Below are 60,948 nucleotides of genomic sequence, written 5' to 3'. Positions count from 1 at the left end.
GAGCAGCAGGCTGTCTAGTGGGGAGACTTCAACAGTCAGGGACAGTATAGCGCTTAAGCCTACAGGCACCAGAGCTCTCGGCTGATTGCAAACTCCAAAGTCAGCAAACTCTTTGGGCTGACCATTGTCTGCCCGCTTCCCTGGACACAGCGAGGGCGGGTTCGTGATAGGGCTGTCATAACCTGGAGACATGCGGGCCAGGTACCCGCATCAGTCAAAAGCCCCGAGATACAGGCCCTGCCAAAGCAGGGCCTTTCCTTCCCAAATAAGCTCAGCTTTCCGCTGGCCATCTGTGGACCGTGAGTCCATATTAGTTCACAAGACCAAGCGCCCTGGACATGGCAGAGCGGGTGTGTGGGGTCACATCATTTCAGGTCAGCTGGAAGCTATAGGAGAGTGTAGCAGCTATTAGTCCACCTGTCAATCAGGCCTCAGCCTCCTGGTGGGCGTGGCCTTCTCATAAGGAGGGTCCTGGGAACCTCTCTCTCTCTCTTTCTCTCTCTGCCTTCACCTTCCTGCTGGTCGACCCTGATGGCAGCCAGAAAGCCACCATTGGATCCAGGTGACGTTGCTCCACCGGCCTGTGATCTTCCTGCATTCTGCATCATCGCATGTGGCTGCATGCGTCTGAGAAGGGGCTTGGGACTGGTAACAGACTTGTGGGCTTGATCTGGACTGGGCTGGGATGTTTGCTTGATGTACAATTACTACTTGATATAAAGCTCTCTCTGGTCAACTTGGCCTCACACAAGGTGCAGAGCCGGTATGTCACAAGTAACCTGTCGGAAGTGACTGACAGCACCGACCACTACCATGTGCTCCTTTCATGGCCGCCTGGGATAGCTGCATAATTTCACGTCAACATGATACATAGTGAAGGGCTGGGATGGGGGGGGGTTGTGATGGGGAGCCCCACCAGCAGGAAGACGTGAATGCCTGTGAACGTTAGTGTTCCCCAGCGCAGCCGGCAAGGAGAGGGGCAGGAGGCGGGCAGTAAGACCCAGGTAGAGAACGTGAACTTTCCCCCAGCACAGAGCCTGTCTCCCCCTGCCTCCAAGCCCAGGCTTGGCCTGCCCCCTCGGCAGAGCCCCGAGACCCTGCAGCAGGCTGCCCTGGCTCTGACAGACTCAGGGAGCCTTCTGAGCCCAGCTCTGCTGTGAGCCTTCTCTGGTCTTGTGTGGCACCCCTGTGGCACGTGGGGACCACTGGCGAGTTCTCACGTCCTGCTACCACCCTGACAGCTCGCGGTCATGGGTGGATTCTGATCCTCGTGACCCCACTGGACAGTGTAGAAGCAAGCGCCTGGTGGGTTCGGAGACCAGACACTTTACAGGAGTATAAAGCCTCATCTGTCTCTCTCAGAGCGGCGGGGGTTTGCCCAGTTGATTCTGCGGTGAGTTGTCCACTACACCACCTTTATATGACCCAGTGTGCTGCATCCCTGCCTGGGGGGGAGGGTTCCTGAGTGTGGGCATGGGGGTGTGCCGGCTGCCCTGGTAGGCCTCTCATGCGACAAGCTGGGTCAGAGCGGGGCTCGCTGGGCTCCCGACTGGCTCTGCCAGCTGCCAGTCTTCACAGAGGAGCTTTCTGCCCCAGCCAGGCACAGTCCCTGCTGCCACCTCCCCCAGGAAAGCAGCCACGTGCCTGGGGAGCAGCATTCTCTGTCCCGGCACATGTGTGCACCAGCCGTAACATTTGCACTCCGCCATGGGCAAGCCTTGAGCACGCTCAGAGTGAGAAGTGCCCGCAGGAGACCACGGGTCTGTTTCCATTGCCCAGAGCCGCCAGGACAGGCCAACCAGAGGCGGAGAGCAGTTGCGTGGTGGCCAGGGACTAGGGAGGGACTGAAGGTCAGTGGGGATGGAATGTTCTGGAATTAAGCGGTGGTAGTGCGTGGCCACCCGTCAAGCACCTGATGCAGTGATTCCCATCAAATGCGTGACGTGCTTGGTAGGTGATTCATAGCCCCACAAAGCCGGGACTCACAACTCCGTAGGGTCCCGAGGTTGTCCGTCTTTCTGGGGGCAGAAATGCTCATGTTCCTCCCATCGAGGGCTTGAACCACTGACCTTGCAATTAGGAGTCCAACACTTAACCCACCGCGTCACCGGGAAGCCTACATCTCAACAAAGCTGCTCTGTAAGGAAACGGGGAGAAGAGGCGGGCTGGGCTTCTAGTCCAGATTTCAGGGGAGCCCCTCTGGAGACAGGAAGCACAGGGCAGCCTGTGAGGGTGGGCTGGCCACATGGACTGGCGAGGTGTGTAGACTGAATTCTGTTTTGACCCCAAGCATGCGGTGGACCCCTGCCCCCGTCCTGTGGGCGAGCCAGAGGGTTCCAGGTGGCTCCCTGTGGGAGGCACAGCTACCGTGCTTCCCGGGGGAGCAGGGATCACTCAGAGTGGGTGGGTGTGGGCAGAGCTCCCGGGCTGGGATCACGGCAGGGGCCTGGGGATGGGCTTCAGAGACATTCGCCCAAGGAAAGACGACAGGGAAGGTCTTCAACACGTAACTGGAAAAGAGCCCCCCACCCACCCACCCACGCAGTCACCATCTGAATGAAGAAACACAGCGCAACCTTTGGGGCATTCAGACATCACTGTGTGCCTGTGACCTCTGTATACTGAGAGGACATTAGTGTTGTTAATTTTGTTATGTTGTTTTTAAAAAATAACATAACTGGGAGGGTGGAGAGGAGCTGACACCAAAGGCTCAATAGAAAATACATGTCTAGAAAACCAGGATGGCAGCCTGTGTATACGTACGCTTGATCCAATTGGTGTATGGATCGTGACAAGGGCTGTAAGAGCCCCAGTAAAATGCTCTTAAAAATAAATAACATGACAATATACAGCTGACAGCTACCCACGTGGGCCCCGCCAGAGGGGACGCACAGGAATCAAACGGACTGTGCCTGCGGAAAGAGACGACAGAGAAGGCGGGTATCATCAGCCAGGCCAAGGCCAGGGTCGACTATGTTCACGATACAGCTGAAAAACATGAAAACAAAACCAGGAGAGCCAAAATATGACCAGAGTATGTCCCGCCTGGATGTAGAAGCCATCTTGAGAGTGGGTTTGATGCACTGAGCACAAAAGACCAGAGAGGAGGTGGGCTGTGAGCCGGACATCCCGCATGATGGAGGCAGAGGTCATTCACACGACGGGAAAGAAGGAGAGATCAAATTGGATAGCAGACTTGACGTGGTTGCCTTGTGGAATGATAGGGTGCACATATTAAATCCCAACTCATTAAAAAAACATGTCCAACTTTTTAAAAAATGGATTATCAGAAGAGACCCTGAAACTTGCTCTTGAACACAGAGTAGCTAACACGGATGGAAGAAATGACAAAGTAAAAGAGGTGAACAGAAAACTCCAAAGGGGAGATTCAGAACAAAAAAACCCTATTAAATGTAAGGTGCAAAGACCTGGAGTTAGAACGCCAACAAGGATGAACACGCCCATCACGTCTTAAGTTGAAAGAATTGATGGAAAAAGCCCAAACCTCAAGCCTAACGCTGTCGTACTGAAGGATTCTAAGCCTGCCTCCAATCCTCATGCCAAGTTCTTCTTATGAGCCCACTTCTCCAATGATTCGCTCAGGATACAGGTTAAACATGATGAGAAGAGACAACCCTGCCACACACCTTTCCTGATTATCAACCATGCGGTGTTCTCTTGTTCTGTTGCCACAACAGCCTCTCGATCCACGTACAGGTTCCAACGCAATGAAGCGTTCTGGAATGACCTTCTTCCCAAGGTGATCCACAGTCTGTTATGATCCACAGTCAAATGCCTTGTGTAGCCAATACAACACAAATCAACATCTTTCTGGTGTTCTCTGCTTTGAGCCCAGGTCCATCTGACATCAGCAATGGGATCCCTTGTTCCACGTCCTCTTCTGAATCCCTCTGAACCCCTGTCCATGCGCTGCTGCAACCGCTGTCGGATGAGCTTCAGCAACATGTTACTGGCGTGGGACATCGATGAGGTTGTTCTGGCATGTGAGCATTCTGCTGGCCACCTTTCTTCAGAGTGGGTACAAATAAGAATCTCTTCCAGTCAGTTGTCCAAGTAGCTGTCTTTCCAATTTCTTGGTAGGCAAGTAAGTGCTTCAAGTGCTTCGTCAGCTTACTGAAACATGTCAGTTGGTATTCCTTCGATTCCTGGAGCCTTGTTTTTGACTGATGCCTTCAGTGTAGCTTGGACGTCCTCCTTCCACACCACTGGCTCTTGCTCAGATGCTAGCTCTTGCAAAGGCGGAATGTAGACTAGTTATTTAATGTAGAGTAAATATAATGAATACACATTTTACCATAAAAAACACTAAAAGCTGCTCCCACCCCGTCAGGGGGCGGGGTAGGCGTTTACGCCGTACTACTTACTGCTTGCCCAAGTCCATCTAGGGAAGGGAAAGACAGCTGAAGGGAAAGTTTCCGGTTGCTTCAGATTTCAGTCAATCTGAGTGACTTTTTAAACAAGCACGCAGAGCGTATGCAGAATACTGGCTCGCTTCCACTCGGTAGACGACAGCATTCCGCTAATGTCTCTTTGGTCCCAAGAGAGGCCCGGCCGTGCTCTTCCATTCAGCAGTGAATCATCAAGTCTTCGAGTGCAGTTTGTAACTGGCTCCTTCCCAGGTTCCCTCTAAGAATTTGGAATCAGTGAGACAGGGTTTGATCCAGGGGATCAAACGTGTGGAGTACCACAGAGATGGGTAAAACGTACCCGTGCAGGGACTTCCAGGTTGAGCGTTAAGTACCTGACGAGGACGGGATAATGAAGACTTGAGAGAAGGTGGGCTCGGGGGCACTTGAGAGAAGAACTTCTGCAGTGCTCCTAAGAACTAGGATCCTACCTGGCCTGAGTTCTGCCAAAAGCAAAAGCTCCATGGGTGAGGCGGTGGGCGAAGAGATAGTAATGTGAGGTAGGTGCTAGCTACGAAGAAGTGAGAAGGATGCAAATGAGTGTCCCAGTGCTTTTCATGGAAGGTGGAAGCCATAGACAATCCACTTCACATAGGCCTAAAGGTAATTCATTCAAGTACCTGAACAGTCTAGGAATGGTATTCTCAATAATCTCACTGAGAGGCCATCTGGTTCCAGTAAAACAGTCTGCTATTACAATTGCTTTCTATTTGGTTTGAAATATTGCCTATTGTGCAGAGTGGAAGCCCAAGGCCAATCTGTAGGCAATTGGACATGCCCTTACAGAAGGGTCGTGGGGAGATGAGCCAGTCAGGGCGCAGTATAGCACCAATGAAACATACAACTTTCCTCTGTTTCTTTAATGCTTCTTCTCCCACCGCCCCTCCACTGCCCCTCACTATTATGGCCATAAATTCTACCTTACAAATCTGGCTAGACCAGAGCATGTACATGGGTACAGATAAGAGCTGGAAGCACAGAGAATCCAGGACAGATAAACCTCTCAGGACCAATATTGAGAGTAGTGATACCAGGAGGGTAACCGGAAGGTGGGGGAGAAATGGGAGAACCAATCACAATGACCTACCTATAACCTCCTCACAGGTAGATGGACAACAGACAAGGGGGGTAAAGGGAGACATCGGACAGCGCAAGACATGAAAAAATAATAATGATTTATAATTACCAAGGGTTCATGAGGGAGGGAGGAAGAGGGTGGGAAGGGGGAAAATGAGCTGATACCAAGGGCTCAAGTAGAAAGAAAATGCTTTGAAAATGATGATGGCAACATATGTACAAATGTGCTTACACAATGGATGGATGGATAGATTGTGATAAGAGTTATACGAGTCCTCAATAAAATGAGCTATTTAAAAAAACACTAAAAAACAAAAAAATTAAGCTAAGCATTTAAAATACAACAAAAAGATAAATAAAATAAAAACACAATAGAATAAAGTAATATAGATGTAGTAAAATAATTTTAATGAAAAATTCAGTAAATAAGTTGTTATGGGGTATTTGTAAAATGTGATAAAGAAATAATTACTTAATAACACTAATAAATCAATGTGACATATACCCATAGGAGAAAATACAAAAAAATCAGTGTACACACACACACACACACACACACACACACGTTTCTTTAGAACAGTGCCGTCAGGTGGCCTCTCCTGCCCCCATGTGGGTGTGATGGGAACTGCAGGCCACCAGGTTTTCAGAAGTGGACTTTTGCGGGGTTTTTTCCAAGGTGACTTGGGTCTTGGAAGCTGAGCGTGTCCATGTTTCTCTGCCTCCGGACACTGGATGAGGAGCCCTGGTGGCATTGTGATGACGAGTTGGGCTGTGAACTGCGGTTCAAAACCACCAGCCACTCCTCGGGAGAAAAAAAGCTTTCTGTGCTCACGAAGAGTGACAGCGTGGGACACCCACTGGGAAAGTTTGACCCTGTCCTATCAGGTCACTGAGTCAGAATTGACTCTGGCAGTGGGCTTGGTTGGGAAGGCTGGCAAAGTCTCGGTACAGGAACATAAAGCAGTAGAGGGCAGGCCCCACGGATGGACACAGCGTGGAGGATGACTCAATGTCAAGACCAGAAGCCTTACCCCTGTGCCGACAGGCAACATCATGCTCAGTGGAGAAAAAGTGGAGGTTGTCCAGGTTTGGTCTTGCTGGGTCCACAACCAGGGGTCATGGAGGCAGATCAAGAGAGGCCCTGCCTGCGGTGAACCTGCAGCAAAAGACCGCATTCGTGTTGAAGAGGACTGAGGTGCATCTGACCCAAGGCATGGCATTCTTCTCCACTGCCTCATTTGAACGTGGAAGTGGGACTTGCTTCAAGAAGGACGGCTAAAGTGACGCATCTGAATGACGGTGCCGGAGAATACTGAAAGGACCTGAAAGGACACATTGCGCTTACAGTATGGCTGGCGTGCTCCTTAGAGCAGGGGTCCTCAAACTACGGCCCGCAGGCCACAGGTGGCCTGCCGAGGACATTTATCCCGCCCGCCAGGTGTTTTTGCCCCGTTTGTTTTTTTACTTCAAAATAAGGTATGTGCAGTATGCATAGGAATTTTTTCATGTTTTTTTTAAAACTATAGTCCGGCCCTCCAACGGGTCTGAGGGACAGTGAACTGGCCCCCTGTTTAAAAAGTTTGAGGATCCCTGCCTTAGAGGCAAGGATGGTGAGACTTTGTCTTAGATACATTGAACTTGTCAAGAAAGATCAACCCCATTTATAGAGGTCTAAACAAAGGCATGTACATATGTCAATCTATTTATATATGAGGCTGTGGAAATAGATCTATGTGCATATATGTACAGATTCAGTATTAAAGTAGTAGATGGACATTGGGCCTCCATTCAAGTACTCCCTAAATGCAAGAACACTTTGTTCTATTAAACTGGCACTCACCTTCCTGACACAATCGCTGAAGACAAATGTATGTATAAGCAAATGTGGTGAAGAAAGCTGATGGTGCCTGGCTATCAAAAGATACAGCATCTGGGGTCTTAAAGGCTTGAAGGTAAACAAGCGGCCATCTAGCTCAGAAGCAACAAAGCCCACATGGAAGAAGCACACCAACCTGTGCAATCACAAGGTGTTGAAGGGATCAGGTATCAGGCATCTTCAGAACAAAAACTCGTATCATTGTGAAAGAGGGGGAGTGCGGAGTAGAAACCCAAAGTCCATCTGTAGGTAATTGGACATCCCCTTACAGAAGGGTCACGGGGAGGAGATGAGCCAGTCAGGGTGTAGTGTAGCAATGATAAAACATACAACTTTCCTCTAGTTCCTAAATCCTCCCCCACCCCACCCCGCCCCACTATCATGATCCCAATTCTATGTTACAAATATGGCTAGACCAGAGGATGTACACTGGTACAGATAGGAACTGGAAACACAGGGAATCCAGGGCGGACGATCCCTTCAGGACCAGTGGTGAGAACTGGCGATACCAGGAAGCTGGAGGGAGGACGGGTTGGAAAGGGGGAACCGATTACAAGGATCTACATGTGACCTCCTCCCTGGGGGACGGACAACAGAAAAGTGGGTGAAGAGAGACGTTGGACAGTGCAAGATATGACAAAACAATAATTTACAAATTATCAAGGGTTCATGGGGGAGGGGGAGGGAGGGGAAAAATGAGGAGCTGATGCCAGGGGCTTAAGTAGAGAGTAAATGTTTTGAGAATTATGAGGGCAATGAATGTACAAACAAATGTGCTTTACACAATTGATGTATTATGTATGGATTGTGATAAGAGTTATATGAGTCCCTAATAAAGTGATTTTAAAAATAGAAAGATTAGCCCCTGGAGGAAGACGCCGTGCTTGGTAAAGTGGAGAGGGCGCTGGAAAGCTAAAGGCCCTCGTGAGACGATGGGTTCGCACAACGGTGAGCATGGTGCAGGACCAGGCAGGATTTCCTTCTGCTGGGCACAGATGGGGTCACTGTGGGTCAGAGCAGCCTCGATGGCACCTAACCACATGTGTCAGTCTGGAAAACAGGTCACAGGTGGAAACATTACAAAAATATAAAATCAATCAAATAGAATGAACACAACTAGAATGAAATAAGGCAGGCAAGGATGAAACCCGGCGACACAGAGTGACACTGACAAGGGTAATGCAGACTGGGAAACAGTGTTTGGTGAAGAAGTGAAGTGGGGTCTTCTTGTTGTCGTTGTCAGTGGAGCTGAGCAGCTGACTCGCAGAGACACTGAGGGACCACGGTTGGGCTGAGCCCGTTGCCGCGGCCCTCCACCCCCTGGCTGACGGTCTTTCTCGCTTGCCCTGCTTGCCCACTCAACCCAGCAGTGTCCTTTTCCAGTGACTAGCCTGCCGGCAGCCTGCCCGTCTGTCACACTGGGGTGGCCTGCACGTCGCTCTGCCGCTGGTATCTCCAAAGCCAGCAGGTCACCCACAGTGAACAGGTTTCAGCGGAGTTTCCAGACCAAGGACACTTCAAAGAAAGGAGCCGCTGAAAGCCGTATGCCTAGCTTTGAAACACTATCAGCAACTTCACGGGCCTAAAGAACAGCAGCCGAGCACTGCCGGCAGTGCTGGAGGAAGGCCCTCAGGTCCGCGGGCACTCCATGTGACTGATGTCTGGGGGGGCGCTGACCATGGTGAGATGGGTAAAGCCTGGGGGAGGGGTCCTTCGGGATCTTCATTTGCTGACGGGACAGGACTGGATGGAAAGGGGAAACAGCTGCAACCATCTTCAGATGATCAGAAACGGGAATGTGTGAGGTCGAAACGTAGGGACTGGAAGTCATCAAAGAGGAACTAGAACTCGGTGTCCTAGGCAAGAGGGAGCTGGCATGGAATGGCATTGCCATTCTGAATCAGATCATACGGTTTACTATGCCAGGAATGGCACAACCATGAGGAATGGCGTGCGTGGCATTTGCTGTCCGAAAGGACACTGCAAAATTCACCATGAAGAACATGCAATGCTTCCTGTGACCGAATGATCTTTATCTGCCCTCAAGGAAACCCAATCTATGCAAATATTATTCAAACGTAGGCATTAACCACAAAAGCTAGTGATGAAGAAAATGAATCCTACCAACTACTTGTCTGAAATTGACCAAGCATGCAATCAATAGGCATTGATAATTATTAGTGATTGGCATGCAAACGCTGGAAATAGAAGGGTCAGTCATTGGAAAGCAGGGTTTTGGTGATAGAAACAATGCTGCAGATGGCAATGTTACAATTTTGCGAAACCAACTACTTGTCCATAGCAAATACTTTTCAACAACACGAAAGGTTGTTGAAATCTACATGGATTTTCCCCAGATGGAATACACAAAAATTGAATGGACTACATCTGTGGAAGACACTATGGGAAAGCTCAGTATCAGCAGCTAAAACCAGACCAGGGGCTGATTGTGGAACAGACCATCAATTGCTCATATGTGACGTCAGGTAAAGCTGAAGAAAACTCAAATTAAACCCACAAGAGCCCAATTATGGCTTAATGTCTAAGCCCCCTGCATTTGAGAACATCTCCGGAACAGAGCTGACACGTGGGACACTCGTGACGGAAGCCCTGACAAGCTGCGAGGGAACAGCACAACCCTCATTCCTGAAGACGGTAGGAGAGGAAAGGTCAAAGTGGGCGTCAGGAGACTCTGAAACTTGCTCTCCGTCATAGAGTAGCTGAAGCAACGGAAGAAAGGATGAAGTCAAAGAGCTGGATAGATTTCAAGAAAACAAAGCTAAATATTACAAAATGTGCAAAGACCTGGAACCAGAAAACCAAAGGGAAGAACATGCTCAGCGTCTCTAAACCCGAAGGAACTCCAGGTAAAAACTGAGCCACGAGTGACAATCCTGAAAGTTTCTATGGGGAAAATATTGAATGATGCAGGTAGCATCAAGAGAAGACAGAATACAGTCACTGTACCAAAAAGAACCAGTCAACAATCCATTACAGAAGGGAACATATGAGCAAGAACCAATGGGACTGGAGAGACGTTCAAGAGGCACTGAATGCGTTAGCCAAAAACAATGCTGTCAGAATTGATGGATGGAACACCAAATGAAATGTTTCAGCAAGCTCAAGAACTGGAATCACTCACTCATTTATGCCAAGAGATTTGGAAGACAGATACTTGACCAACTGACCGGAAGTGATCCATATTTGTGCCCATTCTAAAGAAAGATGACCCAACACAATGCTCAAACTAAAAAACAATTATCACTGATAGAACATGCAGCAAGTAAAATTTTGCTGAAGTTCAATCCAGTGATTGCAGCATTGCACTGACAGGGAACAGACAGAACTTCAGGACATGGAACATTGCTGGTATCAGATGGATCTTGGCTGAAAGCAGGGAACACCAGAAAGATGTTTACTTGTGTTTTATTGACTATGCCAAGGCATTAGACTGTGTGGACCACAACGAACTACAAATGGCCTTGAGAAGAATGGGAATTCCAGAACACTTCAAGCCAGATTCCAAAATGGGTGTAGAATGAGGGGCTAATCATTGTGATGTCAGATGGGTCTTGAAACAAGAGCACACCAGAAAGATGTCTACTTGTGTTTCATTGACTGCAAAGACATTGTTCTGTGTGGGAGAGCCTTGAGAAGAATGGGAATTCCAGAACACTTGATTGTGCTCATGAAGAACTTGTCCATGGATCTAGAGGCAGCTGTACAGAGCAGAGGCATGCTGCATGGTTTAACATCAGGAAAGGGGTGCTCCAGGGTCATCCTTGTTCAATCTGTACGCTGAGCCTGTCATCAGAGAACATGGGTTTTATGAAGAACGTGGTATCAAGATTGGAGGAAGGCTCAGTAACCTGCAATATGCAGATGACACCTTACTCAAAGTGAGCAGGACTTGAGACACTTGCTGAGGAAGGTCAAAAATTGCAACTCTCAGTGTGGATTACAACTGCTTGTAAGCAAGACCTAAACCCTCACCACCAGACCAATCCTGATCCCATTCTTGTTCATACAATTTGCCTTCTCTGATCATTTGTTCAGCATGCAGATTAAGTATAACAGAATATAACCTTGAAACATCTTTCCTGATTGTAATCCATACAAGTGTTCCCTTGTTCTATTTGAATTACTGCCGCATGGTTCGTGTACAGCACATTGAAGTGTCCTCAATTTCCCACTTTTTTCAGCGTTATCCATAGTTTAATATCCAGACAAACGCCAACAAGTTATGTAAATGTCTTTCTGGTATTCTCTGCTTCAGCAAAAATCCACCTGGCACCTGACATCGGAATTCAGCTTGAACTTTCATCAGCTCTTGCTTGGCGTAGGGCGGCCGCCTGTTGAACCATTTTCAGCAAAACTTGCGTGCGGTGATAGTGATGCTGTCTTGACTTGTGAACTCTGTTGTCACCTTCGGAATGAGAATACAGATCTCCTCTAGTCGCTAGCTAGGGAGCAGTCTTCCAAGTGTCTCGGCACATATGTGTTCTTCCAGAGCTCTGGTATTGTCAATGATGGGTGCCTTGCTGGTCCCCAGAGGAACCCTGTTAGCACAGCAGGCCACGCACTGGCGTACCTCAAGGTCTGCAGTTTGAAACCACTAGTGAATGAGTGTGTCAGGTCAGGTTGTTTTCAGAAATAAATTCAGTGACACTCACAGATGTGTAAGAAAAGCTTTTTATCAATGTCACATTATATCAAGGCATCCCGCCCACTCCTGTTCAAGTCTGTAAGTCTGATGCAAGCCAGGGCCCTCTTCAAGCTCAGGGATCTGCAGGCTAGTGATACAGAAGGTGCTGCAGGAAGTTCACAGGTCGGTGGACACATGGCAGGGCAGCAACAGCACTGTCTGAGGCGGCCCACATGGGCTCCCCTGGAGGCAGGCATTGTCCAGCAAGCAGAAGCACCGCCCCCAGGAGGCATCACGGGCTACAGGCTGCACTTGCCCTGCCACTCCACACAGGCTGAGCGATTGTCACTAAAGCCTCCGGCGCACTGGTTCTAGAGCACATGGCTCTGAGGCAACCAGCTCTTTTGGCACGCGGATTCCACATCCCTCCCACTGCCTTTTAATGGGATAAAATAAAAGCAGTCAAATACACTGAACCACCAAAATGTGCCAACAGGTCACTGTGGCAGAGTTCCACACATCGGACACTCTCTTCTTGATGACACTGAGGCAAACGCCCCCCCTGCACACACCATGGTGCCCTCTGACCTGCCCTGTGTACCCCCAGAGCTGGGCTGCTGGCTGTCCCAACCTAGAAGGGACAGGTAGTGAGGCTGAGGCCTCAGTTCCCCATCTGCACACTGCATGTCCTCAGGGTCCAGGTGGTAAGGAGGCAGCTGCAGGACAGACAGGAAGCGTGTGGTGGGCCACAGGCCACAGGTGGTCTTGGGGGCAGGGGCCACACTCCACGTGCTGTGGGCAGAGAGGAGCATGTCTTCATGATAGATGTCCTCACCAAGGCCGCTCAGCAGGAGACGCCTCAGCCTGCACAACATCAGGAGTGGCCATGTCTGCACGTCTCTTTATTAGGTCCACAATTCCAGTGGTGCCCAGGCCGAGGTGGCTTGGGGGCACAAAACAGCCTTCACCAGGGGGCGGAGTTGACACTAGGGGCCCAGTCCAGAATGCTGGGTGCACTGTGAGGGTCTCATCCTATCTGTCCCAGGAGCACAGGACAGAGGGCTGGCTCTCTCCTCAACTGCCCCATGAACACAGAGCTAGGGGACTGTGTCCTAACCTGCCCTGGGCACTCGGGGCAGGGGCAGGGGCAGAGCTGGCCAGGGCTCCTGGCCCCACGAGAAAGCAGGAGCACTCAGCACACGCGTGAGGCTGGTCCCGACAGGTTTATACAGCAGCCCAGCCCCCAGGCCTCGCACCCACTCACTGCACTTGGTGCCGCATGCCGTCTCAGGGGGCCCTCACCCCAGACGGCCCCGAGGGGGACACAAGTCTGTCCTACAGTGATCGTCCTTGTGGATGGCGCTTGCTTGCAGACAGCTGCAGGCCTCACCAGGGCTAGCTACCGCTGGAGGTGGCCGGCTCTGGGGACTGCAGAAACTCGTAGGGGTCATGGGCCACGTCCGGCTGCTCCCCGACGCTGAGGTGGGATGGGCTGCCTGTGATTGGGGTGTGGGGGAGAGGGCAGCGTCACACCCAACAGGCCTGCCTGGGGCCTGGCCGCCTGCCTGCAGCGCTGCCCTTGAGCGGTGTGGCCAGGCCCCTGAATGCGGCTGCTCCTACAGGCAGATGCCATTGTGCACAGCTAACAGGGACCCACCACCCTCCGCGGACAGAGAGGGCCAATGGTTCACAGCACACACCTTTGATGAGGGGCAGGAATGCTGGGGCCCTGGAACAGCCCGAGGACCGGCACTCCCATGCCCACTGCCCCCTTATCAGAGCACTCTCCATGTCCACACCACGCACCACCATGTATACAAACACAAGAAGCCCCAGGTCCATACCATGCACCACCGCACGTGCGCACACACACCAAGCTCCAGGTCCACACCATGCACCCTCATGCACACACATACTGAACCCCATATCCACACCATGCACCACCGCGGGTGCGCACACGCACACACACACACACACACTCTGAGCCCCATGTCCACACCACGCACACACACACCAAGCCCCAGGTACATACCACACACGTCCATGTACACACAACCTGTCCACACATCACAGACCCACCTGGCCTTTGGGCTCTCAGTCAAGAAGTCTCCATACGTCTCTTCCCTCCCCCTCCCCCTGCTGGCGGCAACAACCCCTCCAGTCCCCTGGGGCTCCTGCGTGAAGGGGCCTGAAGCTTGCTCACCCAGGGGGTGTGGGTCCCGCTCAGAAGCGTTGGACAGGGAGCTGAGGTTGGAGGAAGGCCGGGAGCCGCCACGCTCTGCCTGCGCCTCGTGCAGGTCCTGAAGCAGCTTGGCCGTCTCGTCCAGGCCCAGGGTGCCGTCCTCACGGTCCAGCTCCTTCTTCACTTTCCCTGCACACATGCAACAGGGTCAGAGGTAGGGCCGAGCCAAGCAGCGGATGAGAGGCCAGAAAAGGCACAGGGCCTGGCAGGGCCATCCAGAGGCCAGCCGCTCTGTCTCTGAGCAGGACACGGCCGCTATGGGGATTCAGAGCTACCTGCACCAAGACCGCCTGGCTGAGCAGACGGTGCTGACCAAGGGATAGCAGCAGGACCACCTGAGCAGCAACTGGGGAGCCTTGTGAGCCAGATTGGTCACACCAAACTCAGTGTGTGCACAGGGCCATCCTGGGAGCCCTGAGACAGTTCGGCCATCCTGTTATGCACAAGGAAACTGAGACTCCTGACACTGGGCACAGTGCAGATGTGGTCAGCCAGCCACCCGGTGCACTGCTCTGTGGTCCCAGCACACAGCCCAGGGGAGCCTGAGCCTGCCTCCTCCCATTCTGCATGTGGGAAGCCCCCTGGCCGGGCGAGGCCAGCACACTGCTGCTGTACGTGCTCAGTCAGCTGCGGGAGCTTGGGTTCCTGCACCCAGAGCCGCGGGAGTGTGGTCAGGAGGGCAGGGCTGCCTGCGGGGAGCCTCCTGCCAGGGAACAGGGAACCTTGGTGAGACAGAGCCTGCTGTGGGCCCAGGGCTTACCCAGGGTGGGCCCCTATCAGAGGGACCCGGTGCTGCTGAGCTGATAATGCTCAGTGGCCCAGGTCCTCCAAGGGCTCTTAGGCAAGACCCCCTAGGTTGAGAAGCAATGGCCAGTAAATGTCACTAGTCACACCCCCAGGCAGCAGAGGAGGCTGCCACCAGGAAGCTCCAGCGACTGAAACGTGGGCGGGCAGCAGTGAGCAGGCTCACAAGCTCTGAGGGCACAGAGTGGGCAGGTGGAGAGGGGTCCAAAGAGCAGGGCAATATCTGAAATGACTGCCCTCGGGCTGTGCAGGGCAGGAGGCAACGGTCCCACCAACATGCATGTGGGGCCCAGGAAAAGGCCGGGGCACTGCAGGGAACTGGCCACTGGTCACAGCTAGAGAGACCCAGGAAGCAACGTCCTCCAATGATTAGAGCCCGCGGCAGAGAAACTCTGCCAACTGCCGTGCGGAAGAATCACAGTGTGCACACACCAGCTGGCACAGCTGCCTTAAAGGGCCAACCTAGGGGCCCCGGGCTCGAGTTTCCTCGCCTGAGGACAGCAGCTCATTCATGCCGAGCACCTGTTCTCCTCCTCCTTCCACCCTCCCTTGGCGGGGCTTGCCCCAGGACAAACCACATGCAGGGGGGCCGCTGGCTAAGGAGCAAACCTGCGGGGTGTCTCTAAGACCCTCGGTGTGCTGGGAAAAGTGAAAGCAAGCAACGATTGGAGCCCCAGACACTGGAAGTCCCGAGGGCAGCGGGCAGCAGTCGAGCCAGGCACATGCTCAGGGAAGGCGATGCGGGCCTGGACTGCAAGCAGACGTCATCGCTGTGACTCACCCAGAGAGCTGAGCATGGACATTTCCAATGAGACGTCCGAGTACGGCTTCATGGACATGAAATCCAGAACAGAGCCGCCGCCATCTCCCAGCGGGTCCCCAACCTGCATGGCGACGAGGAGGGGGTCAGAGACCCAATGGTGTGGGCTGCTGATGCCACCCAGTGGGGTCAGCCCACCTCCCCACTCCCCCCCTCTGCTGAGTGTGGCCCTGCCCATGCCTTGGCCTCCCCACTGATCGGGCTCGCGGAGGGGTGTGCCAATCCATTGCGACTGCCAACGGCAAGCACAGGCGCTTACTAGGGGTGGGGGGGTCTTCCAAAAGGGGCTCAGAGAGCTAGGATGGGGGAGATACTCTTGTCCTGAGTCACAGCATGCCTGCTACGTGTCACCCTGCATCCACTTCTTGGCACTGTGGCCACAGTTCCTGAGCCTGGGAGCCCCCTCTCCCTGATGCTGCCTGGCCTCATCCCTGCCCTCAGAATGCCATGTCGACATGTGGCAGTCGGTCTTTAAAGATATGCTGCAGAGGGATCACTTCCAACGTCTGTACGACCCGGGCCCTGGACGCCATGCAGCCTGCGTCAGCAGGGTTAGTGTGACCAACTCAGGCTGTCCACCATGCAGAGTGCAGAGGCCATTGGGCTGGGGGTCCTATTGGTGTATATACCCACCCCCCACCCTGCTCTAAACAGAAGCACGCCTGACCGGGGGCAGCTAGATAGGCAGGGCTCAGCACATGAGCTTCTGAGCTGGTGGAGCGCATTCGGTGTCGGCCTCCGCTCGGCCTCTAAAGTGTGGGTCCGAGTGCAGGGGTGGGGAGAGGGGATGCCCTACCACATTCCGACTGAATGATCCTCTGAGACTGTCCCTGGTCCCCTCCCTCACGCTGACGCTCTAGGAATGCTCCCTGTGTCCATCCATCCACCATGGGCCCCAGACTCACCTTCATCTCATCCGGAGGCTTCACAGGGACGCTTCTCCTCTGCAACAAAGGGGGGACGCCGCAGTGTGTGCAGAGCCTGCGCACGCCAGCACACGCACACCGGCACTACACACACATGCCCTGTGTGCACACGCATGTACCGTGTGCACGCTCCACACACACAGCACACAATCGAGACGCATCCTGGGCCCTGGCCCCCTGAGCTGCACTCGGTGCACACAGGTCTTGCCCCACGTCCCGGCCATGGGCCCACGTGGCCCTGATGAAGAGAATCAAGTGCTCACACAGCAGAGAAGGCACAGCACACAGCTCCCCCAGAACCGCCCAGCGCAGGACACAGCAGACAGCTCTCCCAAAGAACCGCCCAGCGCAGGGCACAGCAGTGCGGAGAGTCAAACAGCTCCCAAAGAACCGCCCAGCCACAGGGCACGCGCCCACCTGCTTCAGCCGGGCCAGCATCCGGGAGTGGTCGCCTCCGGTGAGCTGGTCCAGGAGGTCGTCCACCAGCTTCTTGCTGTAGCTCCCCGCATCCTTCACAAACTCCTGCAGGCTGGAAGGAGCCAGTGAGAGGACGCCCTGCCCAGATGTCCCAAAGCTGCTGCCCTCTCCGATGGGTGCGAGAGGCCTGTCTCCCTAAGATGCCCCCGCTAGCCCAAAGGTGTTGGGAAGCAGGACCGCCATCCCTTCCCTTCCGACACGTGCATCTGTGATGTGAGGCTCTATGGGCAGGGCTGAGACCACAGGCTGCTGGGAGGAAGCAGGGTCCCCATGCCGTCCAGCCCCCAGGCCTACCTGAGTGCGCACTGCACCCCCGTCTCGTCGCCGTAGGCGGAATAGAGCAGCTCCGCCTCATTGGATTTCAGGTCTCCAAACACGGCGCTGCTGTGCATGGAAAGGGTGGAGCTGGCACTGGAGAGGAAGGTGACTGGCAGGGGAGGGAGAAGACCCATGGTCACGTGCCAGCGCGGGTGCAGGGTGGAGGCCAGTGCTCTCTGGGCCCCCCAGCTGTTCTCACAAGCCTCATCTGTCTGCTGATTGCACGTGGCTCCAGCTTGGGGTCAGACAGCAGGCAGCCACGCCCAGGCCGGAGCGCCCCTGCTCCAGGGCCAGGGGTACCTTTGCTCCTGCGCTCGTCCTTGAAGCTCAGGGTGGTGAAGCTGGGCAGCAGCTTGCTGGACAGCGAGCTCAGGTCCACGGGGAGCAGCTCCTCCTCTGCAACACAGTATGGCAGTGGTTGGCAGGCAGGCAGGCGGGCACAGCACCGTGGCCAGCCATCGCCCTGACACCCCCATGGTCAGTGTGCCAGGAGACACCTCGGCCTGCATAGCCAGTCAGCAGCCCCTCCTCGTCCCTCCTGAGGAGACCCAGCAGCCTGCAGGGCAGCTACACACCACACTTCCACCTCCCAGCCGTCAGCCGAGCCCCCCAACCCCTGCAACAGCAGCATCTGTTATTGGTGCGGGTGAGTGTGGGGTGCAGCATCTCAGGGGCAAGCACCCTGTGTGCGCCTACAGTGCAAGGCCAGGTGTAGACAAGTCATCCAAGATGCTAAAAATGATCCAACAGCCTGGATGCCCCCCACCCCCAGTAGGATCATCAAATGAGATTTTTCTAAAACTCTCATGTGGCCCAAGGCAGGAGAGGGCTGCAGCATGTGGCTTAGAGCAAGTCCTTCCGGACCGTGAGCACAAGCATGCCCCATGGGCCAACCCCACTGTCCTGGGAGCCCTACCCCACCTTCCTAGCCAAGCTCTCTGGACCCCGAGGGGACATGCCACCTCGGCTCGCCTGCTCCATGCCCACAAGACCCACTGCCACCGTGGGCGAGGCCCTGAAGCGGCCTCCTGTGGGGTGCATGGGTGGTACCCACCTTCAGCATCAGGCTCGACTGAGTTGACCACACTGTAGAGCAGGCTCCCGTCCCCATTCTTCTTGAGGTAGCCCATCTGTGAGGGAAGGCACCAGTCACACGGGGACCAGGGCACCACTTAGGCACCGGCTCAGACCCCGGCCTAGAACCTGGGCCTGTATGGACTGGACCAGATGTAGCCTGGGAGCTGCCACCAGGCACAGTGCCCAGTTGCCTCCCACCCAGGGCCCAGCCGGCTCTCTTCGCCTGCAGTGTGGCCACAAGCCTGAGCAAATTTAGAGAGCTGCGTGGGCAGTCATCAGGGACAGTGGTAGTGTGTGGACACAGTGGTGCATACAGACAGTGGGTGGGAGGGTGTCATGCACAAGTGTGGCCAGGCCAGGGCCAGCGTGAGGAGGACACCTGCAGAGGACAGTGGTGGCAGCCTTGCTGGATGGGCCCCTCACAGCCCGAGCTGCAGTGCCGTAAGCCCCAAGCTTCCTGGTAGCTGCACATTTAACCAGGAGCAGGGGGCACAGACATTGGCACATGTGACTGTGCCCAACACCCAGGGACTGCCCCACTGAAGACCCAGAGAGTCTGGTGCAGCCTTCTGAGGGTTGGGAGGGTGAGCGGGTGCTCCCACAGCCTCACAGAGAAACCTGCCTGGAGGGCCCCAGCCACAGCATCAGCCTGGCCTTTGGTAATGGGACCTGGGACAGCAATGATAGCACAGAAGTCCCAGGCTAGTTCTGTGCCCAGGGGCCTCACAAACCTCCTGCCAGGAACATGCAGGCCTCAGAATCACAGCCTGCACCCGCCCCAGAGCCAAGTGGAAACAGGGAACATTCTAGAACAGGCCTCAGAACCACAGCCTGCAGCTGCCCCAGAGCCAAGTGCAAACATGAAACATTCTAGAATAGGCCTCAAGGCCATGGTCTGCAGCCTTCACAGAGCCAAGTGGAAGCCCGGAACATTCTAAAGCAGGGGCAGTGAGGGCTGCTGCACCCAGCCTTGTCCCCCGAGGGGTTAAGGCTACCAGCCACCAGGCCCCAACTTACACAGAAACAGTTCTGGAAAGCAGGCCTTGAGCTCTGAACCCCGATTCTCCAAACACCTGAGGCCGTGGAAGGCCCCTTGCCCAGGAAGAGGCCCTACCTTGCCACCGGGCAGGAAGCGGGTAATCCTGTCCCGGGCCTCGTCAGCTGCGTGCTCCACCAGGGCCAGGACGTGCTCCTCGGCGGTGCTGTCCGTCAGGCTGCAGGCGTTCCCCTCGGGCTCAAACACGCAGCTGCGGGGGAGGCCATGGTCACACCGGGCCCCCAGATGCCCACGTGTCCCACCGCCCCCCTCCCCACACTCGGCTCCATCATGCCATGTGTGGCACTTTAGGGTAGATGGAGGCAGGAAGACGTCCTGGTGTGTGGCCACATCTCCACCAGCTGGAGCCACGAAAGAAGTGGATGTCGGCAGCCTCCCAACTGGGTGCAGGGGGGGAGACCCGAGGGGAGGGCACGTGGCCTAGAAAAGGCAGCCGCCCTTCTTCACAGGGTTGAGCTGGGGCTGGTTCCTCAGAGGAGCTGGCCTGGGCCTGCTGGGGATGGCCACGTCCGTTCTCATCCAGCTCGAGGCCCCTGCTCGCCCAGGGCTGAGGTCTCCTGGTCAATTCAGCTGGCGCAAGGACCAGAGGAGCGTTGAGGTGTCTGCCACCACCCAGCCAGGCCCTGCCCCACTCCACTGCACACCGGTACTTATGCCAAGGGACACTGTTGGCCTCAGAAGCCACCCCCAGGCCAGCCTCAGCACCACACAATAAAGGGGACCGTCAGCCCCAAAGCTGGCCCTGGCACCTCTTCCCCCAGGCTGGGGCCACCACACTGCCAGTGGCCCCAAGGGCTGATCTCAGGAACTGTCACAACATCACCAGCAACATCGTGGTCACCCACCCAGTGGGAGGACCAAGCCCCTCAGTCACCTGTGTGGAGCCACCTTTGCCAGGACTCCCTCAGTGAGGGGTGGAGGCCACCCTGCTCTGACACGGGCATGGGCACCCACATGGGCATGGGCACTGACTCGGCCCCCAGGAGGTGGTGCTGTGAAGACCCACTGCCTCACAGCAACCCTGCAGGACCAGGAGAGGCTGTGCTGGGGTCCTCGAGGCCTGCCAGCTGGACAGAGCACTGCCAATCCTCCCTGTCCCACAGGCCTGTGACCAGCATTGTACCCACAACCCAACACCTGGGAGAAGAGCACCTAAGGGGCCCCTGGCCTTCCAACTCAAGCTCAGACACCGCCATGGGGGGCAGGCAGTGTGCGGGCCCAAGAAGGGGCTCAGCTCTGCGAGGCTATGTCTGCTGCCCAACTGACAGGTGTGCCCACTGGCTGCCTGCAAGGTTGGGGGCAGGGGGGCTGGTAAATGGGGTCCATGAGGTGTGTGTGTGTGGGGGGGGTTGGGGAAGAGAGCATGGTGGATAGATCAGCCCACTGTAGGAGGTGGGGGATGCAACATGGCAGAAGGGGCCAGCAGGGCAGGGGGACACAGCAGGTTGGGGCAGCAGGGCAGGGGAACGTGGCAGATGGGGTCAGCAGGGCAGGGGGACATGGCAGGCGAGGCCAGCAGGGCAGAGGGGGAAGGTACACAGGTGAGCGGAGGTAGGGCATGGCAGCAGGGGTCAGCCCACAGCAGGGGTCAGCCCTTGGGCGCCAGCCTGGTCTGGGGCTCTCGGGCCTTGCGACGGCCCGTTCCCCGAGGCCCTGAGCGGGCCTTTACCTAAGGGCTTCTTTACTGGGCTTTTTGGATCTCTTGGCCGTCTCTACTTGCACAGGCAGGACTTCGGGCACCGGCTCCTCGACGGCCGTGTCCTCACTGCCCAGGAGCGCGGCCTGCTGAGAGAAATCCACGTCCTGCATGAAGGACACGCTGCGCTTCAGCGCTAGCAGCCGCTCCTAGAATCAGAAAGCACAGAGCGGCCACCTTTACTCTCCCTCAGGGCAGCGCGGGCACGGATGGATGGCGCGGCCTCGCTGCCTCCCCTCACCTGACAGCTTGTCAGCCCCGAGGGGCTGTCCCTCGCATGCACCCCAGCTCCCCGGGCCTCAGGTGGGACATGCAGCCGAGGGCGGTGAGCAGGCACAGGGGCCGCCTGGAGGAAGGCAGGCACGTCTGGGCGGTGAGCAGGCGCAGAGGAGCGCCTGGCAGCGGGCGGGAAGAAAGCAGCAGCGGGCCCTACCTTGCTCATCATCTTGAAGCCTGCGTGCAGGATCTTCTTGGCCAGCTTGTAGTACACGGTGTCGGGCCTGTTGTAGGTCATGGCGTTGTCGCACATGAGCTTGAAGTCTGCCTAGAGAGAGAGCGGGTCAGCGGGCAGCACCGCACCAGACCGCCTGCCTGCCCTGGAGAGAAAGCTGGTCAGCGGGCAGCACCACGCCAGACCGCCTGCCTGCCCTGGAGAGAGAGTGGGTCAGCGGGCAGCACCGCGCCAGACCGCCTGCCTGCCCTGGAGAGAAAGCTGGTCAGCGGGCAGCACCGCGCCAGACCGCCTGCCTGCCCTGGAGAGAGAGTGGGTCAGAGGGCAGCACCGCGCCAGCCTGCTCTGGGCCCTGCAAGAAAGGGCTCACGGCGGGGTGACTGACAGACAACCTGCCTTCCGGCACTGGGAAAGCCAACTTTTTCTGGACCACTGTCCTAATGGTCCCTGGGCCTCAGGAGCTGTTGTCTTGTGAAGCTGCTCTTCCGCAAGCAAGCACACGTTGCTTCCGCTCCCCTCTTCGGGAGGCAGTTGGACTCTCGCAGGGAGGACGAGGCAGGGGGCAACGGGACGGAGGACACAGCCCACTGCTCCCCCCTTGGCGGCTCCGAGACTGTCCGTCTTGCTGGAAGCAGACAGCCTCATCTTTCTCCTTTGGAGCAGCTGGTGGCTTTGAACTGCTGACCTCGCAGCTAGCAGCCTCTTAACCCTCTGCTGGCACAGTGACGTGCAGAAGAAAAGGAACCAAGCATTCTTCCCAACATGCACCAAACAGCCCTGACTGCAGCCGCCACAGGGAAACCCCGCCACCAGCCCTTCCCGCCGTGGCAGGGACAAGGAACAGGGAACACTGCGGGGCTCGGGACAGGTGGGTGGCCTGGCACTTACCTTAAACTCCGTGACGGACTTGTACTCGTGGGCAGCAATCTTGTCCTTCATCGTGCCGAAGTCCATGGGGTGCTTGATGATCATGGAGTACCCCGGGGCAATGGCGTCTGTGACGGGGAAGGCGAAGAACCCATGCGGGTCTTTCCTAGAGACAGAGACGTGGGGCTACTGCCAGGAACACACCAGGGGCCCAAGAAGAGGCCGAGCAAACCCCGGACCTCACCGGCTGACATTATAAGGGTGCCTCTTACAAAAGCAGAAAATGACAAGACTCATTCTTTTTGGTTGTGATGCCCATTTTGGAGATACCGAACACTGAATAGGGAAGGTCGAAGAACTGACACATTGAACTAGGAAGAATGTCGGAAGTACCCCGACTGCCAACAGGACAAACATCTGTGTGGGACTAAGTACGGCCCGAGTGCTCCCCACAGGCAAGGAGGGCGAGACTTCTCTGACGTGCTGTCAGGAGAGGCCTGTCCCTGGAGAAGGGCCTCATGCTTGCTAACACGGAGCAGCAGAAAACAGGACTAAGATGTGACCCTGGGCCCAAACAGAAGAACTGTGCGGAGGGAGCAGGACCGGGCGTGTGGCCTTGTGGCGCACAGGTGGCAATGGTCGGAACCAGCACCTCACCACAACGGGTCCACAAATACCCGCGGCCCGGCCCTGAGGCCCTGACATTTCAGGAGGTCTCTGGACCTCCCCCAACGGGAACGTCTGAGGATGCAGGGTTCTCTGGCCCTGCGTCCCCTGGGCCGTCAGTGGCACCCCTGGCAGAGGGCGCTGGTGAGTCGGAGAGGTCAGTGAGCGGCAGAGCTGAGTGGCTGCCTCTGGTCAGTCCCTGGTCCTGCATCTCCCAGCAGGCCTTCGTTTTGGAAGTGCATCTGAATAGATCACTGCTTTGAGTGGCATGAGCTGCGGGGCCGGTCACTGGACAGCACCCGCCTGGGCTCCCTGCTGCCATGAACAGGGCCCCGGGCATGCCAGGCTGCCTCCTAAGGGCAAGCCAACCCCAGAAGACCCAGCAGACCCACTGGCAGAACACCCACCAAGAGCTGCCAGGGAGGGGAGGGGGTCTCTGCCTTTGCCCATCCTTCCTCCATCCTAGCTTGTCAGTCAGGACAGTGTGCTCTGATAAGCGCACTTTCTTCCCGCTTCTGAGCTTGCTCTGGGGTCTCCCGGTGGTGCCTGTGTACCTTCCACCAGCACGCCTGCCCTGCTCCTCACACAAGGCCAAACCCCGCGCCAGCTTCCTAAGGGACTTCTGCACGTCCACAAAGACCGCTGACTGAGTCTTTGTCATTTCTTTTTGTTTCCAAAAGTTAGTTCCACAGAGGCCCTGTCTTTCTGTGGGTAACAATGTAAACTAACAGCATGACATTCCTAGGGCCTTCGTGACATCAGGGATGGACTAAATAGCTACAATTATTGCTTACAAAAACGCCTTGCCTATGTTGGGGAAAGTACCTCATTCTTATCTTTGAACTCCATTTTTCCGCAAGCTTCTTGAAGTCCCTCGTATAAATGACTAAAAGCTCATGGGTCACCAAAAGGGAGGAGGTGGTCATGTGACAGGCTCCAGAGCTGACAGACCCGCTCCACCCCACACACAGGCCTCTCACTCACAGCTGGGTGTGTCCCCGTGTCCCTCAGTCTCCTGTGGGGCTCCCCAGGAAGGCTCACCTCTGCAGCTGGCGGAGGAAGTGCTGGAGCAGCTGCTGGATGGGTGTGTTCTCATTCTCAGCTGCGGGGTGGGCGGGAGAGTGAGGAGAGGCACGGGGCCCCAGTGAGGCCCATGGCTGGAGGTGCGAGGCCTGGGCCACCCTCTGCCCTGGCTCCGCCCGGCCCAAGCTGGGAGATGGCAAAGGCCTGGCTCTTGATCTCCACAGGGTGTGTCACTGCACAACATTGCCCTCCTGCTTTGTGGGGAAGGTGTGACCACATCTCAGGGTGAAGACAGGTTTTTCATCTGGGGACCAGAACAGTTCTCAAAGGACAGTTCTCCCAGGACACAAAACTAGGCTTAGCTGAATCCAACAGAAAGAGCACAGGGAGCGGAAGGGCGCTGCTCCAGTGGAGACACTGGGCCCCAAAGCACTTCAGGCTGGGGCTGCAGGGACACGGTCCACACGTGAGGTGGGTTAAGCTGTGACAGGGCTAACTCTGCAGACGTGTTCATCCACCCACTGCTAGTCCGACCCAGCCTCCCCACCTCCTCCCTGAGGGCCCGCCGCCCCCCCCCCACCGCCCCGCACTGCCTGAGCACGTGGTGGTGAATGAATGATGGTGGTGACTGGGGGCGGGGGGTTGGGGCGGTGAGGGCAGCTGCTACCAACAGAGTGACACATGCTTCCCCTCCGCAGCAAGCACAGCAAGTCAGCAGTGACTGACCCAAAGTCAGAACACAAAGGCTTGAGACCAGGGTATCTCAGTTCCAGACTAAGGAAGACCAGCCCCAATGAGGGATGGAGGCCCCAGAGCCTCCCTTGGTGAACCTGGCATGACATTTCTCGGCTGAGTGCCCGACTCTGCTGCCTCAGCCGCCACAATCGGGAAATGTCCCCAAGTGTAGGATGCTGTCACACAAGCAGCCCCCTGGAAGCCAGAGCTGGGAGTCGAGTGTGAGGGGCACCCTGACCTGCCTGCTGCTTCCAGGGTTTTGAGAGATCTCACTGGAAAAATGAGCAGCTCCTTCAGGACTGCAGGCTGATGCCCACTTCAAGTACACACACACAGTCCCTTGGGCCCTGAGGTGGCCCAGCCCCAAGGGAGAGCCCTGCCCTCCCTGAGAGAACCACCTGCCACGACAGAGTGGGGCTGGGTCGGCGTATACCCGTGGCAGAAATCCAGAGGCAGGGACTCACAACTCAGAGCTCTCTGGCTTTCTGGCCAGGAGTCTGAAAGACAACTCAGACGTGGCTCTGGGCTCGGGAGGAAATTGTCCCGCAGGCAGAGCGAGGTCCCTCCAGCAGGGCTCGCTGGCCCAGAGTGGGCATCAAGCCCTCCTGCCTACCGGGCACCTCCGTTGACACTTGCCAGGCTGCGTGCGGCAGGCTCTGACAGGCCTGTCAGGGGGCGGCTCCACCTCCACCTTCTTCCTGGGATCAAAGTCATCGGCCTCCCCTTCTGTGTCACAGTGCTCCTTCTCCCGTTTCCGCTTCTTCTCCTCCTGTGGGGACAGGCCAGGCGAGGGGTGGCACTGGGGCCCACACAGCTGGCACAGCCCTGTCAGCAGGCACTCCCTCCTACCTGCCCGTGTGGAGGGCATACCCTCTGCTGCAGAAGTACCCCAGTGCAGGCACCCCTGCGACCCCATGAGCCCCCGCCCCCCGCCGAGCCCCGCCCCCCCTCACCTTGCGCTTCCTCCTCTGCCCATCGTCCAGGTGCTTCTCCTTCTCGGACTTCTTTTTCTTCTTCTTCTTCTTCTCTCGGTGCCTCTCCCGCTCGTGGTCCGACCGGTCGTCGTAGTAACTGGAGTCGTGGCCGGACCCCGAGAGCTCAGTCACCTCGCTGCCACCGACCTTCAGGACCAGTTTCAGGGGCTTGTCCAGGGGCTTGTCTGCGTAATCTGAGCGAGGGGACCCCGCGTGTGTATGGGGGTGGGGTGTCAGGTTGCGAGGCGGGCTGCGGCGGGGCCCTGGCTGCTGGGGTTTGGAGGGGGCTGCCGCCCTCGGGGCGGCCACCGGCAGGGACGAGGCCCCCGGAGTGACACCAAGCGGTGGCCGTCACCAGGAAGGGGGTCATTAGATTCTAGGGCACCACCACCAGGAATGGGCGCTTCTGGGGGCGACTACCAGCAGGAAGGAGGTGGAGGACCTGACTCAGACCCCCGCCCCGGCCCCGGCCCGCCCCGGGCCGCCCGCGAACGCCCGCGTCACAAAGCGCGGGCCGCGCGCTCACCCTCGTACGACGAGCGCCACTCGGCCTTGTGCTTCTTGTGTTTCTTGCCCATGGCGTCCCCCGCACGCACTCCGCGCCCGCCCCGGCCCCGCGCCCCGCGCCCCGCGCCCCGCCGCGCGGCCCAGGCTCCGCGCCGCCGGAAGTGGCCCCGCCCGGCGCGCCGGGCGCTTCCGGGTCAGGGGGCGGCGCGCCGAGCGCGGCGGGTTTGAAGCGCGGCTGAGGCGACGGCGGCGGCGGTGAAGCGACGCCATGGACGAGGCGGCGGGCGACCTGAAACAGGCGCTGCCCTGCGTGGCCGAGTCGCCGACCGTCCACGTGGAAGTGCGGCAGCGCAGCAGCAGGTGAGCCCACCCCCGCCGGCCCCCCCAGACCCCTCACCCCCACCCAGCCTGGTCGGTTCCGGCGCCCCGGCGACGCCCCTGCTTGGGGACCGTGGCCTGCGGGCCCCCGGCCCCTGTGGCCGCCCGCTCGTCGAGAGGCCGGGTCGCGTCAAAGCAGACCGCGGGGGCCGCCCCGTCGGGGTCTCCTGGGGCGCTGCGCGGAGGATGCCGGGAGCCCGCCCAGCGGGGCACAGGGCGCCGGGGACGCCCCGGCCGCCCCCGCGCTCTGCCCTCCCTCCCCCCGCCGGCGTTTCACCTCGCCGTCTGCGCGTCCCCAGCACTGCCAAGAAGGAAGACGTGAAGCTGGCCGTCCGGAAGCTGCTGACCCGCCACAACGTGGTGTTTGGGGACTACAAGTGGACCGAGTTCGACGAGCCTTTCCTGAGCAGAAACGTGCAGTCCGTGTGCATCGTGGACACGGACCTGAATGCTAAACACTCCCAGGTGCCCTCGCTCTTGCCCTCGCCCGTGCAGCTGGGGGACACAGGAGCCAGGAGACGGCGAGTGGAGCGGGTGGGGGCACAGATGAAAAGGCAGGCTGTCATAACAAGGCGTGGCCCTCCTGTCCATGCCCTTGACACCACATGCCTGAGAAGCTCACGGGTGTGCTGGCTCCAGAAGAACTGGCTTCCAGGCTGTGGTCAGAGTTCACGCGTGAGGGGCAGAGGTGGGTGAGTTGTGGGTGTTAGCACCGCCTGCCACATTCAGAAGACTGGTGCGTACTTCCCCTGAGACCTGGTCTTGAACAGGTTCCTCACCCTCTCTTCCACGGACCGCAGCTCCTGGCCTCCTGCCCTCCCAAGTGGGGTGTGATTCGGCCTTGGGTGAGATGTGGGCGGTGACATCCGATGGTCGCCTCGCACAAGTGTGGTGTGTGCCTTGCTGCTGGATGAGCTCTGGTCTCTGTGTCTTAGTTGGTACGTTCTCACGAGCAGTGTGAGTCGGTCGAGGTCAGGCTGACGCCCTCCTTGCCCGCTGCAGCCCATCAACCTGTCCGACTGCCCGCTGACGTTGTACATCTTCCAACTGAATGAGGATGGGCCCACCAGTGAAAACCTGGAGGAAGAGACGGAGAGCATTGTGGCCGCCAACAACTGGATCCTGCCTGCAGGTGCTGGGGCCTGGGCCTGCCAGCCCAGGGCTGGGGGTGGGACATGCGTTAGGGTGTCAGGGTGCTCTGCCGTGTGGAATGAGATACTGTGGACTTCCTGTGTCAGTTTGACCCTGGGTCCTCACAGCAGACCTGCCTGTCCGTGTTGGTGCTTGTCGACTAGAGTGGCTCCCTGATTCTGCTGTCCACCTGACTGGTGTTCATTTTGTGTCTTTGGTTTAAAGGAAATTAAACCTTTTTTGGCAGGGGGTGGGAGTTAAACTTTTTTTTTTAAGTTGAATTGTTTTTTTTATTCACTTTTTTAAAAAAACATTTTATTAGGGGATCATACAACTCGTATCACAATCCATACATATAAATACATCAATTATATAAAGCACATCTGTACATTCTTTGCCCTAAGCATTTGCTCTCCACTTAAGCCCTTTGCATCAGGTCCTCTTTTTGTTTTTTTCCCCCGCAATCCCCGGCAGTTAAACTCTTAAGGAAACCTTGAAACTGTGCCGCTCCATTGCTCAGCCAGCCCCTGATAGGCCTGGGTTGCGGGGAGCCGGGTGTCAGCTGGGGCTCAGGCTGGTGTGTGTGTTTCAAGCGCACCCCTGTTGTGTCCTCTTGGCAGTGGAATTCCATGGGCTTTGGGAAAGCCTGGTGTACGATGTGGAAGTCAAGTCTCACGTAAGTTGTCCCAGAACACCTGTCCCTTTTGACTCTGCGTCTTGTTCCCTCCACGGGACTCGGGTTGGGACCTCCGACACCAGTGTCCAGTGGCTGGTGGGCACCTTAAAGTCATCCTGAGTCCAACAGGGTGCTCTGGACTGGCCTCTGGGGTCCCCTGATGGAGACATACCGGAAGGCGAATGTGAAGACAGTTCGTCTGAGTTACAGTGGCAGGGCTCACTGGTGCGGAGGGAAAAGAGTGGGTGGGCAGGTGTGGGTTGTAGCCAGGCAGACTCCTGGGATCCACAACTGTTCCTGAGGGACAGGTCACAGCTACAGCTGTTCAGGACACAGGACTGCTTCTGGGGGCTGCTGTGGAAGCTCTGAGGACAGTCACAGCGGACGAGGCTTTCGGGGACTGCTGCTGTGCCCTCCTTTCCCATCCCTACCCTGTCCCCTAGAGGGCAGGGCTGCTCAATGTGGAAGCCCCTTGCGATTCTAGTGGTCTGCACTCTGTCCTCCATGCAGTGGGCCCGGCCATGTCCTGGGGTTTCATCGTGGAAAAGAAAGCCTCTCGGTGCTCAGGGGTTCCCTGTGCAGCCCCTGCCCTGCCCTGCCCTTAGGATCAGGCACTGAGCTCGTGCGACTACGGTTCAGCTCCTTTGTCCACACAGCTCCTGAACTATGTGTTGACCACCCTCCTGTTCTCCGAGAAGAGCGTTGACAGCAACCTGATCACCTGGAACCGTGTGGTACTGCTGCACGGTGAGACCGCCTCTCCCTCCCGAGAGCACCCCCTTACCCCGCCCCGCTCAGCCTTGTTTCTGCTGTGTGCGTGCCCCGGAGGTTGTGCTTCGTTAGCGTCACCGGGTGGAGAGGAGCCCTGGCCGCGTGCTGGGCTTCGAAGCACAGGTCGGCAGACTCTGTGGGAAAAGACACACTGTCTGTCCACCTGAAGGGGTGTGGTCTCAGGAACCCCAAGCAGCAGCTCTGCTCTGCCCTGGGGTCGCTGTGGGTTGGAATGGACTCGGTTGGTTAGAGAGACAACCAGGATGGAGTGGTGTGCAGAGGGCTTCATAGAGGACTCAAGACACAGCAGGGAGCGGGTCACAGGACAGTGAGTTCGGGCACTTGTCTCCAGGCAGGGACACTGTCCTTTCACGACTCAGCAGGGAGCTGGATGGGAGAGGGGGCTTGTCTGTACACCCCTCCCCTTAGGTAACATGATGCTGGAGGTCTTTGTCCCACTCTGCACTGCTTTTCCTGGGTCCACTCAGAGCTAGCTCCATCCCCCCGGCAGCCACACACTCACACAGTAAGCGGGCAGTGGGGGCAGTCCTGGTCTCTTACACAAGGCTAGTGGACAGTAGGCAGAGCTCCCGCCATCAGAGCACACTCTGGGCAAGGCCCCCTGTCACTGTCAAGTTGGATTGTTGCTGGGGGCACCCACGCTTAAACCTTGGTGTGGTGGGCACACGCACGGCCAGCTAGCCGGGCGCCGGACTCGAGGTGGGCTTCGAGGAGAAGGCGAGGAGAGGCCCTGTGAGGAGCAGAGGCAGAAACAGGAAAGAGGAGGACTTGACAAGGTGGCTGGACTGGGGCCCCCTGGGAGAGGAGAAAGCGGAGCCAAAACTTAGCTACGGTTCCCCAGGACAGCGTGTGTGGTTTACATTTGTTACATCTCTGGATTCTGCCACAGGTCCCCCGGGGACTGGCAAAACCTCCCTGTGTAAAGCGCTGGCCCAGAAGTTGACCATCCGGCTCTCCGGCAGGTAACTTGGAGGCTGGAGGGAGCAGGCCCAAGTGGGAGTGGGGACTCTGTTCTCCTCCGCCTGTGTGGTTGGGGTTGTGGGGGGGCCATCGCAGTGGCTCCAACGCACCGTGACCCCATGCACAGCAGGAGGAGACCCCGGTGGTCCTGCACCGTCCTCAAGATTGGGACATTTGAGCCCATTGTTGCAGCTGCTGTGCCAGTCTCCGACTTCTGGAGGGGCTTCCTCGTTTCCTGGACTCCTCCGATTTACCAAGCATGGTGCCCTTCTCCAGGGACCAGTCTCTTCTGGAGACATGTTCGAAGTACCTGAGAGTCTGTGCCTCTAAGGAGCACCCTGGCTGTCCCTACTCCTAGACAGATCTCTTTGTCCTTCTGGCAGGTCCTGGCCTCTCAGTGTTTTCCAGCACCACGGTTTAGACGCCTCGATTCTTCTTTGGCTGTTCTGATACACTGGGCAGCTCTCGCCTGCCGTGAGGCCATGCCACCCTTGCTCTTGAGCACTGTCAAGCACTCTAGCCACTGCTGATGGCCCCGTGCAGCATGTTGACCTGTGACTGTGCTGGGGCTTTCTCTCTGTCCCACCCTGGCCTCGAGGGCATGGCCTTGCTCTGTCCACTCTCCCAGGGTCACAGTGCAGAGTGCCTCCAGGCAGTGTCGTGTGTGTCCCCCCCCCCCCCATACACACAGTGTCACCACCCCCTGCTGTGGCTTCAGGGATTCATCTCGATTTCTAGGTGTTTCAAGCCAGGGAGACAGTCTGGTCCCTGTCGTTCCCTTGTGCCAGAGAAGGAGGTCCTGTGAGATCCCAGGAGGAGAGAGCCCTGTGGCACTAGCCCTGGTGTCTGCTCTGTTTCTTGGAAGAGTTTTAGCTTGCAGAAATTGCTTTACCCAACCTTTTGTGTACCGTGGCAGAGCGTGGCCCTGGTTCTGACACAGTGGCTGTGTCTGCTTGCTAAATGTGGAGAGGCTGTCACAGGAAGGCTGGGTTTCTCATACAAAGATCTGGGCATTTTAGGAATGAGTGTCGTTAGTGACCTTGGGGTCCCGCTCCTGGTGATCCACACGTGCAGGAGCTGCTCCACGTGCTTCACAGGGCAGTGACCTTTGGGGACAGGTGGCCGGGCCGAGAGTTGTTGGACCCGGTCTACTCGCTGGGTGGGCTGGCTCCGGCTTCCTTTCCTGTTTCACTTAACAGGATTAGTAGTGGTCTATGTCCTCTGGTTGTTCACATGGGAAACCAGAGGTCGGGTTTGAAAAAGGTGGCTTTTCTTCTATAGACTTTGACCCGCAAGCCAGCAAAGTGTCCTCTTTCCTCTGCCGTGGGTGGCTGTGTTCACCAGCAGGCCCTGCTGCCGCCTCTGGGGGATCTGAGGCAGGGGCAGACGCTGCTTCCAGTCTGACTGGTGGCTCCTGGTGGTTCGGCAGAGTGGTTCCAGCCAAGGAGTGTGGCTGCTGTTGGGTCTGCTGTGTTGTGCCGGTGAGGCAACCTGAGAAGCACCTCGTGTCCATGCTCTGACAGACCACGCCTACTTCACATGTAAAGTTTAATATGCCCCCACCCACAGTTACAGTGACATCTGGTCTGGTTTCTCGTCAGTGCTCACCTCTGTGTGTTGGCACCTCAGTGGCTCTAGAGGCCCACTGCTGAATGCAGAGTGCTGAGCCCCGAGGTGCTGCCCCGGACGTCATGCAGCTAATGCGAGGAAGGCCTTCTAAGCCCCTCTTTCCCCTTCCCATCGCAGGTACCGGTACGGCCAGCTGATTGAGATAAACAGCCACAGCCTCTTCTCCAAGTGGTTCTCAGAAGTAAGCTGGTTTTCACTCGGTCTGTGCACAAGTGTCCCCTGTCAGCTGCAGCTGAGAGAGCTCGCTGCGTTAGGTAGCTGTGAGGTGGGGGAGCAGGGAAGCCAGTGGAAATCGAGGGAGCCGACTGCGGTCAGAGGACCAGGAGCTGAGCAGGAATGCAGCTGGGCTCTTAGCCGAGAGCCTGGGCGGAGTCGTATCCCCCCCACCCCCCAGGTGGTGAGTCTGGCTGGGGCACCAGCTCCCATGAGCCTGCAGCGCCCGCTCGTTCGCGCTGGGCTGAGGCCAGCGAGTCCCAGTGAGGCATCCATGTGCCGGGGCCTGGACGAGAGCAAGCACCACTGACCAGTCTCGCCAAACAGGCTCTTAACACAGGGGCCTGTGGAGTTGAAGGCGTTGGGCGTTCAGGGGAGGTGGACTTTGGGCCTGGGGAAGCCTGGCCTGGACTCTGCCACATGGAGAGTGTGTCGGTTATAGAGTGGCAAGCTGGTGACCAAGATGTTCCAGAAGATTCAGGATCTGATTGACGACAAAGATGCCCTCGTGTTTGTGCTCATTGACGAGGTGAGTCCTCTGATCCCTGACCTCCCTGCCCTTTCATGCCATGCTGCCACCCTCCAGCCCCTGCCACATCCAGCCCAGCTCCACACCCCATCCTGTCCACCGCACTCCCCGTTCCCCTGACCATGTGTGTCTCTAGGTGGAGAGCCTCACCGCTGCCCGAAACGCCTGCAGGGCCGGCACAGAGCCCTCAGACGCCCTCCGCGTGGTCAACGCCGTCCTGACCCAGATAGACCAGATCAAGAGGTAGCACAGTGCCTAACAGGATGTGTAGCCCTGCTCTGTGGCCCTGACCCAGAGCGAGGACGCTCGTAGAGGTCCGGCGTCCCTGGCTCTGGGGGCTGAGACCCCATCAGCCTCGGGGAAGCCCCTCCCTGTGATCTCTGCCCCTGATAGCCGAGGGTCCCTGGCGTTCCTGGGCTAGAGGGGCCTCTGCTGTGCGTGTCACCTGTCCCCAGCCCGTCTCTGCATGCTCAGAGAATAGCGTTAGGGCCCACCCCCCTCTGGCATGACCTCATCCATATGAAGAAGAGCCAGGCACTCACTCGAGGGCCAGTGTGTGAGCCTCAAGCCCCGGGACTCCAGTGTCCTCCTGTGCAAGGACCACTGTTCTCGCCCATGAACTGTGCGGTGGTGCCTGGCGTGTCACTGGTGTGTCAGCTAGCAGCAGGGGCACCCGTGGCAAACAGGCTTCAGCAGATCCTCCAGGCTAAGACTAGGCTGACGAACCCAGCTGTCGGCATGTGTGCCCACAGACACTCCAATGTCGTGATCCTGACCACGTCCAACATCACTGAGCGCATCGACGTGGCCTTCGTGGACAGGGCAGACATCAAGCAGTACATTGGGCCTCCGTCAGCAGCCGCCATCTTCAAGATCTACTTCTCATGCCTGGAGGAGCTCATGAGGGTGAGCCCCAGCTCTGAGGCCCCCTCAGCACCAAGGCTGGGCCGGCCAGCACAGGGAGACCCGGCATTGGGACACTGAGCCGGGGTTGGATGCCTCGGCCAGTTGGGTTGGTGGTGTCCTCACTATGGATGGGGTGGGTCGTGGTTCTGCACTGGCCACAGGGCCTCAGCCATCTCTATCCATCCTGCTGCTGCGTGCATCACAGATACAGGGCCAGGGCCTCCCTCTGGGCACCCCAGCCCTCTGCATCTGTTTGTCTCAAGCCCCTCTCTGGTCCCCTGCCATAGTCTGCTAGCCCCTGCCTCCCTGGCCCTCGCCCCACTCTGCTCTGTCCCCTTCCATCTCAAGCACCCACACCCCAGCATTTCTGACCTGCCCTATCTGCCCGTCTGTCTGTCTGTAGTGTCAGATCATCTACCCTCAGCAGCAGCTACTGACCCTGCGGGAGCTGGAGATGATCGGCTTCATTGAGAACAATGTTTCCAGGCTGAGCCTTCTGCTCAGTGACATCTCCCGGTGCGAATCCAGATTGCAGGGAGCGCCCTGGGATTTGGGGGCAGGGGGAGGGGGTGCAGCCTAGTGGCTGGCTCAGACAAGCTGAGGAAGCCTGTGCTCTTGTCTCATGAGCCACACGTGTCAGGGGATGAGGGGAGGGAACAGGCAGCCAGGCACCCCTCCTGGGCTCGGGGCACAGGCCACAGCGGTAGCCGCTGGGCCCAGCCAGGGACATTGGGTGACCCTAACTGCTTGGCATGCTCTCTTCTGAGACTCGTGGGAGGTGGTCATCCAAGGGGGGTTGCTTGACTGCCAACGCCCTCATCCTTGACCGAGGTGGTTCCCAACAGGAAGAGCGAGGGCCTCAGCGGCCGTGTCCTGCGGAAACTGCCCTTCCTGGCCCATGCGCTGTTTGTGCAGGTGAGCACAGCCGCTCCCTGATGGGGTGGGGCCGGGCCTCTGGCTGGGGGTGGGGGGCAGGCACGACTGGCCACATGTCTACCTGCACCACACCCACACACATCCCACTCCACCTCCAGGAACTGCATGCTCATGTGTGCATAAGGACCCCTGCCTCCTCAGCTCAGCTCACGCGTAGCTGAGGGCGGGGCCCTGTGCAGCCTGGCGCAGGTCTGATTTCTCTCTCGGCCAGGCCCCCACGGTCACCATCGAGGCCTTCCTCCAGGCCTTGTCCTTGGCGGTGGACAGACAGTTTGAGGAGAGGAAGAAGCTCTCGACTTCCATCTGACCCTCAGCCAGCTCCCTGCAGCACCCCACGGGGCCACTTTGTCCCCTCCCTGCCAGTGCGGACTTCACACCCCCACAGCCACTGCCTAGGACCTCTCAGATGGCACCAGTCCCAAGGCCGCCCTGTGCTTTGGCTGCATGACAGGAGGCGGGCTGTCTCGGGGGACTGGCCTGCCTTGTCCTTTGTTGTCAAGTGTCCCCAAGGGCTGTCATTGAAGTGTCTCTGAAGAGCAGCCTCAGCGCCCCCCTCACACCTGTCTGCATACAACACTAACCAGCTTTGTTACAGACCAGCCTCTCCACTGGCAGGAGAGCGCCCACTGCCTGCGGGCGGCACTCCTGTGGTGGGTGGGTGGCACCTCACCTCCAAGCCAGTGTCAGATAAGCTGGGCTTGTCAGAAGTCAGCCCACTAGGGGGCAGTCATGGCCAGGGTCGGAATTCTGAGGTCTCCCAAGTTCCCACAGACTAGCTCCCTCCTGATCCACAGACTGTTCTGTGGCTGAGTTGTTCCGTTTGTATTCTGTAAATTAAGTCTGTTTTACAAGCCTCGCTACCGTTTGTTATTAAAGTACATTTTTCCAGAATTCCCCCCTAGTTCTGGTGCTCACTGAGCATGGCTTGAACTTTATCAGACTGCTGGCCATGCTGTTCTTTTGCAGGGGCTGCTGTGGGCTGTGTCAGTGCCGCCCTGGCTCCGGGTGGGCTGGGAGTAGGAATCGGGCCCCAGTCCCTGTCACTGCCTCGGGCAGAATTGCCCTGGGATTCCTGTGCGTGTAACCATCATCCACCTTCTGTCAGCCCCTTACTGAAGCTGCTTGCCCTTGGCTGCCCCAGCCTGATGGTCACAGCTGAGGGGCCCAGAATTCTGTCCATCCTGCCAAGCTCCAGGAACAGCCTTGTGCCACCTTGAGCCCTGTGGGTGATGTCCCCACCGGGCAGCAATAATTAGATGGCCCTAGGATGCATGGACGCCCAGAGAGGCTGTCACTCTAGGCTGCCAAGGACCCTCCAGCCTTGAAGTGGCGTGTGGGATGAGCATGAGTGGGGATGGTGTGGTGCCAGGGCCAAGCCCAAGGGAGGACAGGAAGAGGTTGGGGTGGAATGGTGAGGAACCAGCCCCACCAGCGGAGGTGCTGGGATGAGGAAGGAGTGAGAATTCTGGCTGGGAGGTCTGCCCAGACCCAGGGGCTGCTGAAGATGCAGACAGGAAGTGGGCTTGGGGTAGCCCAACAGGAGCTCTGGAGGTGGGGGGGGCTCATGTAGGAGAAACAGGCCAGTTCAGGTATATGCACTTTAGTCACCCCTAGAATGTAGCATCCAAGCAGCCTGGTTAGGCTGCTGTCTTGCTGGCCCGGGTGTCCAGATGAGCTGAGGTTTGTGGCTCAGCCCAACACCACCTCTCAGGGTCCCGTCTCCTGGCCCCGTGCTGCACACTGACACTGATGGGCTGGAGACCATGACCCTGTGGCCCCCGCTCACACCAGCAGCTTCTTCCTTTTCACTCACTCCAGTCTTGAGCCTGCCAAGGTCCCTGGAGAGACCCATTCCAGGGGTACTCTGGCAGGGGTGAGAGCAGTTCAAAATATCAGAACATCACCGTGAAGAAAGCACAGGGCCATTAAAAAGACAAAAGGATGGAAGGGATGTCAGACCTGGACCTTGCTCTTAATGGGAGAGTAGCCAGGCAAACAGAAGAAAGGAAGTCACAGAACTGATAGAAAATGCCAAAGGGTAGCTGAGAAGACAAAGTCAAAGAGTATCACGAAGTGTGCAAAGACCTAGAATTAGAAGACCAAAACAGGAACATGCTCAGCATATCTGAAACGGAAACAAAAAAAATTAAAGCCTGGAGTTGCAACCTTAAAAGATTCTATGGGCAAATTTTTGAATAATGCAGGAAATATGTGTTAGACAGGGTTCTCTAGAGAAACAAAACAAGGACATAGGATTTTATATATAAGTATAGGTTCATACAGCAAGAGGGAATGTAACAGCTAATTAGTCCACACCGCAATACAGAGGGCTCACTCAGTTAAACTCTTCTGTAGAACAGTTAATATACTGGAAGCCTTTCAACTCAGGCTGCCGAGTCCAAGGTCAAGGAAGCAGACAGCTGAGGTCTCCCTCAGGCAAGGCAAGCTGAGTCTGCCCACAGGCAGCAAGCAGCAGGGTGGGTGACCAACAGCTCAGGAGCTTAGCAAAGCAGACCTGGATGGGATATTGAACTCAAGCAGTGGAAGATGACTGGATCCACCAGCCTCAAGCTCAAGGGATGAACGCACCAGCAGCGTGGCAAAGCAACCTCAAGCTCTAATGGCATGATCCACGGGTTGGCCTGGCCCACAGTGTAGCTCACGAGTTGAAACAGAGGGCTAGCTAAAACAGCAGCACGCTGGTCCAAGCGCCAGAGAGCAAGAGAGACGGGGGCGGGCCTTGCAGAGCCATTTATCTCTGCCCTCCAAACAAACTGCGACCTGATTAATCCCACATAGTCAACCAGCCAGGTTGGCACAATAAACCTACCTACCACAGTGTCCAAAGGAGATGGAAAGAATACACCGTTCCCGTACAAGTTGACATTTCAAGAGGGGGCATGTGAGCAAGAACCAGTGGTACTGAGGAAGTTCAGGCTGCTCTGAAAACAGCTGACAAGAGGCTCCAGGAACGCATGGAACACCAATTGAACTGTGTCAACAGCCGATGCAGCACTGGAGGCACTCTGGTCTATGCCAGGAAAATTGGAAGACTAAAAAAACACACAAAAACACTGCCTGCCGTCCAGTTGGTTCCAAGTCATGGCAACCCCGTGATAAAACGGGGTAGAACTGCTCCTGTGGGTTTCTGAGAAAGTAACTCTCAGAAGGAAGTAGAAAGCCTCATCTTTCTTCCTCGGAGTAGCTGGTGGTTCCGAACTCCTGACCTTGTGGATGGCAGCCTCATGTTTAACCTCTATGCCACCAGGTCTCTGATTGACTGGTAGAGATCCATATTTGTACTCATTCCAAAGAAAGATGATTGGAGAGAACACTCAGATTATAGAACAATATCATTGATAGTTCATGGTGAAGATCAGCCAACAACAGTTGCAGCAGTACATTGACAGGAAGCTGCCAGAGGCTCAGGCCAGATGCAGAAGAGGACATGGAACAAGAGATATCAAGCTGCTGTCAGATGGATGTTGGCAGAGAGCAGAGAACACCGGGAAGATTTTTACTTGTGTTTTATTGAGGCATTTGACTGTGGATCATAAAATCCTGTGGAGAGTCTTGAGAAGAATGGGAATTCCAGAACACTTCATTGTGTTCATGCAGAACCTGCACACGGGTCAAGGGGCAGTTTTAGAAACAGTAGAATACTGGTTGCACCCTCGCATGATACTCATCCAATGTGAATGCTGAGTAAATGATCAGAGAAGCTGGGTTGTATGAAGAAGCATGCAGTATCAGGATCAGAAGGCTTATTAATCTGTGATATACAGGTGACACAACCTTGCTTGTGAGGAGGACTTGAAGCGCTTGCTGATGAAGATCAGGAATTGCAGCCCTCGGTGTGGATTACAAGTAAAGGTAAAGACCAAAACTGCACACCTGGACCAATAGGTAACAAGGTGAGAGGAGGAAAGGTTGAAGTTGTCAAGGATTTTATCTGAGAATCAATGCTCACGGAAGCAGCAGTCGAGATCAAATGACACCGGGCATTAGTTGAATCTGCTGCACAGGACCTCTTTAAAGTGTTGAAAGGCAAGGAGATTAAGGGCTCAGGTGTGCCTGAGGCATGGTATTTTCACTTGCCTCCTGTGTATGTGAAAATTGGACAGAGAAATGGCTGGGTGGCAGTGGACTTGCAACGTCTGGGGTGAACCCAGCACAACCACATGTTGCCAGGGGCCCTGCAGAGCCCCAGATGGGCATTGGGGGTCCTGCAGGGCCTGGGCACTGCCCACTGGTGCTCAGGACGTGGCCGGCACCTACCCACCTGGGCGCTTGGCTGCCCCTGATGAGGTAGTTGGGCACTTCAGGGGGTGCAGGGACAGAGAGGGTGCCGCATCACGGGGGGCAGTGTCCATCTCAGACCCTCTCAGTGGCAGAAGTACTTCCCTCTTCAGCCTGTGGACCTTCAGCTGCTGCCACTGGAGACCTCTCTCTGGGCTCACAGGGCCCCCTCCCTGCCCCCATGGTCAGGGACACTCAAACCCAAACCAGCTGACAAGCCTTTCTCAGCCCCTGGCCTCTCCAGAGCAGGTAGCCAGGGGAGAGAGCACACAAGATGAATCTGGACCGCAGGGCTCCCCACCACCCTAAGGAAGGGAAGAGGGACTCCCCCTTGAGCAGCTCACAGCCTGACTTCCCGTCCAGGGCTGTGTCCAGGGCACCACAGCCATCCCCAGGGCTGGCAGGAAGGTGTGACCTCAGGGGACACCTTCTCCCCAAAGTAATGCCCTTAGGACTCCAACAGCCACGCTCTGGCCTAGAGGCTGAGCCTGAGGACCACTGTCCCCTCTGCAGACATCTGTTTGGGGACGGCCAGGCCTTGGGGACAGAGCGCAGCACTGGCTAGTCCTGCCTCACCTGACTTTCCACAAACTCAGGCAAACCCACGGAGAGCCTTCTTGTAAGGTGCCTGGGGGTTCCAGACTCGGGCTGCAAGTGGAGCCAGCAAGCTCACTCCACATTGGCTCTCCATAGCTGGTGGGACCTTGCCTCATTCAGGAGGCACCCTTGCCCTCACCGATGTCCCAGGGGTGGGCTCCAACACTGGGGCCCCTCCTCCAGGAGCGGCATCATGACATCCTGCAGAGGAGATGTGAATCTCTTGGGTCAGCATGGCCTTCCCAAGGGACAGCGAGGTCTACACAGGCAGGAGGCAAACACCACCTGCCATGTGTGACCGTTAGGTTTTATGCCACCTTGGCTGGGCAGGAATCTCCCTCCTATGACATGCTGTGGCCTGGTGTGTTCGGCTCCATGACCGAGACCTCCTGTGAAGCATCCAAGCAGTTGGCGAGTAAGGTGGGATGGTTCCCCCCTCACCACGGACCTTACACTTGAACCCAGGCTGCAGGTACCGTGTCCACCCATCCCCTGGAGGGCCTTCCTCTTGTCGCCACCCCAGCACATTCCACTGAACTAATAATGAAGCGATAGCGATCCTGTGTTTTGAACCAGCGACCGGGAGTGCAGATCTATCGCAATGTCAACCACGGTCAGCCTCTAGGCAGCCCTCGGGTGTGCCCTGAGGAGAGCATCACCTGCGAGCCCTTCCCACGGAGGCTTGGCTGGTCCCTGGCCGGAAGTGTCTGGCTGCCCGTCTGCTGAAAGGGCACAGGGTGGAGGGAGCTCTTTACACAGGGCTCGCAGGGCACTGTCCAGCAGGGGGAGGGCAGGTCACAGGGTCTTCCGAGACAAACGGCCCCTTCGATCTCTTGCGGAGGACAAGCGGCAGACATCCGGGCCAGTTTGTATTCAGCTCACACTTTGGAACAGGAGAGCCGAGGGCCGTGACTCAAATTAGACACATGGGCAACGAAGTCGTCTATCCCTGGAGGGTAGACACATGCCAACTTGGTCAAAGGGAGAGATCAGAGCAAGGTCAGCCAAAAGGGTGGCAGCCGGGGAAGCCCCTGGGAGGGGCCGGGTGGAGGAGCCCCTGTGATAGACACCCTCCTGCAGTATTTCTGGACCATACCCATGCATGTACAAGGGTGCGTCAAAAAGTTCATGGAAAAGTGAAATGAAGAGATCATGGTATTCCCACACACCCGCTTTTGGAAGCCCCTCACCGATAGATTTGACAGGAGATTTCTGTTAGTGCACTTATCTGCGCTGCAAGTACGCCCAGGAATGTGGAGGAGCAGCCACGGGCAACGATGGGAAAGTTTCCTAGTCCTACAGCTGTGAGTGGCCGTCTCAGGGGCAATGACTGGTCTCTCCCAGTGGAGAGGAAAGAGGAGAGGAGAAAGTCGACACTGTGTGGAGATCATTAATCTAACAAACTCCTGCAGCATAGGAACAGCAGCCTCCCTGTGTCAGCCAGGTAGACCAGAGAAACAAACCCAGGGAGACTCATGAGTAGAGGAAAGCTTTATAGACAAGAGCAATTGAATATCAAGAAAACAACCCAGCCCAGTCTAGATCAAGGGCATAAGTCTGATATTGGCCCATATATCTGATACCAACCTATAAAGTCCTCTTCAGATTCACAAAACACATGCAATGACACAGAATACAGGTCGATCACAGGCCAGTGGGTGGGAGGTCTTGTGGATCCAGTGGCAGCAGTGTAAGCATCTCAGCACTGGTGTAGGTCTCCACGTGGCTTCTCCAGGTCCAGGGCTCTAGCCTAGCTCCATGTGTCTTGTCAGCTACAATGTCTCCCAGGGAGTGAGCCGAGAGAGATAGTGTCTCCCATCTCCAGGGAGGAAGACAGGAGTTCCCAGAATCCTCAGGAGAAGGCCATGCCCCCACAGAGGCTATGACTCTATTGGCTATGACTCTATTCAGACTAGACTCCACCCCTTCACTCTGAATTCTCTCAAACTGACAAACAATTATATAGCTACCGCACTCCAGAGCACATCAGAACTGGATGGTGCCCAGCTCCACTAGCAAATGCTCTGGATAACATTAGAAGATTCTGGATAGAGTGGGAGGAAAAATATGGAACAAAACTTAAAATTGTAAAAGAAAAAGAACCAGGTGTGGTAGGTACATGCTCCGTGTCAGCCTGAGACTATGAGAGTGAAGGGGTGGAGCACCCCAGTAGGGCCAGAGCCTGGAGCTGCACAACTCCATGGGGTTGAACTCTAGAACTGCAGGGTGTGCGAATCCTGTGCCAGGAAAACACATGCGTGAATCTCTTCTTGTGCTGGCTACATCACAAGGGCAGCGTTTCCCCAGGGAGAGAACTGAGACGGGCTAGGAGAGAGGGTGGAGTGGAGCCGGGACACCTGGGGAGGAAGTGGAATCAGCAATGGCAACTTGTGGGGCTTGCAGTTCACGAGGTGGAACAAACAAGTGGGAACTGTGGAACGGAGAGCCGGTCTGCTCTGTACGCCTCCACCCCCGTTCACAACGACAAGTTCATGAAGCAAGCAGAAATGCTGCCCGGACCCGTGGAAAACGAGGACCTTCTAGCAAAGAACATCTAGCCTTGGACAAACCTCCCAGAGGCCCCGGTACAATAGGCAGAAGCAAAGATGTCGCTTGGAAGATGAAGGCGTGCCTGATCCCAGCCGGGGCGTTTTCAATGGCTTCCTGCACGTGGGAAAGCTGGGCTGTGAAGGAAGAAGAGCACAGAAGGGTGGGTGCCTTGGGCTAGATGGTGGGGTGGGGTGGCTATCAAATATCATGTGCACTGCCGTGTGTGTGGGAAGAAGTACTCCCAGAATGCTCCTTAGAGAAGAGGATGGTAAGGGTTTGTCTCTTATATATCTATATTTTGGGTTGCTATTTTTTGAAAATGTAAGGAGAACGTCCACTAAGTCTTAAACCGAACAAGACATCAGGAGGAGGGAGACCCATTCGCGTGAGGTCATCAGAGCATCTCTGGGCTGTCTGAGACTTGGGGCGCTACAAAGGGAAACCCCTAACAAAGCCTGACTGCCGGCAGACCAGGCCATCACGGCTGCAGGTGGGACCACAGAGGCAGAGATGGAACCATGGTGGGGACCCGTACGCTTTATTAGGCACAAGAGTTTAGACAATTGGCCTTTTTAAAAATAATTTTATTGGAGGCTTGTACACAATCCATACATACATACAGCTCTTATCACAATCCATCCATCCATCCATTGTGTCAGTCACATTTGTACATTTGTTGCCAGCATCATTCTCAAAACATTTGCTTTCTACTTGAGCCCTTGGTACAGCTCCTCATTTTATTTCCCTCCCTCCCCCACCTTCCCTCCCTCATGAACCCTTGATAATTTATAAATTGTTATTATTTTTTCATGTCTTACACTGGCCCATGTCTCCCCTCACCCACTTTTCTGTTGTTCGTCCCCCTGGGAGGGGGTTATATATAGATCATTGTGATCGGTTGGTCTAGGACCTTTTGACCAAGACTTTCAGGGCATAACTCAGGGCATGCTCCTGACCAGGTAACCCCAGTGTGGTAAGCCCTGTCTATCAAGGACACACCCAGGCCAGCCCTTGAGGGAGACTGCTCCCGGCGACCTGGCTGGAGAGGGGTGGAGGTGGTCCGCGTTCCAGTCCACTCTGCCTGAAGGGCAGCCTTGCCTGAGGGCGAGTCTATAGTCGTCCCTGGTTCACGGTCAGGAGGAATTCCGTGCACATGGATTTGGGGTGTCTCCTATGCTTTGGACGTGTGATCAGGAGCCCAGTCCCTGGAGAAGGACATCGTGCTTGGCAAAGAAGGCCATCGATGAAGAAAGGAAGGCCCTCCGGGAGATGGACTCACAGTGGCTCCAACCATGGGCTCCAGCACCACGTGGTTCGGGGGCTGGGCCAAGGCGTGCTTTCCTCTTCCGCATGTGGGACCGCTCTGAGTCAGAACTCACTCCGCGCTCCCTAAACGCAGCAGCAAAGAGCATTGGTGCATGAACAATGGGGCAGGGCCCCTGCGCTTCTGTCTGAGAGCCACCTAGAGCTAGGTCTTTGTTATTTCCACCTCCTCCAGCCCCCACCCCACCTCGCCCTGCAAGGAGATGGCTGGTTCGGTGCTGACACAGCATCAGAAGGCAGTGTCTTTCCAGGGACTCAAATTTCCAGCCAGCAGATGACGAGGAGCAGACTTCGGCCTTGGGTTTGTGTGTGCAGCCGCCAGACGGCCCACCTCTCCTCGTGCTCAGGAACAGAGTCGAAACCTGGTTTCCAGGGCAGGAGGGAAAGGGGCATAGGTCTCTGGGATGGCTGGGCCGGCACACCCCAGCACCCTCGCTGCACACAAGTGGTCCTGGGCAACCACTGCCACCCCCACCGGGTCCACACCACAGACGGAGGGTGCAGACCCAGCGGGACCCAGCCAGTCGCTGCCTTGGCAGAGCGCCCCCTCCCTGGGCTCATCAACCTGGTGAGGAGACACCGCTGGTCTGTCGGGCCACGTGGGCAGCTGCTAGACAGGAGCTTGCAGAGGCATAGTCCCATGAATTCCCCACACCAAGGGGTGCCACCTTGCTGTCATTGTCACCCTGCCGGACAGTCAGCCGTTGGAGAGGCGCCCACAGCACTGCACCAGGAGGCCCATGTGCTGAGACTCGCCCTTCCCGCACCACAACTTAGCCCCCTGTGGCACCGTCCCAGTGGCTGCTGAGAGCAGCCACAGTAAACAGCGTAAGCTGCGTCCGCCTCTGGCGCCCCTCCTCCCCTTGCCTGCCAGTTTGCCCCACTGGGGTGGCCGGACGCTGTGTGTCCGTGGCATTTCAAACAGCAGCAGGGCCACCAAAGTGAACAGGTTTCCGCAGTGCTGAAACCAGACTAAGGACAGACTATGAAGGAGGCATGGCACCCGCGTCAGAGGAACTAGCTGCTGAAGACCCTGTGGACAGCAGGGAAACACGGTCAGCTACCGAGAGACCCCACGAACAGAAGCAGAACCGCGTCAGGGACGGAGCCAGCAGGTGAGCCCTTCAGGTCAGAAGGCCCTCAACCGATGACTGAGGAAGAGCTGCCGTCTCAACGCAGCGTCCGCCATAACGCGGTGGGTGGAGGAAGCCTTCATTTGTGACCGGGCCTCACGCAAACAGAGAAAAAGGCTGCAAACATCCCTTCATTGGAACTTGGAAAGTAGGAAGCATGGTGCTAGGAAAATTGGAAATCATCAAAAGTGAAAGGGACACACAAAGATCGATATTCTGGACTGAAATGGGCTGGTCTTGGCCATTGTGAATCAGAAAATTATATGGTTTCCTATCGCTGGGATGACACATGGGAGAGGAATAGTGTTGCATTTGTCATCAGAAAGGACATTTCAAGATCCATCTGGAGGTACAAGGCTGTGACAGGATGCTACCTACCCACATACCAGGAAATCCCGTCAGTACCACTGTTCTCCAAATTTACTCAACGACCCCTCGAGCTGGTGATGAAGACATTGAAGAACTCGCCGTGTCTTCCCCTGAAACTGCATCGACGGCCATTGGTGACTGGAATGCAAGGTGGCAAACAAAGAGGAAGGACAGTCACTGGGAAACGCGGTCTTGGGGACAGAAGCGAAGCTGGAGATCGCATGATGGAATTTTTTGAGACCAACGACTTGCTCAAAGCAAATGCCTTTTTTCAACCACACAGGTGAAGTATGTAGACATCAAACAGGGGACATCTGTGCGAAGCAATGATGGATGGGTAAGCTCAGCCTAAGCACCTCAACCAGGTCGGGGCGGGCTGAGGAACAGCTCAGAGGCTCATCCATCTGTTCAGCTTGTGGCGGCCCGGTGGCCTATTGGTTACACGTTGGTCTCTGTGGTAGTTACATAATCTGGTGTCAACTTGTGGAGGGGTGGAGTCTAGCCTGTAAAGCAGGTCGAAGCTTGATGACCTCATTTGGAGGTGCTAACGAGGTAAATAGCTCGCTGGAGGCGGGACATTCACTGGGAGACATTCCTGCTGACAAGACACATGGAGCTACGCTAGAGCCCTGGAGCTGGAAGAGCCAGGGAGACCCCTGCCAGCACTGAGATTCTTCCACTGCCACTGGATCCACAAGACTTCCCACCCACTGGCTTGTGATCTTCCTGCATTTGGCATTACTGCCTGTGTTGAGTGAGTCTGAAGAGGAATTTATAGACTGGTATTAGACATATGGGATAATTTTGGACTTAGGGACTTGATCTGGGTGGGGATGGGATGTTTCCTCAGCATTCAATTGCTCTTGTATATAGAGCTCTTTCCTATATACATATGAGTGTCTATGAATTTGTTTCTCAAGTCTACCTGGACTAACACAAGCTGCAAACTACAAGGTCAGCAGTTCAAAATCACCTGCTGTTCCTTGGGAGAAAGATGAGGCTTCGCTTATTATGACGCTGCTGCTGTATTTGTTATTTTAGAGATCTCTTCATTCACACCACCTAGAGATCATTTCACCCACTGATGTCTGGCAGCCAGTCTCTCGTCTCTCTCTTCAGCAACAGTGAGGTGGACACCTTTTCCTCGGGGAAGAGAAATCCATGGCTTTGTCATCTTCTCCAATATCGAAAATGCCGGACAGCGGGCGGCCAAGCTGTTGCCATTGGTATCTTTCCTGTGAACCACCTCGGAAGAGCCAGGACGTCTCTCTCTCTCTCTCTCTCTCTCTCTCTCTCTCTCTCTCTCTCTCTCTCTCTCGGCGATCACACCCATTCTTCCCAGGTCAGTCCTTCCGGTCACCATGCACACGTGAGTGGCCGGGGTGGCACGTGATGAGTCAGTCATCTTTCCAGTCTCTAGACCAGTCTGAACGCGCCACTCACTGATGAGGAGGGAGCAGGAGAGCGACGCTGGGGGCATCGGAGTCCCGGGCTAGGGGAGCCTTTTTGTGCCACAAAGACCTTCCTCACTGCACAGCGTGCACTTCGCCTTCTCGCGTGTCATGCGATGAGCAGCCAAGCGACCCTGCGGGTCACAGACGCGACGGAAATTCTCACCGGTCTTCTCAGTGCTGAGGACGCCATGAAACCAGCTGGGTCGGCCCTATCAGTTCGGACCTTACCACCCCTCTTAATGAACCTCCCTCTGCAAGACTGGTGTAAACCCTCGCCTCCTGTTGGAGCACACTTAAGTCTGTCCCTTAAGAAAATGATCAGCGAACAAGGGGGGTCAGAGTGGAGACCCAAAACCCATCTGTAGACAATTGGACATCCCCCACAGAGGAAGGGACGACTCAACCAGAGTGCACCAGCAAAACACCTCTAGTTCCTGAATGTGTCCCCCACTCCCCACTACCATGACCCAGTTCTATGTTACAAACTTGGCTAGACCGGAGAACACACATTGGTACAGATAAGAGCTCTCAACACATGGAATTCAGGACAGATAACCCGTCAGGAACAGCAGTGGGAGTAGCGATGTCATGAGGGTTGGGGGATGGTGGGAGGGAGAAGGGGGAGAAAGGGGAACCCATCACAAGGTTGGATATATAGTCCCCACCGCCCCAAGGGGGATGAATAGCAGAAGTGTGGATGAAGGGAGACAACGGGCAGTGTAAGATATGAAATAATAATAACTATATAATTGATCAAGGATTCACAAGAGTGGGAGGGAGGGGAAAACAGAGGAGCTGATACCAAGGGCTCAAGTAGAAAGAAGATGTTTTGGAAATGCTGATTGGCAACATATGTACAAGTGTGCTTAATACCATCAAATGATGGATTGTCATAAGATTTGTAAGAGCCCCCAATAAGATGACCAATTCAAAGGCAAAAAAGGGATGTTGGAAGAATACAAAATAGAGAGAGAGGCAGAATGTAGTTGGACATGAGAAAGTAGATAATTTCAAGACAGTTGTTTTCTAAGATGTAATGATAAAAAAGGCAGGAAAGAAGAGAAGCTCCGCGTGGATGTTAGAAGAGACCGGAACCTTCCTGCTAATTGTCGAACAGCAAAGGCAAGTGGAAGAAAGGACGAAGTCCAAGAGCTGAACAGAAATTTTCAAGGGCAGCTCGAGAAGACAAGTCCAATAACATAAACAAATGTGCAAAGACCTAGAGTTAGAAAACCAAAACAGGCAGAGCATGCTCAGGATACCTTCAACTGAAAGAACTCGAGAACAAATCCAACTCTCGCATTGTCATCTTGAGAGATTCGATGGGCAAAATATTGAATGATTCAGGAAGCCTCAAGAGACAATGGAAATGTCATCAAACTATTGAATACTAGATGTGAATGATATGCCAATAAAACTGTTTTAAAATAACCAACAAAACAAAGCTAGAAAGACAAACCTGGAGGAGGGAATGGTACGGGAACTTAAATTCTGCACCCCCAATTTACAGAAAGCTGTCACTGACAGTGAAAGGCCCAAGCCCCATGTGAAGCCACCACCACCACCCCCGCCCCCACGTGGATTAAGCCTCCGGTGAATCCCCTCTGACTACGGAGCAGAGATGGGAAAGGCTGTGTTAACAGAGAGCACACAGCAGGATGGGCGCTGAAAGTGCAATTAGGTCAAAATGTGACACCTTGACATTAACCTCTCTCTTGATCCACTATCCAATCATTCCAATTGTTAATACTTTCTGCTTTGTTATTAAGGATTCTCTGTTTCATTGCGTCATTGATGTTTGACTGGTTTGTGTTCTTTTGTATAATTTCCTTTATATGAAACCCGGATTAGGTAAATCTATAGAGACAACCAGTCCATAAATCCAAAAGGACAGGATAGAGGAAGCTAGCCGGAGATGGGGAGCTGACAACAACACGTACAGGGAAGGAAGGATGTCCTGGGATGGATGGCAATACTGGTTACACACGCTCATGAGCATGACTGAACTATTGAAACGTATTATATGTGCATTGCATGTTTGCGTTAGTCGGTTGACTAGAGAAACAAATCCAGTGACACTCATATGAGTGGGAGAAAGAGCAATTGAATATTCAGAAAACATCCCAGTCCAGATCAAGTCCATAAGTCTGATATGAGCCCATTTGTCCGATACTAGTCTATCAATTCCTCTTCAGACTCACGCAGCACATGCACTGATGTCTAATGCAGGAAGATCACAGGTCAGTGGGTGGAAAGTCTTGTGGATCCAGTGCTGGTGGAAGCGTCTCAGCGCTGGCTCAGGTCTCCACGTGGCTCCTCTAGCTCTCTTGAGTGTGGCTCCTCAACAGGAAGGTGAAGCAGAGATAGAGTCAGTCCACCTCCAGGGAGGAAGAGAGGAAGATCCCAGAATCCTCATCAGAAGACCACACCCACACAGAGACACCATCAGGCTGCCACCTGATTAACAGGCTAGACTCCACCCCTTCTCTCTTCATGTTCTCAAGTTGACACCAGACTGTGTAACTACCACAAGGTTAATGAAATGGCGAAAAAAGAAGATGGAGAGGAACACACAGTCACTGTACCAAAAAGCATTAGTTGACACAAAACCCTGTTCAAGTGGTAGCTTATGAGTAAGAACCAACACACTGAAGAAGTCCGAGCTGTGCCGAGCGCATCGGCCAAGAACACGCATTCGGGAATTGATGGAATGGATACCAACGGCATTTGTCCAGCAAGCTGATGAAGCACTGGAAGCACTCACTCGTCCAGGGCAAGGTATTTGGAAGATGGCTTCTTGGCCAACTGACTGGAAGAAAGAAAGGTGACCCAATAGAATGCTCAAATTATAGAACGATATCACTAATATCAACTGCAAGTCAAATTTGCTGAAGATCATCCAACATTGACAGGTTCAGGCAAGACTGAGAAGAGGGCGTGGAACAAGGGATGTCATTGCTGATGTCAGGTGGGTCTTGGCTGAAAGCAGAGAACACCAGACAGATGTTTATTGGTGTTTTATTGACTATGCCAAGGCATTCAACTGTGAGGATCATAACAAACTGTAGCTAGTCTTGAGAAGAAGGGGGATTCCAGAACACTTCTTTGTGCTCATGGAGAACTTTTACATAGATTATTGTACAAATGGAATAAGAGAATATCGCATGGTTTAAAATCAGGAAAGGTGCATGCTGGAGTTTTATCCTCTCATTAATTTTTATGCTGAGCAAATAACCAGAGACGCTGTGTTACATGAAAAGTGTGGCATCAGGATTGGAGGAAGGCTTACCCTGTTTCCCAAAAGTAAGACACCCCTCCAAAATAAGACCTACTCATAGTTTGCCTCTCGCTGGATTATAAGGCACTCCCTGAAAATAAGGCCCCCCAAAGCTACCATGACTCTGGATCGTAGTGGTGGGAGTTCCCACGCAACTCACTGTTGGCCGCAGCATAGCCGGAGCAGACAGGAAGTGTGAGGTCCGGCAGGCGTGCTTGTGTCTTAACTCACTTGTACATATTCCCAGGGGAAGTCTCCTCTCCTGACTGGATTGGTCCCTGGTCCTTGGGGTGGGGACAGTCTTTGCCAGTCACTGGGTCCCAGACTCAGGGTCCCAGTCTGCTGTGATGCTTCGCACCTGGGTTGGTCCTGCATCCCCCCAAAAGGCATAGGCCCCTGCTTTCCACCAACCCCCAGCCTATGGGAACCTCAGCTTCTGTGGGGCTGTTGGCTTTCGAGGCCTGTTCCCTGCGTGTCCACGGGGCGGTGCCAAAGAGAGGCGTTGGTCAGTGAGCACAGTGTGTGAGCTGTTTGGAGCGGTTACCTGTTTGACTATGGAGCGGGCCCACTACTTCTCTGGGGTGCCCATAGTGTGCGGTTGAGACTCCTGGCGCATCCCCAGCTGGGCCGTCTGTCAGCGTGTCTGTCCTTCCCCCGCCCCCTTCCCGTCCCCATGAACTGGCATCTGGGCTCTGTGCACTCTTGGCCTCTCAGTAACCTCCCCAGACTGCTCTTGGAGGCCCAGCTCCACTGCAGAGCTGGCTCTGCAGCCACACATTGTGGAGGACAGAAGGGGGTGGGAGCGGCTGAGTGGAGAATCAGGCATCCCACCAGCTTCTCAGGCTTTATCTTGGGGCTGAGGGAGGAGCCCAGAGCCAATGAGGGGTCAAGGGGTCGGTGGGTTTGCCTGAAGGTGGGCAGCTGCTGGACGCCTTCAGAGGCCTCAGCAAAGCCTCCTCCCCCAGCCCCTCTCTCGTCTCCCACTCTGGCCCCGAGTTCTGGTGGGTAGGAGACCGTGGGGGAAGGGGGATGGGAATGCATCAGACCTAGGAAAGCTGAGGAAAGTGTGGCGGTGAGGGTCTCCTGGGGCCAGCACCCCCTGGTGCCCTCAGAGTCCCCTCCTCCCAGGTGAACCCTCCCTGAGTCTGCACTCCAGGGACGGCACTGTGTGTGAGCTGACTGCCTCGCTCGCCTGCCCATACCCTGGGCTCAGACCCTGGGCTCAGACCCTGGGCTCTGCTGCTGCCCGGGGCTTGGCTCAGGCTCACAGAGACAAGCCGGCACAAGGATGGGTCCTGCAGCCGGCCCCACGGCCCCTCTGTGCCTCCTGCATTGCCACCCGTGTGCCTTCTCCACAGCGCCTCTGTGCCCCTCTGTGCCCATGTCTGTGTCCTCTGTGCTGGCTTCCATAATGTGACTCCAGTCCCTCTGTTGTCCCACCCCCATATTGTCGCCTCTGTGCCCACACCCATGCCATACCCCTCTGTGGCCCTCCTATGACCCCTCTCCATGTGACCCCTCTGTTGCTCCCTGTGCCCCCTCCACGTGGCCCACTGCCCTCCATGCCTTCCCGCTTGTACAGTGAGACTTGCCCCGGGCCTGGGAGCCAACCACACCTCCTGTGGCTGCCTCCGGAGGCACACCATATCAGCGTCTCGGGGTGCAGGGCTGCGGGGAGCGGGGGAGGGCTGTGATGGGAAAGGAAGCAGTCAAAGCCCAGCCAGTGTGGCCAGCACGCGCTCCAGGAAACACTTTGTGGTCAGTTTCCCGGAGAGGCTTGGCCGGAGTACTTGGACTTGGGATTTCTCTGACCACACAGGGCAAGCCAGGGTCCCTACACCTCAGCCCCACCCGGCCCAGAGTGCTCCTTCCCAGAAGCCATTGCTGCAGCAGGGCCGACCTGGTTTCTCAGGGGCGGGGGGACCATGGAAACACCGAGAGTCATATCTCCATGTCTGGAGTGAGGTGAGGCGGGGCACAAAGGACCATGACCCTGGGCTGGGCCCTAACCCTAAGCTGAGGTCGCTGTAGGCTCCGGGCTGGGCTGCTCACTGCAAGGTCAGCCACTCAAACCACCTGCGCTCCACAGGCAGAAGGCTGGCCGTCTGCTCCCGGGAAGGGCTCCAGCCTAGGAGACTGTGTGGGTCTCTGGTTCCCTCTGTCCCCAGGACAGGCTGGGGCAGAGCCGCCTGGAACGATTCACCTTTCTCCTGCGGAGCCGCTGGCCTTGCGGTGACCCAGTCCGCTATCAGGGCACAAGGATCAGGAATTCCACCAAAGTGGGGATGGCAGATGTGTCCACAAACAAGATGCAGCTGTGTGCAAGCGCGCCAAGGTTGGGGGTCACTCGAGTGGCCACCCCTGAGCTCGGCCCCCCGCTGCAGGAAGGTAATTCTCCGGAGGCCAGTTCAGCTAGCCAGCCACCCGACCTCCCAGGACCTCTGCCAGCTGGCCCGTCCCTCTGGCAGGGGACCATGGCACTTGGAAGAGTACCCACTTTGTCATCTACTGGCATGCCATCAAGAGAACATTTTCCATCTGTGGCGTCTCTGCCAGGCACTGTGGGCGGGGCTGCCAGGAGTAGCTGGCAGTGGCAGGAACATGCCCGAGATCAGACCCACCCAGTGCCCAGCCTGGCAGCACAGCATCTCAGCTGGCCTGCTGTTGGGGGTGGCATGGGGGGAACCTGCCCCCTGTGGGCAGGCGTGTGCCCTGGGAGCTAAACCCAGTTCCTTGGAGCCTCAGCCACTCAGGTCACAGGCGAGTCAGGGTGTCCTTCCTTTCCCAGGCATTGTCACCCCGAGGCACACTCCAACAGCATCGGATGAGAGCAGAGAAAGCCAGAGGCCACCATCTGCCACCTGACCAGCCCACAGGGCCAGCTGCTGCCTCCGTCCAACCACCAGCCTGGACCCGAGAAGCAATGTGGGCCGAGAGCTGTCCCTGCGTCCGGTGTGGAAACGAGAGGCTTTGAAGATGCTTTCAGCCATTCTGGTGGTGCAACAGTTAAGCGCTCTACTGTGCCGAGTGGCCAGCGGTTTGAAACCACCAAACCCAAGACTGAACTCACCGCCCTCGAGTCCATTCCGACTGGCAGGGTAGAACTGCCCCTGTGGGTTTCAGAGGCTGGCACTGTCCCCCGGCCCCAGGAGTGGCTGGTGGTTTCGAACTGCTGACCTTGTGGTCAGCAGGCTGGTCTCTCAGCACTAGCCACTGGCGCTCCTCTGTGTGAACAGGTGGGTGAGGAAGAGAGAGCAGCCTGGGCTGGTGAGCTCTTCCAGACCAATGAGAGCCTGGGAATGCCGCGAGGTGGGGCCGCTGTGTCCCGCGGGGTCTGTGACTCTGAACCCCGACATCAGCAACAGCTACTGCACAGCCGTGCCAGGGCAGGGTGGGCCCTAATCCCTTCTGAATGGTGTCTTTATAAAGGAGGAGGACACTCCACAGAAGGAACGCTGGGGGCCACCGGGAGCTGGGAGAGCCAGTCCAGTTGGCAGCCTCCCCGACAGCCACAAGCGGGCTCTGTTCCCATGGCCACAAGCCTGTGGCTCTTTCTCATGGCTGCCCTGACACGGGTCCCCACATTGGATTCCCCAAGCTTCAGTGCTACCAGAGCTTCTGCCCAAACATGAGTGGGCCATGTCTAGCCGTGTCGTCTGCTGTCATGCCATCGAGTCAGTTCTGACTCAGTGTGACCCAGTGTACAAGAGAAGGGGCCACCACTGCCCAGTCCGGTGCCAGCCTCACAACTGTTCCTGTGCCCGAGCCCATTGTGGCAGTCACGGTGCCCACCCTCTCCTTGAGGGCCTTCCTCTTATTGTACCCCCCCTCCACTTTCCCAAGCACGACGTCCCTCTCCAGGGCCTGATCCCTTGAGGAAGCAGACAGTCCAGGCCTGGGCTGTTTGTATTTAAATCCGTGTTGTGGTGATGGGCAGAGAATGCAGGTGTTTGAAACCTGCGCTGTGCACCTTCCTATCTGAAGGCAGGTTGGGCCCTTGCCAGGGCAGAGCTCAGCACCTTGGGCTCTGTGCCCTCCCCAAGCACGGGACCAGGGTGCCCCAGATCCCTGGGCTGATACCTCTCCAAAGCCAACATCAGCTTGTCCCTGGTAACCAGAAAGAGCAGACAACTTCACCTGTCAACCCGAGGGCTGACATCTTTCAGTGCCATAGCTCATGCTATCTCCTGCCTGCGGGCCTCCTCCCACACCAGGCCATACAGAACCTAAAACAAGACAAAACTCACCACCATCCAGTCGATGCCAACTCATAGCGGCCCTGCAGGGCAGGCTCGAACGGCTCTGTGCGTCTCTGAGACTATCTTTGTGAATAAGAGTAGAGAGCCTCGTGTCTCCCCCTTGGAGCAGCTCGTGGACTCGAACAGCCGACTTTGTGTCTAGCAAGAAGCCCAACGTGGGACGCACTGTACCACGGAATCCTCAGTAAAGGTTTCACCAACGTCCGTCACAGGGTGATTGCTATGTGATGCTTGCAGACGTGTTGCGTCAATGTACTATTTCTCAAGTTATAGGAATACCAGCAACAACATTGTTTTGTATCATAGTCTTAGGTTGAAAACCAAAACAAGCCCACCAAGGCCGCTAGGACTCCAACTCACAGGGACCCGGCAGGACAGAGCGGAACTGCGAGGGTGGGTCCCCAAGGGGGTAGCTCTTTGTAGAAAAGCAGTTCTCAACCTGTGGGTCGCGACCCCTCTAGGGGTCGAACAACCCTTTCACAGGGGGCACCCGATTCATCACAGTAGCAAAATGACAGTGATGAAGTAGCAACGAAAACAATCTTATGGTTGGGGGTGACCTCCACATGAGGGACGTATGAAAGGGGCGCGGTGTTAGGAAGGTCGGGGGGTTGCCCATCTTTCTCCCGCACAGCAGTTGGTGGAGCCGAGGGTGTCTAACATGATTAACTAGCTGAGCAGACACCTGCCGCTTTTTCCTCCTCCTTTTGCTCCCATTGCTACTTCAATCTCCAGTGAAGTGACGGGTATTCGTTCACAAATACTACTCACAGCGACAATGTCATTAAGACACCAGTGTGACGAAGTCCCCAACGCACATCGAGTGGGTTCCAGCTCACAGGGACCCTGCAGGCCAGGTCACACTGCCCTGTGGGCCTCCAAGACGCAGCTCTATACAAGAGAGCCGACTCTTTCCTTCTCCCTCCGAGCACCTGGTGGTTCCAGACTACAGGCTCCCGGGGAACACCTCGGGAGCCCCAAGGGCAGACGCCCAGGCTCCAGGACAAGGACCACTGGGGGTGCCCAGTGGACCTGCCAGTCCCTGACAAGGCAGCACAGAGGGGCAGGCCTGGGGGAACTTCAGCCCCCACCCCCAGGCTCTCTGCTTCAGGCTCCTGGACCTTCTCCTCCCTTTCCCTCCCCCATCCTCTCCTCTCTCCCCCTGCCGCCCTCCAATCCCCTTCTCCTCCCCTCCACCCTCCTCCTGCCCCTCTCTCCCTGCCCCATCCCCTCTACTCCCCTCCCCTCCTTCCCTGCCTCCCTCTTTTCGGATCCCTCCCACTCCACTCCCCATCTTCATCCCCCTTCCCTCCCCACTCTCTCTCCCTCCTTCTTCCTCCCACCAGCTCCTGTTCCCCCTCTTGGCTCCTCCCTCCTCCCTTTCTCTCTATCCCAGCCCTCCCCGCCTCCCCCCACCCACCCCACCCCAGATACCCTGCAGCTTACTGGGAGCGCAGGCCCCCAGCAATGGAGAGGTGCTGTTGGAGAGGCAAAGGGTCAGCCTGACCCCAGCTCTCTCCATTCTGTGGAGGTTGGCTTTCTGTCAGACTGTCCCCTCCCTGGGCTCCTAGACCCACCCCTGGTCCTCCCCCAATAGCCCAGTGTGAGCTGCCAGCTGAAAAAACCACTGACCCCACCCCGCCCCCAGCATGCAGGTGATCAGACACTGGGTTGGGATGTCTGGGGGTGGCCAGGTTACCAACGGCCTGCAGCAGAGTCAGGACAATGAGGAGGGGCTTCTGCTTCCTGGACTGAGACCCTCAGGTCAGGCACAGCCTTAGTCCACCTACCTCAGCATAGCACTGCCATTGGCTCCCATGCACCATGGGTGAGCTGGCCCTAGGGGGATGAAGGTCAGCAGACCCAGCAGGCTTCCCAGCATCTGCCCACGGCATCCCCAGCGATCTGATCTGGGGGCCCAGAATTCCAGATTCCTGGGGTGAAATCCCAGGAGTGGCCCCCATTCCCAGAGGGGAGGATGGCAAGGGACAGTCAGCCAGAAAAAACAAACAAGCAAACTCACTGCCACAGAGTGGGTGCAGACACACAGTGGCCCCCCACGGGTTTCAGAGACTAACAGTTTACAAAGCCCAGTCTTTCTCCCTCGGAGGCGCTGGTGGCCTCAAATGCCAACTGTGTGGACCACAGCCCGACCTGTAACCACCACACCACCAACCAGCCAGCAGTCGCCAGGGTCAAACTGAGACTCCTTCCCCAAGAAGTGCCCGACTGCCCACCCTGACTGGAGAGTGAAGCTAAGCTGCAGGAGAGGCCGGCTGGGCTTCAGGCTTCTACCCAGCGGCACGACCCTACACTTGCTTCGACTCTTTATTCCGAAATCACTGTAGACTTTCAGAGACACTGCCGAAGCCACAGAGGGCCCAGCTGTGCTAACTGCCAACATCTCGCACGGCCGGACTACGGGGCTCAGAGGAAACAAGGGCTGAGACCACGTGGCCGAGGGTCTCTGGGAGCATGACATCAATGCCCCCCCTACAGGCTGCACCAGAGCCCACCAGCTTTCCACTGATGTCCACCTCCTGCCCTGGGACAGCCCCCCCAACGGGCCCCTGGGTCCCCCTTAACCTCTGTGGCTGTTCCGTCTTCATTGAGCCAGGAAATTTCAGTCTTCTGTGCGCGGCCTTGGGATTTGGGGGGACTGACCAGCCAGCTCTTGGAATGTGTGCCTTTCCACTGTGCTTACCGGCGATTTCTCCTGGCTCCGGTCGGCGGGGTGCTTTGGGCACAGACATCCCAGCAGTGGCGGGTCACACCAGGTGCGTGGTCCCAGTGGTCCTCATTGGGTGCCAAGTTGGTTGGACCCTGATTCTCAGTGAGGGTTTGGCAGCTACGATACATTTATGTAATGATGCGTCACCTCCCCAGCCCCGCCCCCATGTTGTGGTCTGATAGAATCTACTCCCCTCCGTGATGCGTGAGTCCTGCTCTGCGCAGCCCATCAGTCGAAGGGGCTTTCCTTGGGGGCTGGAACGGTGAGGTGCCATCAGGCTGTCACAACCCACCGAGACCCCACGTGCCGCAGAACCAACCCTGCCTTGTCCCGAGCCATCGTCCCCCTGGTCCTGTGCTGGAGCCGCTGGTGTAGCTGCTGGGTCCGCCCGTCTCCCCGAGGGCCTTCCTCTCTGTCGCTGCCCCTCCGCTGTACCGAGCATGTTGTCCTTCTCCAGGGACTGGCCTCTCCTGACAATGTGTCCAAAGTACGGGAGATGAAGTCTCACCACACTTGCCTCTGAGGAGCCGCCTGGCTGTACTTCCTCCACGACAGGTCTGTTGGCGCAGAGCTGTCTAGCAGTCCCCAGCACTTGTCATGTCCCTCCCAGCACCACAGTGCATCGATCCTTCATTGGTCTTCCTCGGCCAAGGTCTGACTTCCACTTGCATGAGGCCATTGAAAAGAAAAGCACTAGACCAGGCTCCTCCTTAGCCCTCAAAATAATATGTTGGCTTTCCGATACTTGGAAGAGGTCTGGTGCAGTGGATTGACGCAATCCAACACATCTGTTGACCTCTTGACTGCTGCTTCCGGGGCACGGTCTTTGACTCCTTCGGTATTTGCTCCGCTTGTACATTGGTCTGGTTGCAAGGCGTTGAGTCTTCGTGACATTGAGTTGTAATCCCCACTGAAGGCGGTTATTGTAGAATTGTAATTATACTGCTAAGTATGCATTCAAAGCTGTGCTTGATAGAAGCTTCCCTTCTGTTGTGGCAGACGTCCCCTCCTCCAGCACTCTGCTTTCCCTCTGAAGCAAAAGCACTTGTCTCCTTGTGGGCTGCCGCCGGCTCTCTGGGTCTGTCTTTTCCACGAGACCCAAGGTCAGCTTCTGGGGGTACCTGGGTGCCCGGTGTCTAGCAGACAGTACTCATCTCGGCCATCTCCTGTGACATCCTAAGCAACCAGTAAGACACTCTCCGTCCTTGCGACAAGCTGCTACAAATGCTAACCCCAAACAAAGCAAACAAAAGAAGACATGTTTAGCAAACACGTACGCACACTGGAGAGAAAGACAATGCTTGGTGCTTGTGTGAATCGGGGTAGACTAGAGAAACAAATTCATAGACACACATACATATAAGAAAGAGATTTATATATAAGGGCAATTGAATATTGAGAAAACATCCCAGTCCAGTCCAGATCAAGTCCATAAGTCCGGTATTAGCCCATATGTCCAATACCAATCTATAAAGTCCTCTTCAGACTCACAAAACACATGCAATGATGCCGAATGCAGGAGGAGTACAGGTCAGTGTGTGGAAAGTGTTGTGGATCCAGTGGCAGCAGTGTAAGCATCTCAGCGCTGGTGTAGGTCTCCACGTGGCTCCTCCACCTCCAGAGCTCTAGTGTAGCTCCATGTGTCTTGTCAACAGAAATGTTTCACAGGGAGTGAGCCTGTGTCCCACCTCCAGCAAGCTATGTATCTCCTTAGCACACCCAATGAGGTCATCAAGCTGCGACCTGACTGACAGGCTACACTCCGCCCCTTCACTTGTAAGTCGCAAGTTGACCACAGATGATGTAACAACCCCTTCGGAATAGAGGAGAACACCTATATCCGCACACTGAGCCAGAGAGGAGTCTCCAGGCCAAGCAAAGGGTCTGACACTCTGGGCTGCTACCTGAGAAGTTGGGAGTTTAAACTCAACCAGCGGCGCCCCTGAAGAATGCCGGGGTCTCCTTCTGAAAAACGGACACCAAAGGGAGCCCAGATCTACTCTGGCCTGTGGCCACCCATGAGTAGGGGTGGATTGAATGGCAACGTTTTCCTGTTGGCTGGTTGGTTGGTGGATGCAGTTAGATGAACTTAAAATAACTAAGCCTGCACCTCATGGTGGGAGCCCAGTGGTTACGAGTTGGGCTGTGATCCACATGGCGGGCAGTTCAAAGCCAGCAGCAGTTCCTCGGGAGTAGACTTTTACTCTGTCAATAGTTAGTCTTGGAGATCTGCCAGGGTGAAGGGGAGTGTCACTATGAGCCAGCATTGACTTGATAGCAATGAGTTCATTGGTTGTTGTTGGTGGTTGGTTTTGTTTTAAAGACAATTTGGGATCCCTGTGGATGTGAGTTTTGTGGACCAGCATCTTTCTCTCGGGTGTCACTCAGGAGTTTCCAACTCACAGCCATGCCACGTGACCCAGTGCCCCTGCCTGCCCCGTAGGGTTTCCAGCCTGTGATCTTGACAGAAGCCGAGTGCCGGCTCTTTCTTTTGGAGCTCCCGGGGAGGCTTGAACAGCCAACTTTCCCATGAGCTACCAAGGGTTTAACCACGGTGCCACCTGCCCAAGTAGCAAGGCAAACCCACAGAACTGGTCCCCAGTGGGTGATGGACCATCATGGCCCTTCTGACTCACAGCAGCCAGGAGGACAGAGGTGAACCCCCGCTGTGGATTTCTGAGACTGGGAACCTTTAGGGGAGCTGAAAGTCTTAGCATTCTCCCCAGGAGCAGCTGGTGGTTTCCAGTTGCTGACATGGAAGTCCAGACCACGTCCAGACCCCGCAAAAGAAGCCCAGCAGGACACCACTGTGTCACCGGAACCCCTAAACCCTACTCCCTGAAAAAGTAAAAGCCAGAATTCTCCAAGGGGCACACCCCACGGCTAGCGTTCCAGGATGCCTATAGAAGTCTCTGGGAAAATTGGCTCATAATCCTAAACAATAAAACATTCAGTGAGGGGAGAAGGGGGAGACGGGGAGAAAGCTGGCAGGGACCACAAACGGGTTGAACCCTGGCTCTCACTCTAAAGTTACTGTTTAAAAGTATTAACTATAAAAGAAGGGATTAAACCCAATGAACACAAAGACACCATGAAAAATAAAAGATGATTCTAAGACAAATATAATAAAGCTCTTGATCATCAAGTCTGTACAGCGCACAGCCGTTAAAGCCACAGACAACGGCAGCAGGCAGTGGGTCAGATGCCTGTCAATGCCGCCATCAGCGAGGGTACCGTGGACAGCCAGAGGAGCACACCCCCCTGGGAAGAAGTGCCGCCAGAATGCTCCCCCAATGGAGGACGGTGAGGCTCGTGGACTTGGGGCCAGTCCATTGTGTGAGGCTGGGTTTTCTAGAAAAGCAAAACCGGCAACTCCTATATCTGTGCCTCAGAGAGAAAGTGACGTCAGAAAGACTGGCTCACGCAGGTTAGGAATGGGCCGGGCCAGCCAGGTTTCAAGTTCCGGGGTCGCATGTAAAACTGGAAGCTTCTCTAACTCAAATAGTGTCGGGGGATGGACAGACTCAGATCTGCAGAAAGACCACAGTCTGGTGACTACAGAGGTGGATGAAATGAACCCAGGGTCAGGCCTATGAGCAAAACCCGAACCAAACTCACTGCCAGCAAGTCAATTCTGACTCATGGTGATGCATTCGAACTAGAACTGTCCCCTGTGGATTCCCAAGACTGTAACTCTCTCTCTCTTGAGGAGCAGCTGGTGGCTTTGAACGTCTCACCTTGTGATTTTCAGCCCAGTGCCTAACCACCAGGCAGGCCTCCTCGGCTTGTGACGGGAGAGACACACGGACCCAAGGATGGTGGGTAGATGGCAGGCTGCCTGGCCGACCGTCGGCTCAATCCAGAGAACCAGAGGACGATGAGACAGATGCAGTGTCCAGACTCTGCAAAGAGCAAGCAAGCAAGCGTCTCCTCACAATCCACTTGTATAGAAAGTAGGCCACACCCCAGGGACGGTTCCCTTCCATTACCTTGGGGATATGTCCTTAGTGTGCTAGTCCAGGTAGACTAGAGAAACAAATTCAGAGACAGCCATGTGTGTAGGAAAGAGCTTTATATAAAGAGTAATTGTACATTCAGAAAACATCCCAGCCCAGTCCACATCAAGTCCATAAGTCCAATA

The 60,948-nt window shown here is 56.0% G+C and overlaps 2 protein-coding genes across 4 annotated transcripts; one reads left to right on the top strand and one right to left on the bottom strand.

Annotated features, from left to right (window-relative positions):
* Positions 1-12,056: 12,056 nt before the first annotated feature.
* Positions 12,057-26,807, bottom strand: BRD9 (bromodomain containing 9). Of its 3 annotated transcripts, none has more exons than XM_075540832.1 (16): positions 26,685-26,807; positions 26,138-26,352; positions 25,821-25,953; positions 24,468-24,528; positions 22,782-22,926; positions 21,876-21,986; positions 21,416-21,591; positions 19,804-19,936; positions 18,667-18,742; positions 17,913-18,008; positions 17,589-17,721; positions 17,235-17,346; positions 16,797-16,835; positions 15,853-15,955; positions 14,229-14,396; positions 12,057-13,521 (listed from the first exon to the last, which is right to left on the bottom strand). In XM_075540832.1, the coding sequence occupies exons 1-16, from the start codon at positions 26,734-26,736 to the stop codon at positions 13,421-13,423; spliced, it is 1,854 nt and encodes a 617-aa protein (XP_075396947.1). In that variant the 5' UTR covers positions 26,737-26,807; the 3' UTR covers positions 12,057-13,420. The 3 variants fall into 3 exon arrangements, with proteins under 3 accessions (XP_075396947.1, XP_075396948.1, XP_075396949.1); XM_075540833.1 differs by having other exon boundaries at positions 21,416-21,531; XM_075540834.1 differs by having other exon boundaries at positions 21,416-21,528.
* Positions 26,808-26,863: 56 nt separating this feature from the next.
* TRIP13 (thyroid hormone receptor interactor 13) lies at positions 26,864-35,699 on the top strand. Its single transcript, XM_075540831.1, has 13 exons — positions 26,864-27,025; positions 27,343-27,508; positions 28,046-28,175; positions 28,795-28,850; positions 29,507-29,597; positions 30,532-30,604; positions 32,349-32,412; positions 32,887-32,973; positions 33,110-33,216; positions 33,726-33,879; positions 34,283-34,395; positions 34,725-34,794; positions 35,027-35,699. Exons 1-13 carry the CDS (start codon positions 26,934-26,936, stop codon positions 35,120-35,122), a joined length of 1,299 nt encoding a protein of 432 aa, XP_075396946.1. The 5' UTR covers positions 26,864-26,933; the 3' UTR covers positions 35,123-35,699.
* Positions 35,700-60,948: the final 25,249 nt, after the last annotated feature.

This window comes from Tenrec ecaudatus, chromosome 2 (assembly GCF_050624435.1).
Source record: "Tenrec ecaudatus isolate mTenEca1 chromosome 2, mTenEca1.hap1, whole genome shotgun sequence".
Lineage (NCBI taxonomy): Eukaryota > Metazoa > Chordata > Mammalia > Afrosoricida > Tenrecidae > Tenrec > Tenrec ecaudatus.
This window is presented reverse-complemented; position numbering and strand designations above follow the sequence as displayed.

What these genes read in the sequence shown, in the direction of transcription:
- BRD9 (XM_075540832.1), bottom strand. Translation starts at nt 26,736, where the DNA reads ATGGGCAAGAAACACAAGAAGCACAAGGCCGAGTGGCGCTCGTCGTAC. An exon ending in GTGGCGCTCGTCGTACGAGG is followed by an intron (nt 26,353 to 26,684) that starts GTGAGCGCGCGG and finishes CCCCTCGCTCAG; the next exon opens with ATTACGCAGACAAGCCCCTG. An exon ending in TGCTGGCCCGGCTGAAGCAG is followed by an intron (nt 16,836 to 17,234) that starts GTGGGCGCGTGC and finishes CCTTTGTTGCAG; the next exon opens with AGGAGAAGCGTCCCTGTGAA.
- TRIP13 (XM_075540831.1), top strand. Translation starts at nt 26,934, where the DNA reads ATGGACGAGGCGGCGGGCGACCTGAAACAGGCGCTGCCCTGCGTGGCC. An exon ending in TGAATGCTAAACACTCCCAG is followed by an intron (nt 27,509 to 28,045) that starts GTGCCCTCGCTC and finishes TGCCCGCTGCAG; the next exon opens with CCCATCAACCTGTCCGACTG. An exon ending in GCCTGGAGGAGCTCATGAGG is followed by an intron (nt 33,880 to 34,282) that starts GTGAGCCCCAGC and finishes GTCTGTCTGTAG; the next exon opens with TGTCAGATCATCTACCCTCA.